Source organism: Haliotis cracherodii, unplaced genomic scaffold, assembly GCF_022045235.1.
Source record: "Haliotis cracherodii isolate W230 unplaced genomic scaffold, xgHalCrac1.p SCAF_11, whole genome shotgun sequence".
NCBI classification, from domain to species: domain Eukaryota; kingdom Metazoa; phylum Mollusca; class Gastropoda; order Lepetellida; family Haliotidae; genus Haliotis; species Haliotis cracherodii.
The window spans coordinates 28,046,780-28,118,868 of NW_027266266.1; the positions used below are offsets into that span (position 1 = coordinate 28,046,780).

At 41.9% G+C, this 72,089-nt stretch overlaps 1 protein-coding gene across 1 annotated transcript; it reads right to left on the reverse strand.

Annotated features, from left to right (window-relative positions):
- Nucleotides 1-5,513: 5,513 nt before the first annotated feature.
- On the reverse strand, nt 5,514-51,590 carry LOC139455663 (potassium voltage-gated channel protein Shaw-like). Its single transcript, XM_071237221.1, has 2 exons — nt 51,082-51,590; nt 5,514-7,271 (listed from the first exon to the last, which is right to left on the reverse strand). The coding sequence occupies exons 1-2, from the start codon at nt 51,538-51,540 to the stop codon at nt 6,345-6,347; spliced, it is 1,386 nt and encodes a 461-aa protein (XP_071093322.1). The 5' UTR covers nt 51,541-51,590; the 3' UTR covers nt 5,514-6,344.
- Nucleotides 51,591-72,089: the final 20,499 nt, after the last annotated feature.

The following is a 72,089-nucleotide window of genomic DNA, read 5'->3' on the forward strand; positions in this document are numbered from 1 at the left end:
AAGGGCTGTCAATAACACTGTCGTTAGTGATCAGACGGTGCGAAACCGTTTACGAGCTGCGCACTTGAGAAGTCGACGACAAGCAGTGAGACCACCTTTACGTCCAGTTCACAGAACAGCACGTCTGGCTTGGTGTCGACAACATGTGCGTTGGAACAGACAGCAATGGTCTCGTGTACTGTTTACAGACGAGTCGCGATTCTGTTTGTAGCTCAATGATGGAAGAATACGGGTGTGGCGTCGTACTGGAGAGAGATTCACCGATGCCACAGTACGTGAACGTGTCGCTTTTGGAGGGGGATCAGTGATGGTATGGGGAGGATTCAGTTGGAATCACAGGACTCCTCTTACCATATTGTCGGGAATCTGAATGCTTCCAGGTACCGTGATGAGATTCTTGAACCCCTGGTATTGCCCACTCTTCGTCAGATTGGTCAAGGTGCTATCCTTCAGGACGACAATGCATGACCCCATCGCGCGCGGATTATCACTGACTATCACAGACAAAGGCAGATTACCGTTATGCAATGGCCTGCTTATTCGCCAGATCTGGCGCCCATTGAACATCTTTGGGATGCCTTTGGAAGAGCCGTTCAAGCTAACCACCCACCTCCTGTTAATCTCCAGCAACTGTTAGGATTTCTTCATCAGGAATGGCAAGCAATTCCAAAGGCAACACTGCAGCAACTTGTCCGATCTATGCGCAGAAGATGTCAGGACTGTATTGCTTCCAGGGGTGGGCATACCCGCTATTGAAGGAACATGATTATCCTGAACTGTAGTGTGTGACTTTTGATTTATAGGGTACATGCAGTTCATATTGTTTTGCTCTTGTCAGCTGTATGCCAGCGTTTCTTTCTTCAATGGAATGTCATGATTAAATACTTATCTTTTCCAATCAGTGTTGTTCCTGTGTCCACGATTTATTGTTTGAGTGATTTTGATAACTTATTTTGGTGTTCTTTAACTTCTTTTGAGTAGTATATTATATGATATCAATAGTAATTATAAAATTAGGAATATTTCTTTTATGTATCATACTCAATTTAAGGATACAAAATCTTTAAAAATGATTTATGGATATTGATTAGTTTACCACAAGCAATATATTATGAACATTCATACTGTACCTGTACTGTCGCATCTGGGCGGTGGGGTAGCCTAGTGGTTAAAGCGTTCGCTCGTCACGCCGAAGGCCCAGGTTTGAAAGTAACATATTAACATACATGTCTGTCTTAATATTGAACCTCGGAAACTCGGGAAATGAACCGTCTAGTTTCCGTGGGATTGGTAGAAATTAATTTTTTTAGTCCACTACTGACTAGTCCTTATGGTGATAACATATAGTAAAACCCTTTAAAATGGCAACTTTCTTCTAGTCCTTGTGATTCCTTAACTATTGGGCAGTTTGGCAAGGGCCATAGATAGGCCTAGTGTCAATTTCTAACACCGCGTGGTCAATACGTGTTTTGATTAGATCGAGGGGTGTCTTTGTCACAATGTCACAAATAAAAATTATCTAGATGAAATCATGCGAAATAAATTAGGTTTGGGAACGAACGCTGTGCTCGGAAAGCTGTGCTTGTTTGAAATGTAAACAAAGCAAAATTCAGATTTACACGGTGTAGCATTCTCTCCTATTCTGAGAGGGCCATTCGTTTAATTGTTTCATATATTGGCTGACGTGTTTGAGAATATTTATGGGAAGAGTTTCATAGCACGAATTATGGAATTAAAAGTAATTATATATACGTCACAATGATCAGGTAAATTCGGCAGAAATCGTGAACGTCTCCGTCCTGTGTAACGCCATGACTGACGCTAAATCACGTTCATCAACGACGGTAGTTATCTGCATTTCCCGACTGATTCTCTTCAAGACTTGGTTTCAATGAAAAAAATATCAGATAGTCACAATGTTTCTGTTTACTGACATGTCACATTTATGTACATACGATCCCTGAATCAACGAAAGTCCCCTGTATAATCCCGCGTACTGTTGTCAGTGAACACGCCATTTTGTAAAAGTCGGTCACCGGTAGTGATGTAATACGGAAGTAAACATTGTTGTATATATTTGGTCATTTCTTTGAGGTGAAAATTATTAACTCGGAATCCAGCGGGTTCATTGATCTTTCTAGTTTGCATTATCATCATCGCCCTGATAGTCCACAGATATGGCGGAAACCTTTTTGTTTCGGGTCACATTGTTTACGAGAAGTAAGCAGTACGTACGTAGGGTGACGTCAATAATGACCGTTGTGTTATGTATAATGCGCCACTGCGATCATGAGCAAAATGCATCGAGTCGATGCTAAAATGGTGCGATTTTAGGGTGTGTAAGAAACAGATTACTGCACTCGTGCCTGTCAGACACCATTTATCTAATACCTCGTTAGATACGTTTTGAAACAACTCGTTGTAAGATAAATGGTATCTGACAGACACTCGTGTAGGAATATCTAATAGTAGCCAGAGTATGCTCCATGGACAGGTGCCGTTGGAGTCTTGATCAATTTAACTTGTTAATTGTTAAATAGCCTAATCAATTATGAACAGCCAAATATAATCATATTTAGCACATTTTACACATAACTGACAAAGGTCAATGCAGTCATGTTAGTCGTTTATTACCTCAGTTACCTTACCGTAAACTACCAATATACTATGGTATGTGTGTTAGACGTCTGCATGCATTTGTCCGACAAGAGTAGTCTTCCCTTTTATCCTATAAAATTTCAACGGGAATCATATCCGAATGCGGAATAGAATATTTAGTGTTATTTATTGTACATATCACATGGTATGTAATCCTAGGTAATACAACCATGAACTAAGAAGAAATGTTAATACATAAAGCACTATTCTAGATCAACTACCTGTTGGGTTATAAGGCTTGCCGACATTCTTGACGTACGAATATTGAAACCGACATATTTGCAGCACCAACTACCAATAGATCTGGTAAAACAAAGCAATAGTTGCTCGATCGACTCATCCCAATATGAAAGATTTACTTTGTGGAACTTCTTTTATTTACAATTTTCATTTGCATCTATATTGTGATTGATAGGTCCTTAAGTTATAAGTCCTATAAAACACGCTATGGCGATATTTGGGGATATTCTTCCACGCTTGTTTCAGATCTCTCAAATTGTCTTGAGAGAGCCCAGCCTAGTTATATTGAAAATCACATTTATCGGGTACAATGTGTGAAGCCCATTTTCCGGTGTCCCCCACCGTGATATTGCTGAAGTATTGCTAAAAGCCGCGTAAAACCATACTCACTCGCTCACATTTATCAACTGTACTCTTCAATTTTTGGAGGAAATAAACAATGTCTGTCTGGTAACCCACAACATGAAGCAGAACAATGACTAGTTGGTTCATTTGTCTGTCTGTCTGTCTGTCTGTCTTCATATGGCTTAACTTATAATCGTAATAGAAAGCAACTGTAAGACGTGTAATCCACGTTATTATTGTAGTAGCTGTTGATTGTTGATATTATCATTATTATTATTATTATTATTATTGGGCATCTTTACTGATGTAAACTGAAGCTGCAGATTGTGCTGATCAGTCCTACTCGGTTGTCACACAAAGATGTGATGTAATAAAAACAACATGTCACTGAAGCCAGAGGATCCCGCCGGTGTGTCTATTCACCGAGAAGGAGCGGTAAGCTCCTGTCCACTGAAGCCAGGAGTCACCCACCGGTTTCCTGGGTGGCGATACAAACAGCTGTTGTGTGTTTAAGGACAGCTAATGCTGTAGTGTGTTCAGTTATCGCACAAGAGAATGATTGGATGGCCAAAGGCAAAAGTCTTCAATCAACTTCGTCGAAAGAGCGACTATGAAAACACGTCATTCAGCTACCCATATAAGCAGCCGGGTGAAAGGTGTTCCCAAAGTGGATGCTTTACCCTCCTTCACAAACTATCAGAATGGACTTCCTGGTCATAGGTCTAACAAGAAGACAGGTGTCGACTGCTGCACGCCGCATGACGTCCTCCTCAAGTAAAGTCCTATGGTGGCTGGAGAATAACATGGAGTGTACCGTCGTCACTGACGCTGACTGCAGCAAGTCGCCGGTAAACAGCTCTACCCATAACACCTCACCGTTGGCAGTGCGTAGTAAAATTCTAGAAGATCGTCTGCTGAGACTTAACACTCGCAGACGACAAATAGAAAAACGTGATAATATTCTTAAAGAAAGAAGGCGAACAGTCGAAGCCATGGCACTCAAGGTCCTCAATTCTTCCGGTGAGAGTTTTGTACCGTTTAAGAATCGTCATATATTCCTTTATGAAACCCAAAAAACATACCTGTCTTTAACAATCCCGCCAATATTGCAAACTGTCAATTAACATACCTGTCTTAAGCAATCCCGCCAATATTGCAAACTGCCAATTAACATACCTGTCTTAAACAATCCCGCCAATATTGCAAGCTGCCAATTTACATACCTGTCTTAAACAATCCCGCCAATATTGCAAACTGCCAATTTACATATTTGTCTTAAACAATCCCGCCAATATTGCATACTGCCAATCCAAATGGTTCCTAATTCCAACCATTAACATATTAATAATTATCCAAAACTGATTGGAAGAAATCGTGATTTTATTACTTCATCCTTTTTTTCTGGCAGGTCAAACCATAGATATGTCTGTGGGTTTGGATTACCAAGGAAACATTAGGACCCCGGAGTACAAGGCAATGTCACTGGGTGCAGGGGGCGTCACAGCACAGACACAAAGGCAGCCCGTGAAGCAGGATCCGAACCTCTCTACCACTGTCTTCCCTGGTATGTGCCCTCGTGTGGTCGGTGGATCTACGGTGACTGACTCGCGCCTCTACTGAGTCTTAATCAATGTATTTTCACTTGATGCAAGATTGTGTAAAATAATCATTTGCAGGCTTGGTACACTTTACACGACACCCTTTACATTTGTATTTGGTGCATGTAAACTGCGTCTTAGGTAAACCTACACATAGAAAACACCGTCCCCACTAAACTATGCTTCTCCGCTATGGTTTCTCTTAATTTGTCAGTGTATGTATGACATTTGTCCTGTTGTAGTGTCCCACGGGCTCAGCCGGTCCCGCTCGGACAGACCAGACATGAGGACCGTCACTACCCAGACGTCTTCCAGCCTCCTCTGCAAGCCCCCCACGGCCCCACCCCCCACGGTCGCTCCCCTCGTGGAGCTGAAGGGATACTATAGGAATGGTCACAGATGTACATGGTGCTGACACTGGCATGGAGACAGTGGCTTCTTGGTCATTGTTATAGTTGGGTTTTGTAAATATCATGGAACATGACGATCATTTTATTGTATATTCAAAACGCGTCAATGTGAATAAATCAACATACTTCAGAAGCATGTATTTATGTCACATATTTGTTTGTGTTGTTTAGGTGATCATGTTAAGGACTTCGCTGGTCAATGTTTTTAGAACAGATTCAGGATCAATATAATACATCGCATAAATTTATTAAACTCCCAGTATTCAACATGTATTTACTTGAAGAATTTGATATATTTTTTTACTGGCGATAAGTAACATAAGAGACAAATATATGACTACACGACGCCTTTGCATTAAATACCTCGCATATCCGAACTGTTGACATTCTTTCAGCTTCTTCAGTGTTTACAAACGACTTCGTCAGTATACATAAAATCGCACAATGTAGAAACACGACGATGTTATATGTGTAAAAATGTTGGTTTCTCTACGTCATCTTCATGTACAACCCTTGGACCCCTACATATGGAACACGCATCCTCCCAATTCTATCGACATGAGTGTGTTACACACGTACAAGAATAACATTAAAATTACCAGCGCTATAGTATCTGTGCTGTTTAAACTATTTGCCAGACCTTCGACTTCCACACCTGAAACTGTGAAAATTGCAATTGTACAGTATTAAAACTGTTCTGGCTACAGGTTAATGCGCCGTGTTGCGTCCACCAAGTCACAAATGCCCACCTCTCTAGCAGAGAATTCTCCATTAACACATGTTCATGACCAGATACAGAGGGATCGTCCATCCTAACGAGGAAGGCAGTGAGTGATTTGTAGGTAGCAAGGCAACCACAGAGCAGCCAGCGAATCGAACATGTACTCTATACTGGCACAACTTGTTATACTGCTCTGCATAACTTTATATGTTGAAGATACTTTTTTTTGACAGAAAAAGAATTCAGTATATCAACAATATCTAGGACACGCAAAGGCTATATAGCTATTAATACGATACACAAGCTCCTCCCGGTTACGTTTGTTATACCGCGATGTGTGTTTTTCTGCAACACGCTTCACACAATTACACATTACATATCATCATCCACTTCCTTGACCTCTAGTTTTGTCACCTGGGCTGTCCCAACCGGGTGCTCCTCGCCAGTGCTGCCCCCGGCAGGCAGGGCGGTGGAGGGCTTGGTCGCGACATGGAACGTCTGCTTCTTGCGCAGCTCACGTGCACTGACGTTGGAGATATAGACGTTAAAATTGGAGGCGATTATAGCAATAGGTAGAGATAGTATGAGGAGTCCTATTATCGCACTGATGGAACCCACCACTTGCCCAGGGACTGACTTGGGGACATAATCGCCGTAACCCACCGTTGTCATGGTAATAAGTGCCCACCACAAGGCTTTGTGGATGCTGTCGAATGTGTGTGACATAAGTACCATCTCGGTGGTGAAAACTAAAGTAGCAAAGATCAGGACCGCCATTGCCAGCCCAATCATCAGGACCGACAACTCTCTGGCACTTGACTTGAACGTGAGGATGAGAATTTTCATGGTTTGGGATCTTTTTCCGAAGTGTAGAACTCTAAAAATCCTCAACGAAAAACATAGTCGCAAGAAGGTTTCGACTCTCTTCACATCAGAGGAATCGTTGGAGACTTCGGGGAATCGATCAATGATGAACACAGTCCACATTACAACGATAAGAAATATGTCGAGTATGTTCAGTGGATGTTTAAAGAACCGGAGCTTGTTGGGACATACCGTTAGACGAATCACAATCTCTAGAGTGAAGAAGACAAGGCAGATGTTGTCAATAACGTACAGGTAGGGATTGGGGAGCGTGTTCATCAACATCCCCAACGTCGTAGTGTCGTCGTAAGTAGACTGATTGCTGGTAGAGCCATTGTTGTCCCTGTGGATCTTCACCCTAAACATCGGCTCATTGAAAAGACAGAAGACTACGATGGCCACGGAGATGAAGATGAGGTACATGATGTTCCATACCTGAAGTCAGAAAGAATATACAGTCGTGAACGTTTAACTATCTGTGAAGTAAATGTTGTGAACATACATTGGTGAGACATTGTAATTGGATATATTGTGAAAAACAAATTGAAAGAAATAAACATTTGAAATAACCTAATGTGAAGTCATGATAAAATATATCCTTGGAACTAAATATAGTAAATTGATTTCAAGAGAAATATACATTGTGAATTCAAGTGGTTGTAGCGCATCTGATTACAGGGGGCCTACTTACGAAATGTGAATAAACGTCAGGTAAAACACGTGGGAGCCAGACGTTGTGAATGATCATCAGTAAACGCCGTAGATTTCAGTGATAAATCCTCTGATTGATAATAGTGTGTGTGTTTGTTTGTTTGATGTTTTACGCCGCACTCAGCAATATTCAAGCTATAAGACGGTGGTCTGTAAATAATAGAGTCTGGACCAAACAATCCAGTGATTGACACCATGAGCATCGATCCACGCAATTGGGATCGATGACATGCATCAACCAAGCCAGCGAGCCTGACCACCCGATCCCGTTAGTCGCCTTTTACGACAAGCATAGTCGCCTTTTACGGCAAGCATGGGTTGCTGTAGACCTATTCTACCCCGGAATCTTCACCTGTCACCGGGCCTATGTTCTGTGTGTGTTCTGTGTGTGTTCTGTGTGTGTTTTGTGTGTGTGTGTTCTGTATGTGTGTGTGTGTGTGTGTGTTTTGTGTGTGTGTGTTTTGTGTGTGTGTGTTCTGTGTGTTCTGTGTGTGTGTGTGTGTGTGTGTGTGTGTGTGTGTGTGTGTGTGTGTGTGTGTGTGTGTGTGTGTGTGTGTGTGTGTGTGTGTGTGTGTGTGCCGCAGTTGTGTCATGATTCACAGCAAGATGCACTTCATATGATGGTGTAATTTCATAAAACCAGTTTCATAAATGCACAACAGGAAAAAAATGTCTGAACGTTTCAGGTGAACCAATAACACCCTGTAATAAAAACAGCTTGTCATGTAATACCGTATCAATATAGTCTACACTAAACGATAAATAAAGCAAAGTTAAGGGAAGTAAACATTCAATAAAATGCATATTTACATCACGATGAAAGCCGAGTGAGTGTATAGTCTCGACATTGTCGGCCTTTGTGTTGGACTGTGCAATCGCGCAATTGCATCGTCAATTGTACATCTATGGCAGTACGTGTGTGCAGCATGTGTAACAATTGATATGGATCTCTCACTCCACCACTCTAACAATAGTCTGTTCTTGTGTACCACGATTATTTTCTGTTAACCCAGCATTCCAGAAACCAGATGTTCCTATATGTCAATTTAACACACATCATTGTGTTTATGAATTGATAGAAACATGCCACTTCTATGTCGTCATATAAATTATATTACCGCTTTCAATTGGTAGTTAAGCCGCTGATATTGGTCATTTGATGCTCCTGCCACCACCCCTATAGGGCGAATATTCCTGTCACGTCTATCGCAACATGTGCGTGATATTCCTACTTAAAAATACTCCGTGTGTGTGATCACGTGAATCATATTCATACTTACAGTTACCAAGTCTATGTCATCACGTGAATGATATTCCTACATATACAATTACCACATCTATGTCATCACGTGAATCATATTGCTACATACAATTTTACGTCTTTGTCATCACCTGAATCATATTCCTGCATATAATTTTACGTCTTTGTCATCAACTGAATCATATTCCTACATACAACTTTACGTCTTTGTCATCACCTGAATCATATTCCTACATACAACTTTACGTCTTTGTCATCAACTGAATCATATTCCTACATACAACTTGACGTCTTTGTCATCATCTGAATCATATTCCAACATACAACTTTACGTCTTTGTCATCATCTGAATCATATTCCTACATACAATTACCACGTCGATGTCATCACGTTAGAAGCAGAGACCACATTCCACGTGTAAGAACAACTCACGCAGTTTAAACACGGATAAAAAACCCATTCTGGTTAAGTTTTCAATTTTCTTCCACAAAAGAATGTATTCGAAAGTCTAAAAGTAGGGATGCATTAAAGACTTAGAAAGGTTGGATATGTTTTAAGTCAGAACATACTCGTCGGCTAGTGACGAGAAATCACCTCCCTCTGCATGTCCGGCGTCTCGCTGTCACCGGTGGGGTAGGCTAAGCTTGTAGCGACCAGAACTGGGATACGACCAGAACTGGGATAAACAGTCCACAATTTCGCAAAACCCCATTTACTGCGGTAATGCTTCTGTTAGCTCTAAAACACATGGCGATATATAAGAGAAATTCACTCGCTCGTGAAAAAATATATATTAGACATCGCTCGCTCAATCAACTCTATATGAATATTCGTCAATAACATATAATGAATATTCGTTATGAGTATATACTAAATATTCGTTAAGTAGATTAAGTGAGTATGGTTTTGACCGCCTCCGTGGTCTAATGGTAGAGCGTCCGCCCGGAGAGCGGAAGGTCCGGGCTTCGATCCCCAGCCGCGTCATACCAAAAGACATTAAAAGATGGTACTTGTTGTTACCCTGTCTGGCGCACGGCATTAAGGGACTTAAACAAGGACTGGTCGGCTGGGAGTCAGTATACTGTGTCTGAGTGGGGTATTCATGTTAAACTGCGGCATGGTAACTCAGTGTGCTAGCACTATAAATCGGCATCAGTCCGGACTAGTACAAGCAGACACACACACACACATACACGTGCATGCACGTCGCTATATAAGTGCAATAATCTTGGACGCGACGTTAAACCCCATTTCACCTCACCTCACCGAGTATGGTTTTACGCCGCTTTTAGCAATATTCCAGCAATATCACGGCGGGGGATACCAGAAATGGGCTTCACACATTGTACCAATGTCGGGAATCGAACCCGGGAATTCGGCGTGACGAGCGAACGCTTTAACAACAAGGCTACACAACCGCCCCGTTTAGTATATTGATCAATTCTAATCCATCATACAGTCTGATAACATTCCCAATGTTTTATCTGATTTATGTCACACTCCTGCAGACTTACTGTGCAAGGACTGGCAGGAGTTCGATTCTAGCCCACAATGATAAACACTTGTGTTTGGAAACACAGTACATATATAACAGAGACAGTATTAACCTCAATCTTCCCGGCCCTCAAAAAGAGCAGCGTGACATTGGGATCCGAGGCGTCACTGATGTGATTTATGCGGCGACTGAAATATACACTGGAATAATGCACGCAATTTCTTCTGGGTCGAATGAATGTCTGCCTGTCACAAAATATACCACTTAACCGTGTTGATCTCAAATACGTCCACAATCCTTCCACTTCCGTGGTCTTTAAGTTGCCAATACAGGCATATTATCTTATTGAGTGTGTCCCACGTGCATTTCACTCATGAATATTTAAACAAAATGGACGACTGATCACGTCTTTTTATTATGCACTACATGTAATTGTGCAGAGCGACAGTTAAGTCATCTTGGATGGCCGACCCTCTTTCGCCGGGCTCGTGTCATCTACATAAACACTTAATGATCTTGTTCCTCCGGCGCAAATGAATTGTACGCGTTGGCCATATCAAATCTGGTCAGTGAACCACTGCCAATAGTAGAGCTATCTTTGAGCAGTAGGAAATATATACTTTGATATAACAATAACAGTTCTTACTCTGAGCTGATAACTGGTCACAACATCTGAGTTTCATCTAAATCATCTTGCCCTTATTAGCAGTGCCTTGAACATTGCGTCAAACTACCAGTATATCGTGGCCCGTATGCTCTAGAAAGGTATAAGTAAACACATACAGATCTAAATATGTTAAGGAATACAAACAAGAATACGAATGTTCAATCTAAATACGTGTCATGTCACATGAAATTAGCTATCGTCTCACATCCTCACATCACTGAACCCCTATAATCTAAACATGTTTGCGACAAAGTGCAAATCATTGTGTATTATCCTTATACCCCAAACATATTTACGATGAAGTGTACATCAATGGGCATTACGTCAGATATCGATGATAATCGATCTGCAATAAATCAGTCACAAATACATAAATACGTTTTACATTACCAAGTTATGAAATACCATATTCATAATTAAAAGTTGTTCTGCAATGAACAATAATTTAAATGTCATTGTATGAGAACATAATATTCTGATGTCATTGTCGTATTGGCTGTTTCAAGTATGAACACAGAAGTTATCAAATGATTTAATTTAGCAAATTTATGTGTCACAGTCACACGGGCATAATACATATAATACATGTACACAATAATACATGTACACAATAATACATCTACACGGTCAACTCCACAAAAATATAATACTCAGTTACAATAGAGAAATCTCACGAGTTAAAGATATGTGTAGATCTATATAAATCTGACTAAGAGGAAATATCTTATGATTCGATCTTTCGTGGTTAAACATGGTGAACCAAAACTGTATAGTATAGTGGAAGCCGATCACTTACCTCCCCTCCCGGAAGTGACACCATACGGTCACAATTTAGTTAATAAACAAAGGCGGTCAATTTGCAATATGAATATGAACGAGAGGTTGTTCAGTTTTAACACAGACTAGTTTTTTCTGACAACATTGTCCAGATTATTGAAGGTAATGGTCCCATTTGCGTCTTTGAATGTCAATATTTACATAAACCATGCAGCATGAAACTACAATGCATTTTCTATACTGCTCTTCACTCAAGCTATACATTGTCTAAATATCGTTGATTTATTTCGCTGTACAGTGGTCATGTGTTATCAATATGTTGTACTCTAAGTTTATGTAAAGGATTAGTTTAATGTCTAACATTGATTACCCAGGGTATTAGCATTACATACAGGGGCGTCGGGGTACCCTAGTGGTTAAAGCGTCTTCCCGTCGGACTGAAGCTCCGGGTTCGATTCCCCACATGTGTACAATGTGTGAAACCAATTTTCTGTTTTCCCCGCCTTGATATTGGTAAAAAATATACTCACTCACTCATTACATACACTTTGATCTGTTACATACCCAAGAGACATCCAGAAAAGAAAGCTACAATTAACGGTGTCCTGCTTTTTCTTCATTCCGTATTCTAGATGTATTGGTAGTATTCAACAAAATGCATTGTATTATGATACACCCTGGATAACAGTGATTTGAAACACGATCCTCAACGCTGCACGCCTCAAAATTATGGGACAACTCGCTTAGGTTTGTGTTTGATGGAATACCTTATTTTGACTTGCACCATAATTATGTTCCCGTTTTTTATTCAGGTGAACAATTGACTTGCCGTTGCATGTGTTTGTGATGGAGCAAGAAACGCTCTCTTTTTCGCGAACACCTGGCATCATCACTATTTCATAGTGATTCTTAAACACATACTCATGATATAGTCGGAATCGTACAATCGACTATGTTTTGGTAGAGATTTCTTATGGATATGGAAATGGTTTTGTGGCTTTTATCCTCAGGATCTATACGCATCTTGCTACAGTGTAAATAATCGAATATATGCCATCGAAAAAGGGGATGAAATCACAAGTGACGACCCATGCCATCGGGTACGATGACATACAGTCAGTAAAATTCAAGCCCTGACACTCTGATACCCTGACAAGCATGAAGTTCCAGGAACCCTCAATCTCAGGATATGGATCTACATAATTAATTGCTTTAGAATGGGGCCGTCTTTTATACTGAACACAACGTGCCTATTGACAATTGTGTTTGAACGCCATCATGGGTTTTATCTACAACTAATCTTATTCTCAGCGGCAAGACAGCATCATATTATATCATATTAGCATGGTATAAGTCTTGATTTAGTCTTGATATCAAGAATATATTCCAGCGTTGATTGAAAACGAGTTACACGTTGTGCAACTTGAAAATAGCCCAGGTGTATGCTAACAATATCACATAAGTACACGGTGTTGCTGGTAGACTGGTTTAAATAGACTCAATAGAATTCGGTCAATACTGCGAAGCGAAGCGGAAATAGCGACAGCACCTGTAATCCAACTGATATGCACGTAATCTTTATGAGCTCCACTACTTCTATGGCTGCTGGCTTGGACTGCCTGGATAACAACATGTCCCCGGAACCGTGTTGTGCCCGACATCTCGTGCGGCGTGCAGCAGATGAATGAATGAATGTACACAGGACAGTGTAACGACAAAAGTGTGCTCATGTATACCACTACAAATGTCACCACTATAAAGGTGATTGTACAGATACGTGTGACGTAACGCCAAAAGTGTGCTCATGTACGCCACTAGCCATGCCACCACAATATAGGTGATGGTACAGATACGTGTGACATAACGACAGTAGTGTGCTCATGTATACACCTATATAGGTGATGGTACAGATACGTGTGAGGTAACGACAGTAGTGTGCTCATGTATACACCTATATAGGTGATGGTACAGATACGTGTGACATAACGACAGTAGTGTGCTCATGTATACCACAATATAGGTGATGGTACAGATACGTGTGACATAACGACAGTAGTGTGCTCATGTATACACCTATTTAGGTGATGGTACAGATACGTGTGACATAACGACAGTAGTGTGCTCATGTATACACCTATATAGGTGATGTTACAGATACGTGTGACATAACGACAGTACTGTGCTCATGTATACACCTATATAGGTGATGGTACAGATACGTGTGACATAACGACAGTAGTGTGCTCATGTATACCACAATATAGGTGATGGTACAGATACGTGTGACATAACGACAGTAGTGTGCTCATGTATACACCTATATAGGTGATGGTACAGATACGTGTGACATAACGACAGTAGTGTGCTCATGTATACCACAATATAGGTGATGGTACAGATACGTGTGACATAACGACAGTAGTGTGCTCATGTATACACCTATATAGGTGATGGTACAGATACGTGTGACATAACGACAGTAGTGTGCTCATGTATACCACAATATAGGTGATGGTACAGATACGTGTGACATAACGACAGTAGTGTGCTCATGAATGAATGAATGAATGAATACTCTTTATTTCCCCCAATGATTTGGAGAGTAGTACATACAGTTACATTACATTATTTGACAATGGCAATGACAAAATACATGTAAATACAACAGATTGAGCTGGGTAAGCAGTAATGAAGTGATGCGTGAAACTATATTTACATGATGTGTGACATAGCTTCACAAATACAATATGGATGTTAAGTTCCATGAGCTGACATGTTTAGCCACGATACTCATGAATGTTGCCCAGCTGTCAAGTGTCATGTCCTGGACCACATCTGTAATAGCACCGAGGTATGTCAGAATCTTGACGGCATCACTAGACGTGTCTTCAAGTCTGAGATATGTTTTAAGGCTAACATTGTCAAATAGAGACTCACTAAGCACATTTCTCTGTTTCATTAGGCCATCACAGTAAAGCAATTGGTGCTTAACAATGTCATCACATTCACAGTTACAGATAAGACACAGTCCAGACGTTACAGGTAATATGCCGAGCTTTACAAGAGCATATACAGGGGGGGGGGGGGGGGGGGGGGGAAGCAATATCATACCATACACACAGAGACCAGAGACGATGTGGGGCAATGCGGGTGTGGATGGCACTAAACCTATGCATGTCTGGACGTTGTTGCAAAGTATTTCTCCAATTCATATTTTCAGACTCACTAATAGCTCGTTGTACCATGCTCTTCCATACACTCTTAGATGGAAATTCCCCAGAGTTGATTAGTTTATCTAAGACGCCTGAGAATCCATACTTTTGAGCCACATTCAGTAGATCATGTGTTACGGACCTGACACTGTGTGAGATCGTGGTGACATACTGGGATAGTCTGAGATAGAAAATCGGCTTCACAATGGTTGTGCCTGCTGCTCTACAGAGTCTTCCCAGAAAGAGAAGCTTCATTTTCTCCACCTTGCCCAGCATTGACCACAATCCTAGAACCTGGGTTGTAGCAGCTGTAGAGGATCTCCTGTGAAGGTTTTGGACTCGTCGTGCAAAGTAGCGCTGTAGGGTTTCCATCTCACTGATCTCACGGTTGTTGATATTAGGCCAGAGCTCACATGCATAGAAGGCAGTCGGGAAGATCACTCGTTGCCAGATATTCGATGAAGATACTGGGCTCAATCCTCCAGCTCTAAGACCAACATTTCTTAAGGAGTTGATTGTCTGTCGCGCCTTAGCACAAGCCCTAGTAGTTCGTTCACTTGCTTTTTCCGTGTGTATCAGAGAGCCGGCATAAATCGTACTGCTTTGGATCTTCATTGTCACATCTCCAATACTGAAAACAGGTCTATTACAATGTCTTCTGTTATTGCAAAAAGACAAGACACAGCTCTTATTGGCGTTATATGTCAGTCTCCAACGCCGAGCATACTGGTGGATAGTATCAAGAGACATGTTCAGTCCATGTACACTCGTACTCACAACAGTAGTGTCATCAGCCAGTACTACCGTTGGGATGTGCTCCTTACCAACAATTAGTCCACATTGTAGATTATCAAGCTGAGATATCAGGTCGTTAATATAGACTAGAAACATTCATGCTGAGAGCACGCGACCTTGTCCTACTCCTTGTTGAACATTGAACAAATCACCTGTGCTCCCATTGTATTTAACACAAGCAATTGCTTCTTGGTAAGATTGACGGATAATGTGCCATGCACGGCCTTTCACACCAAGATTGTATAGTTTCAGTAGCAGCCCCTCATGCCATGTCCTGTCGAAGGCCTTTTCGTTATCAAGAAAGGCAACATATATATTTGAGTGTCTATCTTGATAGTATGAAATAGCCTCTTTTAACACATATGTAGCAACACTGGCGCCATGCTCTTTCCGGAAGCCGCATTGGAGACGATGTGGGAAATCGGGATTAATAGATTTGATGTAGGACTCCAGTCTGTCTAGCAACAGCCTCTCAAATACCTTCCCAATCACGGATGTTAGAGTGATACCGCGATAATTAGCTGGGTTGCATTTATCTTTATTATTCCCTTTGTAGATGGGAATAATAGTTCCAGTTCTCATCATGGCAGGCGTGTAACAAGTACTGATCATCATATTGTAGAGGTGTGCCAGATGTTTAAACAGAAGATTGTCAGCATTACAGAGGTGTTCTACAGTAATACAGTCTGGTCCAGGAGACTTATTCTTTTTCAGCCTCTTATTGGTTGATTTCACTTCATTAGATGCAATACTTGTCGCCAGGATTGGATCGTTCTCAGATATGTTACTGTTTGCTATATCACAAACCTTTGATTTTGTTTCCTCATAAAAGTCCGTTTCAAACTCAGGCCTACCGAGAGGAGACAGCAGATCTCCGTAGTAATTAGTCCACATATTGCAGATGTCCTCGGGTGTGCTGGCCGTCTTGTCTTTATACTGTAGAGATGTACATGTTACATTAGTCTTCCTCTGTTTCCTGACAGTTCTATAAAATTCACCAATGTCCACTTCACAGGCAGAGTTCAGCTCTGTATATTTGTGTCTGTCCCATTGCCGTTCGGCTTTTCTTTTCTGTCGACGGAAGTTGCATTTAGCTGCTTTATACTGTTTATAAGAGCCATGTGCATCTCCTCTAGGTTTACCTTGAGATATCCATTGTCGTCTAGCATGACGCATCTGGTAGTGGTAGTAGTCTAGACTAGATCCTCTCCAATAGGGTCGAAGGTATGGTCTGTAGTATCCTGTTGGGATGTACATTGCTGTTGACGTGTGGAGAGAGCTCACTATAGCATCAAAGTAATATTCCACCATATCGCTGTCAGCATGTGTCACGTCTGGAAGGGTGTCACCAAGTATTTTGTTAACTTCAGATGAGTACATCTTCAGTTCAAGGCCATTCGCCTTCTGCCATTTGTAAGTTGGGGGAGTCCATAGCTTTTGCTCTGTTAAGAACGCATCGCTAAGGAATGATACCACTACTGGTGAATGATCCGATATCTCGAAATCGATGTTGTTATTGACAGAGGTCGTCAGCACAGATGATTGAAGAGCATCTGGCAAGAAAATATAATCAATCAGAGATGACTGTGTTCCAGCCTTGTTGCACCATGTCTTGAGATGACCTAGAGTGGCACCACAGTTGTATGATGGTATCATGTTTCTTGTATCCAAGTATGACTGCAGTACAGTGGAGCGAGGGGATGCTGGGTAATTTACAAGATCTGTATTAAAATCTCCACAAAGAACAACATAACTGCTTTCTGATAGCTCATCAACCACGTCGAACACTTCCTTGACACTCTCCTCATACACTGCTGTGTTGTGATTAGTGGAGGGGAGCAGAGCACACACTACATACATATCAGCACACTGGGGACGGGAGAGTCTCACAGCTACAACACTATCATACTCACATTCACATATATCAGTGTACCTGTACATATTTTTCTTAACTAAAATTGCCACACCGCCTTCCCCTCTACATCCTCGCTGGTTAGCCTTAACCTTAGCCGCGACGTCAAACTTATCATTTAGACAGTCAAACCAGCTCCGCGATCTATCGTTCAACCAGTGTTCACACACGGCATCACAGTCTCTCGCTAGTTTCTCTAAATACTGGCGACAATACAGTACACCTCTTACATTCCATGTTCCTATACTTAGCATGATAATAAGTATTAGGCAAGTGTTCAATGCTATCATGTTAGATGAGTTAGCGTGCACCATTGCTGTTTCTGTGTGACTGTGGTATCCATTCCCGACATCTTACATTTGGCGGCCAGAAATCTTCATTCTCAGTAACTTGTTCTGCTGTCCTACTGTCAATGTTCACTCTCAGAGTGTAGGTGGGATTGTAGCCTTCCCAGTGCCTCAGCAAACGAACGTAACTCATATGGACGCCACGTTGTTTAGCATATTCACATATGGCATCTTGCACAGTCTTTAGTGGTTTATCCGCTCTAACATACGATAGCACAAACCTTTTTGTTTTAAATTTTGGTGAAACACTTCTAAAAGCTCTGGACCATTCACTGTCGAATCTCAAAGATCTCTGACCATGGTCTTCGTGTTGTTTATGGCTAACGTCATCATATCCAACATCCCTGATATGGTCATCGCTGACTCTGTCATGTTGAGTAGCACTGTCGCCGCCCTCGTCGTTCTCGGTGTTGTCTCCAATAGTATTCCTCTCGTGGTTAATAGAAATGTCCACAACACTTGGAGTTTTTGTTTGGTTGGTCTCTGCTGTTCTGGTCAGAACACTGTCAGGTCATGTCCTGGTTGTGCGCTGGAGCTCACAGTTCTGAGCAGCGGGGGGCTTCTAATTGCCTCAGAGTACATAAGCTTGTTGCGAGTGTTTACTGTGTCTATTTTGCCGTCTATAGCATTGGTTTTTCGTGTTAAGTTACTAATATTGTCTTTCAGATCACTTTCAAGGTGGTGTATCCGTGAATCTTTCTCACGTAGTTGAGAGACTAGTATCCGTACGTCTCCACGTAGCTTGAGCTCTACGTTTTTAGACCTTTCTATCTCCATTGACGCTGTTATTAGATCGCTGTTCTTCTCTTCGATGGTCCGCTTCATATTCCTGAGTTCAGTGTCGAATTTGCTGTGTAATTCTTCAATTCTTCTGTCCAGACTGGCATTATGTTCGCTCAGTAGTGTGCTCATGTATACACCTATATAGGTGATGGTACACATACGTGTGAAATAACGACAGTAGTGTGCTCATGTATACAACAATATAGGTGATGGTACAGATACGTGTGACATAACGACAGTAGTGTGCTCATGTATACCACAATATAGGTGATGGTACAGATACGTGTGACATAACGACAGTAGTGTGCTCATGTATACCACAATATAGGTGATGGTACAGATACGTGTGACATAACGACAGTAGTGTGCTCATGTATACCACAATATAGGTAATGGTACAGATACGTGTGACATAACGACAGTAGTGTGCTCATGTATACACCTATATAGGTGATGGTACAGATACGTGTGAGGTAACGACAGTAGTGTGCTCATGTATACACCTATATAGGTGATGGTGCAGATACGTGTGACATGACAACAGTAGTGTGCTCATGTATACCACAATATAGGTGATGGTACAGATACGTGTGACATAACGACAGTAGTGTGCTCATGTATACCACAATATAGGTGATGGTACAGATACGTGTGACATAACGACAGTAGTGTGTTCATGTATACCACAATATAGGTGATGGTACAGATACGTGTGACATAACGACAGTAGTGTGCTCATGTATACCACAATATAGGTGATGGTACAGATACGTGTGACATAACGACAGTAGTGTGCTCATGTATACCACAATATAGGTGATGGTACAGATACGTGTGACATAACGACAGTAGTGTGCTCATGTATACCACAATATAGGTGATGGTACAGATACGTGTGACATAACGACAGTAGTGTGCTTATGTATACCACAATATAGGTGATGGTACAGATACGTGTGACATAACGACAGTAGTGTGCTCATGTATACACCCATATAGGTGATGGTACAGATACGTGTGAGGTAACGACAGTAGTGTGCTCATGTATACACCTATATAGGTGATGGTACAGATACGTGTGACATAACGATAGTAGTGTGCTCATGTATAATACAATATAGGTGATGGTGCAGATACGTGTGACATAACGATGTAGATGTACAGGTGTGACACACCATCAGAGGCATAGCATACAGCAATGACTCACACGACAGTTGGAAGTCGGCTTGGGAATAGTGACTGAGTGACTTTTCACCGTCGTCATCAGTATTAGTATGGACAGCGTGAACAAAATCCCGAGTATCGAGCAAGAATAACAGGGTCCACCGGGGTACACACTGATCCTCGCTTTGGTCGGCCTTTACGAGAAGCATGGGTACTGGGAATACATCTCCCCGCAACCTCAAGGCTTCAGTTGGAGCAGTGGCTATGTATCAGCGAGGTACCTTATCGTGTATCGCCAGCTCGTGGGCAATGCCGTCATAACAAGGGCTTGATTCGCTGAGAAACGTTTTGCCGAACACATCTTCAGTATCTATAGTTATAGTTATCGACCTTGTCTTTACATGGCACGCCCACCCTGCCTATTGTAGTCAAACAAGGCGAATCCCCCTATCACCCTAACAAATTCATGATGGATGTCGAGTGATGAACTCCTACCGGGAAAAGGTTGTGGCATACTTCGAACGAGGGCATTAACGTAAGCGTAGATGTGATAGTGTGATACTCACGCAGCATTTAGACAAACACATTCTTGGTAGGCCTATCTAGATTACGACATCACACCTACGTATTCGTGAGGGCAAGTACCAAGGGTATTTCTCCTCTGCGGATTCCGTGTCTTATACTTGTAGTTAGAATCTAATGAATTTTAGGTCTGATGATTAGCTCTATCACATGACGTCGTGCATGTCTCCGTACCCGATGTCGTGGATTTTTGCTGATGCGTTCAGTCACTGGTAGGCGGATGGGATGAAATAGCCTTGATTGATCAATTGTGTCTTCTGTATGGATATGGATAAGGAGGACAATTGAGCATGACTCTTGGATCGACCGTAATGCATCCAATCGGAGGTTTGAGCTGCTAACTGTCGCTGGTTGGTCGAGTTAGTATGTGGTGACGTGTTGGCTCCAAGCAGCCGGCGGGTGACATGCACACAGCCTTAACGTTGGATACCGTACTGAGGATGAACAGCGTGTTCCTAAGCGTCTATGGATGGTTGGCAATGCTCCTATTATGACATACGTTCTCATTCAATTGCTAATAATCCTGTGGAAACTTAAAAAAATAGCCAATCGATTTGTTAAAGTAAGGATAAATTGTGTGATAAATCGATATTTGTATTCCCTAGGTGATAAATGAGCTAGGCAGTTTCAGCGCTAGCAACCTGCATACAACATTACTGGAATAAATAACAATACCACTTGGAACTCAGGGTCAAGATTGAAATTCGATATATTAGCATCCAGAGAGTTGGCCGTGAATGAGCCTTAGTCTACTAGAAGGTTTTCTCCAACACATCTTTAGTTTGAATATTAACAATGATCTGAACAAAAACATATGGTATATTCAATACAAGAGTGTGCATTCTAAGACCTAAATAGTATGGATATGAATAGAGGAGGATTACAAACTGGCGGACAACATTTCGCGAAAAGAGAACTTGGGATATAACAGCCACATTCGTTATTCCCTTGGAGTTCTAGCAATGTTATATAATTACCGTATTATGGAACGCCCACACGCAGAATGGCTACTCATTAGCATTCAGTAACAAGTTTAATTGGCGACAGACAAGCTTAGATCGGGATTAAGGAGAGGCATAAGTTCTCCAAGCGAATTAATTATATTAGATTCAGAGGATGGGTTTGCGATAACATCCACCCGAAAATAACTCTACCCAGTTACAGCCAGGAACAAGTATATCATGAGAATAGAGTTACACCACAGCGCCGGACACATAGGAACTTTTGTAGGCTCAAAGATATAGCGGAACTGTAAACGGGGAAGATGTGTAGACATGGCAACATGCGTTCGTATGTATCAGGGAGTCTATATCATTGTATAGTCTCCACTACACTCAGTTTTCCTAACGAGTTGACTTTCTATGGCATCTGGCAGAGCGATAATGGGTGGGGCATTGTAAACGGTAAATATGTATTTAAAAGTAAATAAATAACAATTTGTTTTACCTTAAACAGACCAAACAAATTCCCGTTGCAAATTCGGTTGTGCATGAATATTGATATATGCCCAAACATGGGCATTACCGACATTTCCATGTATACCGCCGGGTCAGTTGTCTCTGTGTTGTCTCGGGACTGATCAGATGGAGTCGTGTACGTTCATTCAGGAAATTCCCCTTCAAAGGGAACAGTGGTCATGGCCGCACCATCCAACGTAAGGTTTGATATCAGTCCATATATTTCTAAGGGACCTCTTGTCCCCAAGCTTACCTTTTGGCATTAATCAATGGAAAGTCGAAAGTTGTCGGGTGCATCACTTTCATAGGTTTTGACCAAGGTTGCTCATGCGGCGTTAAGCATTAATAACTGACTCACTCATTCACTCACCCACTCACTCATTTAACCTAGGTATACACGATCTATCTGATATACAGGTAGTCGTACAACTGGTTATAGTTCCAGTATCTGCAGTAGATCCATGTACAATACATAGCGCAATGCGACTTGAAGGGCGTTACGTGCTTGTTTAGTTGAGTAAAATGTTAATCTCGATGAAGTTTCGTTCTTTTTTTTATGAATGAAAAATAATAGTTCCAGTGTGACCTTTCATGCATGACCTTAATGGGGGGAACGGTTATACAATCAAAACTATTTGAACGAGGACAAAGGCCTTGTACGACACATGTGTGACGTACAGTAAGGATTTAGTGTCTCACCACCTGTCTCTTCACACCATGGGTAATATATAAATGACACTGCAATAAGTGGCAGGCGTCAAAACATAATTTAGTGTTTGTTCGTGTGGGATGGTCTCGCTTTGGCAGGATTTATTCTCATATAAAACTCATCAGACCCACATAGTACATCGAACAGATGCTGACGCGTTTAAATCAACAGTGAAATTAACATTTCTTGCTGAATGTGAGAAGACGAATTATTCACAGAAAAGACAAGGGACCGCCCATTGGAAACAAAATATATATTTATCACCCAATTTTCTGATTGGCTTAAAACATTTCTCTCCTTTCAGTCCATTGGCTTAATAACACAGGACAATACCACTTTTGAACGCTGCACGACAGGGTTGGTCTTAGGGCTTTAAGGAAGGTCATGTGACCCTTTCTGAACCAATGAAACTACAGATGTAGTTTGTAAATGTATTAAAACGATGTATGCATATGGACTTTGGTTTACCACAGGATATGACCACTTGTTAATTTGAGCTCTCTGCAGGTTTTCCCCAACCGATTTTGCTAAAGCCTAGAGTCACACTGGCGGATCCGGGGTGGCTGTGGGTGTGGGGTGTGGGGTGTGGGGTCGGGGTCGGGGTCGGGGTCGGGGTGTCATGTGTCATGTGTCATGTTCACGACCATGTGTCATGTTCACGTCGTGCGAGACTGAAGTAGTGTGCTGTGCCGTGCACCCCACTCTCTTTTTCCGCCGTCAGCTTGTATGCCAGTCATGTAGGAGGCCATGTTGTCACGGCATCAGACATTTAATCCGATAAGCCTGCATCTGTTGTGACACACTATCATGCAGATCAGAGTATATTTCCTTTTAATGTACATGCAAACTACTGAAACTAGTGCAGCCTCTCTACATGTACACTCAACAATCAATCATGCAGGGAACAGTCGTATTCTTGTGTACATAAACCAGGCAAATCTTTAACGGTTTGCTAAAGACGATTTCGTTTAGATTACAACATTTTGTTATAAAGATATATTGAACGACATATAATGGTTCTCTCTGGAATTGAAGGACCAAACCTCAATGTCAGTTTGATCAATATATTATCAATGTTAGTGCATAAATCAATAAAACCCAACTCTTTTCATAATACCTTCCCACAACAACACATTTAGTGGCATGGGTCATAAGATATTTAAACCATAGCAATTCGCACATGTTTATTACGAGATCACCCGTTTAATATACATACAGCTGTATTACACATTATGTAATACCAAAAACGCACTGTCGGAACAAGTTTCCGAACAAATATAGAAAGCTCTCAACATGGCTTGGCTTATTCAACGACATTGCGTGTGGAGATGATAAATACTGAGAGGAGCTTATGCACGCCCAATGACTCCAGCAACCTTGTTGCTAGGCTGACGTCACATGGCATTGTTTCGCCGATGGATCTTGCAACAAAATTCCACAAATTACGTCATCGGGTGTTGTGAAGTGATTGTAAACTTTGCGGTTCAGAGCCTCGTTCCACAAGAAGATCGTACTGTAGTATGGGAAGCCGTTTTCACATTTATTAAGGAATAACAGATATCTTCAATTGTTTTAAAGATATCAATAATGTTTTTAAGATATCAAAACATAATTAAAGATATCTTAAATTCATTTCTGATATCCATAATACAATTACTGATATCTTAACATGTTACGGTGATATCAACAAATTAGTTTGTGATATCTCTAAATGTATTTAAGATATCATTAAACATTTACCATCCTACAGTACATAAATATATAAGAAAAAAATTCAAGATATCTTAAATTCAATTCAAGATATTTTGAAATAAGTTATCCATATCCACAAATGCATTACAGATATCTTTAATTCAATTAGAGATATCTTTAATTCAATTACAGATATCTTTAATTCAATTAGAGATATCTTTAATTCAATTCAAGATATCATTAATTCTGACCGTTACTAACATCAAAAATCCATTAAGTCCATGTTAAAGTATGTGAGGTGCGATACCCTTAGCACTACGATAACTTTGTGGAACGGACGCCTGAATTCTGAAGGTGGACCGTTCTATAAGTACCTTTCAACGTGTTTGAAGTATTATTCTGTTATACTCAATATTATGCCGTGGATCGTGTAGGTGTAGGTGTCAGCCTATTCACACACGACATATATATATATATATATATATATATATATATATATATATATATATATATATATATATATATATATATATATATATTCCACTTGGTTGTTCACGCGGATCATTCATTTGGCTGGAGTGGCATCGATCGTAACTGACACAATATTAAGTAATATCGTTGGTCGATAGGTTCAGCGGCGAACATGGCGATGTAATATGAATCCCATGACATTATTCTTCATCTATTATTCTTTTGTATTGCTGGTAATATATATATGTTACAGGAAACAAGTATAATCAGTGATTAAGTCTAATGACTGAAAATTTCAGTAATTATGTCTAATAACTGATTCACTCGGTGGTTATGTCTAATTACTGAAATCTTCAGTAATTAAACATAATCACTAAAATGAACCAAGGGATTTTATATTTGTTTACTGAAAGCATATCCCTGCCTTGTTTTTATAATGTGTGCTAGTTTTGAAATTAGATTAGCTATCAAAGTAAATACAACCTCCTGTAACCAGATACCTTACACAAAAATCACAGAAATAAGCTTAAACAGTTCAATCTTTTATTTCATAAAATGGTATGACGTGAATGGTATGACATGTATGGTATGACAAACAGCAGTCAGATGGACATTCAGGAATGTTTGTTTGCACATGAAAGACTTGAATGACATCTAGAATTACATTGCATCTCAGGTCTTGTATGAAAGTAACCAAGCTGCACGTCACTAACCCATGAGCCTACACTCTGCCGACCTATGTTTGAGGTGTCACACATCTATCTAAATTTATCTAATTATATTATGTCCACTTTTCCACATAGACGAACTTATTGGTCGTTCATTAGAGTGTGTGTGCGTGTGCGTGTGCGTGTGCGTGTATGCGTGTGCGTGTTGTGCGTGCGTGCGTGCGTGTGTACGTGCGTGCGTGCGTGCGCGTGTGCGCGTGCGTGCATGCGTGTGTGTGTGTGTGAGCGTGTGTGTGAGCGTGTGTGTGTGCGTGTGTGTGTGTGTGCGTGTGTGTGTGTGTGTGTGTGTGTGTGTGTGTGTGTGTGTGTGTGTGTGTGTGTGTGTGTGTGTGTGTGTGTGTGTGTGTGTGTGTGTGTGTGTGTGTGTGTGTGGCGCGCGCGCGGGGGGAGGGGGGGTAACTTTAAGAAGTTAAGGGTCTATCGTAGTAATCAGATAAACTTTCATTGCCAGCTTCCGTTTCCTGTATGATGTGTATACTATTAGCCATACAGCAACAACATATTCATGAACACAACGCATCAGCGGGATGCGAACCTGCAACCTCCCGATCTTTACTACTCAACACAACCACCTGTGCTTCGGGGATTGTTAACGTCACAAATGGTAATTTTCACAGCCCCCGTGAGCTTGGTATATTTGTATATTTATATGTTGATATTGTATCAAGTCCTGGTGGTTTATATCTTATGCCAGTGTCTCTGAATCTGATTTGCACACCTAACTTCAATATGTATTAGACATTTTATCCATATTTGACCCAGTGCCCAATGATATTTACTTTATTATTTATATTTAAACATGTTAAGATTACTAGGATAAGACACAGTGATATGCATTTTGTCGTAAACATGTTTATGCTCAAAACATGTTTTAACGTGTTAAACGTGTTTAGTCTGTCATACGATAGCTCAGCTCATGTATTTAGACCCTATGATACACAGTATGTTTATTCCGTTTAGGATTTAAACACATTAAAGTTGTTGCTAAGCGATGTTGTAATGGTATTACATTGTTTCTGTTAAGATTCGGAAGTTCATAGCATTTTGTTTTTACAATGGTTAGTTAGGGGCAAGGGCGTACCTCTCCCATCTCACATTACATCAAGACCAACGCCTGTTTGAAGATACATCACCCTGTATATCCAGCCTAGGTCTGTTTTGGAACCTTGACTACAGCTGCTGCTTGATAAATATTATTCGCAATGACTTTTAGCTATCACCACTGCTATCATATTTTATACTGCCATTGTAATTGCACTGCCACGCTACTGTGTACTGCCATTGCCATTGAAGCTGAGCAATTTGTATTGATTTGCAAACCTAGTTAAGTTTATGAATCAATTGATAATTGTATACCATTTGTTTGCTAATTGTTGGTTTCATATTGAATTCTTTTAGGTATACATTTCTGGGTAACTTACGTTTTCAATATGAATTTACACTCCAATAAAAAATTTACAGTGTATTTCAGCCGTACATTACATTGAGAACACAATAACAGAATAACCTTCTTACTTATCCAAATAACGTATATACTCAAAACTATTTTCTACAGAACGAATACACTTACTGTGTAGTGTATATGCACTGTGTTCGCCGTGTTTGTTTCACAGGCGTCCATGTGTTCGCCGTGTTTGTTCCACAGGCGTCCTTGTGTTGGCCGCATTTGTTTCACAGGCGTCCATGTGTTCGCCGTGTTTGTTTCACAAGCGTCCTTGTGTTCGCCGTGTTTGTTCCACAGGCGTCCATGTGTTCGCCGTGTTTGTTTCACAGGCGTCCTTGTGTTCCCCGTGTTTGTTTCATAGGCGTCCTTGTGTTCCCCATGTTTGTTTCACAGGCGTCTTTGTGTTCGCCGTGTTTGTTCCACAGGCGTCTTTGTGTTCGCGGTGTTTGTTTCACATGAGCCCATGTGTTCGCCGTGTTTGTTTCACAGGCGTCCTTGTGTTCCCCGTGTTTGTTTCACAGGCGTCTTTGTGTTGGCCGCGTTTGTTTCACAGGCGTCCATGTGTTCGCCGTGTTTGTTTCACAGGCGTCCTTGTGTTCGCCGTGTTTGTTTCACAGGCGTCCTTGTGTTCCCCGTGTTTGTTTCATAGGCGTCCTTGTGTTCCCCGTGTTTGTTTCACAGGCGTCCTTGTGTTCGCCGTGTTTGTTCCACAGGCGTCTTTGTGTTCGCGGTGTTTGTTTCACATGCGCCCATGTGTTCGCCGTGTTTGTTTCACAGGCGTCCTTGTGTTCCCCGTGTTTGTTTCACAGGCGTCTTTGTGTTGGCCGCGTTTGTTTCACAGGCGTCCATGTGTTCGCCGTGTTTGTTTCACAGGCGTCCTTGTGTTCCCCGTGTTTGTTTCACAGGCGTCTTTGTGTTCGCCGTGTTTGTTTCACAGGCGTCCTTGTGTTCCCCATGTTTGTTTCACAGGCGTCTTTGTGTTCGCCGTGTTTGTTCCACAGGCGTCTTTGTGTTCGCGGTGTTTGTTTCACCAGCGCCCATGTGTTCGCCGTGTTTGTTTCACAGGCGTCCTTGTGTTCCCCGTGTTTGTTTCACAGGTGTCTTTGTGTTCGCCGTGTTTGTTCCACAGGCGTCTTTGTGTTCGCCGTGTTTGTTTCACAGGCGTCTTTGTGTTCGCGGTATGTGTTTCACAAGCGTCTTTGTGTTCGCGGTGTTTGTTTCATGGGCGTCTTTGTGTTCGCGGTGTTTGTTTCACAGGCGTCTTTGTGTTCGCGGTGTTTGTTTCACAGGCGTCTTTGTGTTCGCGGTGTTTGTTCCACAGGCGTCTTTGTGTTCGCGGTGTTTGTTTCATGGGCGTCCTTGACTACATGCACGCAAAGACATTGCTTCCTTTCCAAAGGAAACAGTTACACTGAAGCACTTCAAATACATATAAGCGACTTTTATAACTGTTAGTTGATGCATAGTTTCTGAGCTCTGTGTAGCACACGAGCATCTTCCCGGTCTGCACGATGTAGCACAATGTTTGTATGCATAACGTCAATGTTCGAAATGTACATGGGAGGGCAAGCCAGACAGGAAGCACGCTGCTGTGGCCGCTAGGAGATTGTTCCAGTGTCTTGTAAGCTGTGCTCATAGCCCTGGCAGTAATGGGTGGGGGTAATGTTGTTCGCAGGACATGATGGTGCAGAGTTCATAATGCTGCTAATTAACTGTTCATTGTGTGTAATTATAACCCTGCTGACACCTGTTTTAAACAATATTTATTTCCAGTTGGTACAATGAAAGGGGATTGATAAACAGACAGAGCCAAAATGAATACCTCTCCCGATCTGGGCCGCATCCTGTCTGTACACAGATTGTCTTTTAGTCTACGCTAAACGGAGTCAAATCCGCGTTTTCGACGTTAATCACCATCGTGACGCCTACCTTGGCAGTCCTTTACAACACACATGGTACATGCACATGTTAGAAAAATGAATGACCTTAATAGGATGATTGTACAGGATATTTGGTAATTAATATACTATGTAAAGTATGTGTTTTATTCCCATATTGAATTATATCTGCTGTACATATAACCTTCTTCAAAACTGTACATACAGTTAGTTTGGAATCTGGAAGATCTGATTAATCAATGTGGTCTTATATTTCAATTGTCTACTTACAATGTAATGATTATACTATTGCTTAACTGATAGTATTGAATTAGTATCTGATGTTAGTAATACCTAGATATAAAATTCATTGACTAATTTAGGTATTGGAGCGGCACAAGTTTTGAAAAGGCAAATAGTTCAGTAAGAGCAGAAAAGTTATATATTTTCAACATACGTTTATATACTGAGTCAAATTTAAAACTTCACATTCTTAAAAGTAATCCCATATATGATATACAACGGACAAATGTAATTTTTAATCATTAATGTCCAAAGAAGGATTTTAATTAACGGTGGTAACCATAATTTGTTTCAAGCACCTACGGTATTCGGTAATAACATCAACAGTTTAAATCATAAGTACCAAGCACGAGAATCTGATGGCACACAAGTTCAGTAGCGTGTATGGCCACCATGTGCGTTGACAACTGCCACACAACGACTCCGCATGGACCTTGTGATGCTTGTGAACACATGATTGGGAAGACGCCGCCATTGTTGCTGCAAAATAGTGCCAAGATCTTGCAAATTCTGTGGTTGGTTCTGGAGAGTGCGCAGACTTCTGCCAAGAGCATCCCAGACGTGTTCGATGGGATTGAGGTCGGGAGACCTTGACGGCCAGTCCATGACGTTGACTCCCGCATTCCGAAAGAAATTCCTTGTCAAAATTGCTGTTTGGGGTCTGGCATAGTCGTGTTGGAAGATCAAACCGGGCCCATGTGCTGCCATAAAAGGCAGTAGTTCTGGTGCCAGAACCTGGTCGCGCTAAGCAGCAGCGTTGAGGTTGCCACGGGTGACAAGAAGCCTGAAACGTGCAGAATGCACCCCACACCATGACACTTCCGCCTCGAAATCTGTCAACTTCCTGTACACAACACTGATAGTAACGTCCATGATGGCGTCTCCACACCCTCGCCCTACCATCAGCAAATCGAAGATTAAATCGGGATTCATCACTGAAGACGACTTGATGGACGACTTGAGTCCATCATAAGTGTGGCTGTGCCCACAATTGACATTGACGCCTGTGTAATTGAGTCAGAATTGGCATGCAATATGGCCGTCGTGCTTGAAGGTGAGCAATTCTCAGACGGTTTCGAACAGTTTGCGCACTCAGTCTACCTCTAAACAGTTCATTTCTGGTTGATGTAGCCGTCAAAAATCGGTTACGGAGGTGACGTGGTCGACCTTGACGAGGGCGATCAGCGGTGGTTCCCGTTTGCTGTAGACGCGTCTGCAAATCATAAACAGTCCGTCGAGTACAACCCATCCTCTTTGCGACTTCCTCTACGGACGTTCCCGTTTGCAACATGCCGATGGCACGTTCACGTTTGAAAGGCGTGGCATGACAAATGGCCGTAAAGACTTTTGTTTTGTTGTGTTTTTCTTTTTTTGTTAATGACTGCTAACAAGTATGGCTGAAAACACGTGCGGTATTATGGCCACGTGACCCGTTGCACATGAAAAACCACTTTTGCCACTATAGTGCGGTGCACATGATTTTGATCGATTCACCTGCACAAAAACGGGTGTTATCTGAAGACAATACGTGGCCATTACTGTTTAAGCACACAATAAGGGCCAACAATGATAACTGGTCAAAATGTTAAAATTTTAAGATTGTGAAGTTTTTAATTTGGTTCAGTTTATTTGATAATGAAAGCCAATTGCCTACGTTGAAAATATGTAACCTTTTTGGCTTCTTTGCCAAGCCATTTCATGATCAAATATATAAAGAGTGGGGGTGCAATACCTACACCAGTACAGGGCGTGGTTGCCTTGGCAGCCATGAATACACTATTCTCTGAGATAACTGATGCCCTACTCATGAGCCCTCCTTTAACTTCCAACATTGCTACTTATTCCTTGTATGTCGGTCGCATATTAAGAAATGCTATGATTCATCATGGACACAACAGTGTATTAAATAACGACTAATAGCCACTCGGAATGTTGGGATTTTCTACAATGTTGGGGAAAAAAATCTCAAACAGTACTGTGTGAACTGCTTTCAGGTTGAGAAGAATTCAACCAACAATGCATATATCGCATTTGGTGAATACGCGATCGACGAAGAGCACATAGAATCAATTCCAAGACTGAAGTAACTATTTAATATGCACTGACTTTTGTCTAATGTGTGAGAGACACTTCACCACAGTGTCAACACCATATCAGCGTGACAGAGTCTGTCATCGTCTGAATCCAATCCACATTGAAGTTTCACACAACTTTCAGCATTATTCCAATGACGTGGAGAATAGAAACTTGGTCGTCACAAACTGAAAGGAACTAAATTCACAGAGTGAAAGAATTTGAAATTTTCGACTCGTGTTTACATTTGATTGTTAACATAGTAGCAACCATCTCATTGTTTACACAGCAGCAACAATCTCATTTGTTTTCATAGTAGCAACTATCTCATTGTTTACACAGTAGCAACCATCCCATTGTTTACATAGTAGCAACCATCCCATTGTTTACACAGTAGCAACCATCCCATTGTTTACATAGTAGCAACCATCACATTGTTTACACAGCAGCAACAATCTCATTGTTTTCATAGTAGCAACCATCTCATTGTTTACACAGTAGCAACCATCCCATTGTTTACATAGTAGCAACCATCACATTGTTTACACAGCAGCAACAATCTCATTGTTTTCATAGTAGCAACCATCTCATTGTTTACACAGTAGCAACCACCCCATTGTTTACATAGTAGCAACCATCACATTGTTTACACAGTAGCATCCATCCCATTGTTTACATAGTAGCAACCATCCCATTGTTTAAACAACAACAGCCATCTAATTGTTTTCATAGGAGCACCCATCTCATTGTTTTCATAGTAGCAAGCATATCTTTGTTTACATAGTAGCAAGCATCTCATTTTTTCATAGTAGCAACCATCACATTGTTTACACAGTAGCAACCATCCCATTGTTTACATAGTAGCAACCATCACATTTTTTAAACAACAACAGCCATCTAATTGTTTTCATAGGAGCACCCATCTCATTGTTTACATAGTAGCAAGCATCTCATTGTTTACATAGTAGCAACCATACTATCTCATTGTTTACATAGTAGCAGCCATCTCATAGTTTACATAGTAGCAACCATACACTCTCATTGTTTACCTAGCAACAACTATATCACTGTTTACATAGAAGCAACCATCTCATTGTTTACATAGTAGCAACCATCTCACTGTTTACATAGTAGCAACCATCTCATTGTTTACATAGTAGCAAGCATCTCATTGTTTACATAGTAGCAACCATACTATCTCATTGTTTACATAGTAGCAACCATCTCATAGTTTACATAGTAGCAACCATACCATCTCATTGTTTACATAGTAGCACCCATCTCATTGTTTACATAGCAACATCCATCTCATTATTTAGCTAGCAACAACCATGTTTACATAGAAGCAACCATCCCTTTTTTTACATAGTAGCACCCATCTCATTGTTTACATAGCAACATCCTTCTCATTGTTTACCTAGCAACAACCATCTCATTGTTTACATAGTAGCACCCATTTCACTGTTTACATAGCAACATCCATCTCATTGTTTACCTAGCAACAACCACCTCATTGTTTACATAGTAGCAATCATCTCATTCTTTATTATTCGTACATCGGTTCTTGATAGTTCGATCACTTCAGGTAATCCTATATTACTGGTCTTAAACCCGTCCCTGTTATCGCCCTTGCTTCGTGCTTTTCAACTTAGTGCATACCATGTGCAAGTTTTCTCAGGAACTGCTGAAGTAACATGAATAGGAAAGTTTCGATGCTTATCTAATTTATACTTGTGAAGATGCCGTAAATTATTTTTTCCCAGATTTACTTCCGTTTTGGATTTTAAACATACACAGTTATGATACGTGTTATTTTACAAAGTGCCTTGTTTCAGAAGTTATCTCAGAGATACTTGTCAAGACTGAGCTATTTTTTCCAGAGAATAGTCCTTTTGGGTGCATTAATTTCAAAGTTAATCTTTTTTCTGATCTTTTCTTAAGGTTTCTTTTTGCATAGATTACATTTACTATATGAACAAAGAAAACCTAATGTGCCCCATGGCGGGGGATAGTAATAACGCTTGCTGTTCTATCAACGAATCCCCGATTATTGTTCAATCGTTTCTCGATTGTCTGATTTCTTGAAGTGAAGACCACTGCACTGTACGTGACTGCGAGGAGATCAATTCAGATTTATGCTGGACAACGCGGGCAACTTAAAACAGATGAATAATCAATATAGCCATTAAATATAAATCATTCGCAGTTCATAGCGATCAATACTGTATAACCAGGGTTATGTGTTCAGGCAGTTTCTGTCCATGAAGCGCCAAGCCATCAAGTGATCAATTCACGAGCTATTCTACCTGCAAGGCATCAGTCCATAACCCATTCATGTAGACATCAGTTCTTGAAGCAATGAGTCATCCAAACTGCTGTCCTTGATGAACGCAGTCACCCAAACATCAGTCCTTGAAGCAGCCAGTCATCCAGACATCAGTCCATGAAGCACCCAGTCATCCAAACACCAGTCCTTGAATCACCCGGCCATCCAGACATCAGTCCTTTGAGCACCCAGTCATCCAGACATAAGTCCTTGAAGCACTCAGTCATCCAGACACATGTCCTTGAAGCAGCCAGGCATCCAGACATCAGTCATTGAAGCACTCAGTCATCCAGACACATGTCCTTGAAGCAGCCAGGCATCCAGACATCAGTCCTTGAAGCACTCAGTCATCCAGACACATGTCCTTGAAGCAGCCAGTCATCCAGACATCAGTCCTTGAAGCACCAAGTCGTCCAGACACATGTCCTTGAAGCAGCCAGGCATCCAGACATCAGTCCTTGAAGCACTCAGTCATCCAGACACATGTCCTTGAAGCAGCCAGTCATCCAGACATCAGTCCTTGAAGCACCAAGTCGTCCAGACACATGTCCTTGAAGCAGCCAGGCATCCAGACACGTGTCCTTGAAGCAGCCAGTCATCCAGACATCAGTCCTTGAAGCACCAAGTCGTCCAGACATCAGTCTTTGAAGCACAGTCATCCAGACATCCGTCCTTGAGACACCCAGTCATCCAGACATCAGTCTAATAAGCAGCCAGTCATCCAAACATCAGTCCTTTAAGCACTCAATCATCCAGACGTCAGTCATTGAAACATTCTTTTCGACATGAGGTCAATGCTTCCCAGGGTGTTGTTGTGCTCCAACAGAATATCTTTGAGTATCTCCCCAGGGTGTTTCGGTGCCCCAAGAGGAGATTTCTGAGTATCTCCCCGGGGTGTTTCGGTGCCCCAACAGGAAATTTCTGAGTATCTCCCCAAGGGTGTTTCGGTGCTCCAAGAGGAGATTTCTGAGTATCTCCCCGGGGTGTTTCGGTGCTCCAACAGGAGATCTCTGAGTGTCTCCCCAGGGCGTTATGGTGCTCCAAGAGGAGATCTCCGAGTGTCTCCCCAGGGTGTTTCGGTGCTCCAAGAGGAGATTTCTGAGTGTCTCCCAAGGGTGTTATGGTGCTCCAAGAGGAGATCTCTGAGTGTCTCCCCAGGGTGTTTCTGTGCTCCAAGAGGAGATTTCTGAGTGTCTCCCCGGGGTGTTTCGGTGCTCCAAGAGGAGATTTCTGAGTGTCTCCCCAAGGTGTTATGGTGCTTCAAGAGGAGATATCTGAGTGTCTCCCAAGGGTCTTATGGTGCTTAAAGAGGAGATCTCTGAGTGTCGCCCAAGGGCGTTATGGTGCTCCAAGAGGAGATCTCTGAGTATCGCCCAAGGGTGTTACGGTGCTACAATGGGTGATTTCTTAGTGTCTTCCAGGGTGTTACGGTGCTCCAAGAGGAGATTTCTGAGTGTCTCCCAAGGGTGTTTCGGTGCTACAATGGGATATTTCAGAGTGTCTCCCCAGGGTGTTTCGGTGCTCCAAGAGGAGATTTCTGAGTGTCTCCCAAGTGTTTCGAGGCTCCAAGATGAGATCTCTGACTGTCTCCCCAGGGTGTTTCGGTGCTCCAAGAGGAGATTTCTGAGTGTCTCCCAAGGGTGTTACGGTGCTACAAGGGGAGATTTCAGATTGTCTCCCAAGTGTGTTTCGAGGCTCCAAGATGACATCTCTGATTGTCTCACTAGGGTGTTATGGCGCTCCGAGAGGATATCTCTAAGTGTCTCCCAAGGGTGTTTCGGTGCTCCAAGAGGAATTTTCTGAGTGTCTCCCAAGGGTGTTTCGGTGCTCCAAGAGGACATTTCTGAGTGTCTCCCAAGGGTCTTATGGCGCTCCAAGCGGAGATCGCTGATTGTCTTCCCTGGGTGTTATGGCGCTCCGAGAGGCGATCTCTAAGTGTCTCCCAAGGGTGTTTCGGTGCTCCAAGAGGAAATTGTCTGAGTGTCTCCAAAGGGTGTTTCGGTGCTCCAAAAGAGATGTCTGAATGTCTCCCTAGGGTGGTCTATTTGTCCAAGAAGAGATGTCTGAGCATCTCCCCAGGGTGGTCCAAGAGGAGATGTCTGAGTGTCTCCCTAGGGTGGTCTATTTGTCCAAGAAGGAGATGTCTGAGCATCTCCCCAGGGTGGTCCAAGAGGAGATGTCTGAGTGTCTCCCCAGGATGGTCTATTTGTCCAAGAAGGAGATGTCTGAGCATCTCCCCAGGGTGGTCCAAGAGGAGATGTCTGCATGAGTGTCTCCCCAGGGTGGTCCAAGAGGAGATGTCTGAGCATCTCCCCAGGGTGGTCCAAGTAGAGATGTCTGCATGAATGTCTCCCCAGGGTGGTCCAAGGGTAGATGTCTGAGTGTCTCCCCAGGGTGGTCCAAGGGTAGATGTCTGAGTGTCTCCCCAGGGTGGTCCAAGAGGAGGTGTCTGAGCATCTCCCCAGGGTGGTCCAAGAAGAGATGTCTTAGTGTCTCCCCAGGGTGGTCCAAGAGGAGATGTCTGCATGAGTGTCTCCCCAGGGTGGTCCGAGAGGAGATGTCTGAGTGTCTCCCCAGGGTGGTCCAAGAGGAGATGTCTGCATGAGTGTCTCCCCAGGGAGGTCCAAGAGGAGATGTCCGAGTGTCTCCCCAGGGTGGTCCAAGAGGAGATGTCTGCATGAGTGTCTCCCCAGGGTGGTCCAAGAGGAGATGTCTGAGTGTCTCCCCAGGGTGGTCCAAGAGGAGATGTCTGAGCAACCTCCCGAGGGTGGTCCAAGAGGAGATGTCTTAGTGTCTCCCCAGGGTGGTCCAAGAGGAGATGTCTGAGTGTCTCCCCAGGGTGGTCCAAGGGTTGATGTCTGAGTGTCTCCCCAGGGTGGTCCAAGAGGAGATGTCTGAGCGTCTCCCCAGGGTGGTCCGAGAGGAGATGTCTTAGTGTCTCCCCAGGGTGGTCTATTTGTCAAAGAGGAGATGTCTGATTCTCTCCCAAGGGGCTCCAAGATAAAATGTCTGAGTGTCTCCCCGGGTGGTCCAAGATTAGATGTCTGAGTGTCTCCCCAGAGTGGGGTGGTCTGAGAGGAGATGTCTGAGTGTCTCCCAAGGATGGGGTGGTCCGAGAGGAGATATCTTAGTGTCTCCCCAGGGTGGTCTATTTGTCCAAGAGGAGATGTCTGATTCTCTCCCAAGGGGCTCCAAGATGAAATGTCTGAGTGTCTCCCCAGGGTGGTCCAAGAGGAGATGTCTGAGTGTCTCCCCAGGGTGGTCCAAGAAGAGATGTCTGAGTGTCTCCCCAGGGTGGTTCAAGAGGAGATGTCTGAGTGTCTCCCCAGGGTGGTCCAAGGGTAGATGTCTGAGTGTCTCCCCAGGGTGGTCCAAGAGGAGATGTCTTAGTGTCTCCTCGGATGGTCCAAGAGGAGATGCCTGAGCGTCTCCCCAGGGTGGTCCAAGAGGAGATGTCTGAGTGTCTCCCCAGGGTGGGGTGGTCCAAGAGGAGATGTCTGAGTGTCTCCCCAGGGTGGTCCGAGAGGAGATGTCTGAGTGTCTCCCCAGGGTGGTCCAAGAGGAGATGCCTGAGCGTCTCCCCAGGGTGGTCCAAGAGGAGATGTCTGAGTGTCTCCCCAGGGTGGTCCAAGAAGAGATATCTATTTACAATGCATTAAGATGTCGTAAAAACATTCAACGTGTTGAGATTTTTCAGACCTGTATATGTCTCTTGATTTCTATTATGAAAACACGTTGCAGTAACGTTGATACTGAGATATTGTATACAATGTTACCCCAGCCCCCAAAAAACAATTTTAACGGAAATTGCTGATTGAGATATGGTGGTAGATTATGTTAAAGTAGTGGATGAGTGGGATAACTGCAACAAGCATAAGGCAAGCGTGGGTTTCTCTACCCTGGTCTTCACGGGTTGTCATTGCTCACTGACCGTAAACTGCGGCTTATTTCCACCATTTCTATGTGGGGAAAAGCCGTGATAAAAAACTTTTGTCGTTATAAGAGGATTTTAGCATGCGTGGTTGAGATATGCATTAGTAATTTAAAGACTGAGGACAATGTACAGTTCATTATTGACTGCCCTTAGAACTCTCATCATATTCATTAAATCCTCAGTATCATGTTGAGTATGAGAGAACCACTTGTGTAATTGCCATATCATAGCAGGCCGTAAGAGTAATAGCTATTCATTTATTTATCTTCCTTCTATTCCCGTTTTTCAGTTCAGTTCTCAATGTGAGTAATAGAAACAGTAATTCCTTTCAAAACGATGCTTCAATAACGTTACTCGAACATTCATCAAAATGTCTGCATTTAACACATATGTCATGCAGTATTGAACATTCGGATTGCTATTGCAAAGTGTTTTTATTTTATTAACAGTTCCAATATCTCGTAACTGCATGTAGGTTCAAATCCTTCAATATTGCTACTGTATTGTATTTCACGATCCTAAATATATATACACGGTATACCATAGTGCACTTAATATATGTTTTCCGATCACCTGAACACATAGATGAACATGATCACAAGTCAAATAGGGAATTGCATCGGGCATGATAATGGTCATTTTTTTAATTAAATTTCCACTGCATAAAACATTTTGAAAGCTTTGTTAAGGCCTTGAATGTTGTAACCCTGGTCAAACAACTTTTGAGCAAGACTCGTATGACGCTCTTTGAAATATTCAAGAGAGATTGGACCTGAGGAAGACTGGAGCTGCTGTAATATTGCTCCACATAAAGGGAGAGTTGACTATTGGAAAGTTACTTTGTCACTTTAATTTTTTTTTTTGCATAAATCTAAATATGAATCAGATATATAGAATACTAAACGAGCTCCCGTGTAATACCAATTTTATGAAACGAGTGAATAGTTGTGGTATCTGACGAGCGAAAGCGAGTCAGATACCACAACTATTCACGAGTTTCATAAAATTGGTTTTACACGGGAGCGAGTTTAGTATTTTATTTATTACTTGCAATTTATAACGTTTTTTTAATTATACTGTTGAGTGTGAATAGGCTGATACCTATATGATCCATGACGTAGTCCAACTGAGTTTAACAGAATAATACTTCAAACACGTCAAAAGTTGAAACGTAATAATGTCATACCATACAACGGGTCTACCTTTAGAATTCACAAAATTATCGTAGGGCTAAGACTTTCGCATCTCACATACTTTAACTTAGACCAACGACTGTCGTTGCGCTACAATACGATCGTCTTGTGGAACGGGCCTTGCACCTCCAAGTTTTCAATAACGTCACAATACCCGATGACGTAATTTGTGGAGTTTTGATGCAAGATCCATCGGCGAAACAATGCCATGTGACGTCAGCCTAGCAACAAGGTTGCTGGGGTCATCGAGTGTGCATAAGCTCCTCTCAGTGATCTATCAACTCCACACGCAATGTCGTTGAATAAGCCAAGCGATGTTGAGAGCTTTCAATATTTGTTCGTGAAACGTGTTCCGAGAGTACATAAGCACACGTTTTGGTATTACACAATGTGTAATAAAGCTGTATGTTTATTAAACGGGTGATCTCTTCACGGGCAAGTAATAAAAGGCGGTATCTCTGGTCTCTCTATTATTAGTTCAGGTGGGTAAATGTGTGTAGTATGCGACTATGTGAAATAAGTGGGAAATATATCCCCATACGTGCGGGAGAGCATACTTGTCTGACGACTTGTCCGCCAGTAATATTACTTGTCACGGAGGAGGACACCAGAAATGGGCTTCACACATTGTACCCATGTCGGAAATCGAACCTGGGTAATCGGCGTGACGAAGGAGAAGAAAGACTTTAGGGAGAGGACCTTGTCGTATTCCAAGCGATGTAAAGTATTTTTCTTACACTCTCCACGTAACTCCAGTAGGGTCTAATTCGTCGGCTGATCGGGGCTGGTGTGTTTATTGTGCATACATCGTATATGGTACAAACAGTTACCTCCTCTGTACCTATTGTTCTAATTATACTTCCATTAGCAGCTTATTTGTTTTTGCTGAGAAAACGTCTTTCCAGCCAACACAGTAATTACAATTGTTAAAACAGCAGGCCTTAAAAGTTCGTCTTTAATTTCGAAGTGTGTATTGTGTAAAGATAGTCATGTAAAGACGAAACTGGAACAAACAGATCTACAGAGAATAAACAAAAAAATATATATTATTATTTCTGAAAACATCGTTCCAAACATCGAGAAGTGCATAAAAGCAACAAAACCCTTTCCATATTCATAAAAGATCTCTGCTAAAAGCAGAGTCAATTGTACTATTCCGACTATATGTTTATGAAGCACCATCAAATAGTAATGATACCAGGTGTCCCCGAAAAGGTGTGAACACGTCTAAGTAGTGAGAATCATAGTGAAGAATAACTATGTATCATAACATACATGACCATTGTGTAACCAAACGGTGTCATAAACAGTTTTTCATGGATGTCACCGTGTGTATATCCTTCAAGCAGTTGATGATGCCATAATTACAAAGACGCTGCACCAGTCACCAACATGCTAATGGTAAGTTTGGTCGTTATCTGGTTCCATCAAACACCAAACATGGGATAAGTCCAGCTAGGACCCAAGTCTGAAAGATGACGTCATAGATGACGTCATAACAGCTGTGGAGAACCTTCTGGACAGCTACGAGAATGACTTCTACGAAACTGGGATACAATCTCCCCAATTCCGTTAACAAAGGTATGTAAATGAACGAGGAATTGGATTATGTTGAAAATTTCAAAACGTTTCAATTTCCCTTGTATCTGAGCATTTTGGAAACATTCTATTACGGAACAGAATATTCGTGTTTAAATGTTAGACATGTAGGTTAGCCATACTTGATTTGATTGGATGTGTTACTTTCTAAAGGATTGTGATTGTGTTCTGACTGATGTTTGATACAACTGAATGTTTGCAGCAATGTATTACTTATGGGAGTATTAGTGTCTCTAGGGTATATCGTAATCTCTTGCCAATCTAATCTATTCAATACAGTGGTCTTATCGCGTAAAGTTCCCTCGCATCTGTCTGTCGAACTTGTTCATGAAATATTTGTCCTGCACATGTGTATAATAAAGCATCTATATATTTAAAAAAACATATTGGAAATAAGATATAATGCATAGTGGAAATGTTAATGTCTCTCAAAAGAGCACAGAAAAGTGACACATCATTACTATACAATACGATAATACAAATGTTGATTTTGTTCACCACACAAACAGGCAAATTCATTTATGTGAAGCTGGTGTCAGTTATTAGTACATAAAGTTGATGAATGCATGGTTGTCTAAAAGATCCTATTTCTGTCCCTCTCGTGTCAGCTACCTGATTTGTATGTTATGTAGAAGCGTACAGAGTACATCAGTTGGTGCTTCATTAATCATGGTGTCAATGTACATAAAAGTTAGTAAGTGGGTCTTCCCACTGCGGTTAGCAATCAGCAAAGTGTACCACGACGGTAGAGTTAGTGAGTGGGTCTTAACACTGCGGTTAACAACTAGAAAAGTTTACCACGACGGTAGAGTTAGTGAGTGGGTCTTCACACTGCGATAAGGCAACTAGCAAAGTTTACCACGACGGTAGAGTTAGTGAGTGGGTCTTCACTCTGCGGTAAGGCAACTAGCAAAGTTTACCACGACGGTAGAGTTAGTGAGTGGGTCTTCACACTGCGGTAAGGCAACTAGCAAAGTTTACCACGACGGTAGAGTTAGTGAGTGGGACTTAGCACTGCAGTAAGGCAACTAGTAAAGTGTACCATGACGGTAGAGTTAGTGAGTGGGTCTTCACACTGCAGTAAGGCAACTAGCAAAGTTTACCACGACGGTAGAGTTAGTAAGTGGGTCTTCACACTGCGGTAAGGCAACTAGCAAAGGTTACCACGACGGTAGAGATATTAAGTAGGTCTTCACACTGCGGTTAGCAAGTAGTGGTAGAGTTAGTAAGTGGGTCTTCACACTGCGGTAAGGCAACTAGTAAAGTTTACCACGACGGTAGAGTTAGTGAGTGGGACTTAACACTGTGGTTAGCAATCAGCAAAATGTACCACGGCGGTAGAGTTAGTGAGTCGGTCTTAACACTGCGATAAGGCAACCAGCAAAGTTTATCACGACGGTAGAGATAGTGAGTGGGTCTTCACACTGCGGTAAGGGAACTAGCAAAGTTTACCACGACGGTAGAGTTAGTGAGTGGGACTTAGCACTGCAGTAAGGCAACTAGTAAAGTGTACCATGACGGTAGAGTTAGTGAGTGGGTCTTCACACTGCAGTAAGGCAACTAGCAAAGTTTACCACGACGGTAGAGTTAGTAAGTGGGTCTTCACACTGCGGTAAGGCAACTAGCAAAGGTTACCACGACGGTAGAGATATTAAGTAGGTCTTCACACTGCGGTTAGCAAGTAGTGGTAGAGTTAGTAAGTGGGTCTTCACACTGCGGTAAGGCAACTAGTAAAGTTTACCACGACGGTAGAGTTAGTGAGTGGGACTTAACACTGTGGTTAGCAATCAGCAAAATGTACCACGGCGGTAGAGTTAGTGAGTCGGTCTTAACACTGCGATAAGGCAACCAGCAAAGTTTATCACGACGGTAGAGATAGTAAGTAGGTCTTCACACTGCGGTAAGGCAACTAGCAAAGGTTACCACGACGGTAGAGATATTAAGTAGGTCTTCACACTGCGGTTAGCAAGTAGCAAAGTTTACCACGACGGTAGAGTTAGTGAGTGGGGCTTAACACTGTGGTTAGCAATCAGCAAAATGTACCACGGCGGTAGAGTTAGTGAGTCGGTCTTAACACTGCGATAAGGCAACCAGCAAAGTTTATCACGACGGTAGAGATAGTAAGTAGGTCTTCACACTGCGATAAGGCAACTAGCAAAGGTTACCACGACGGTAGAGATATTAAGTAGGTCTTCACACTGCGGTTAGCAAGTAGCAAAGTGTACCACGACGGTAGAGTTAGTAAATGGGTCTTCACACTGTGGTTAGCAAGTAGCAAAGTTTACCACAACGGTAGAGTTAGTAAGTGGGTCTTCACACTACGGTAAGGCAACTAGCAAAGTTTACCACGACGGTAGAGTTAGTGAGTCGGTCTTAACACTGTGGTTTGCAAGCAGCAAACTTTACCACGACGGTAGAGTTAGTGAGAGGGGCTTAACACTGTGGTTAGGAATCAGCAAAATGTACCACGGCGGTAGAGTTAGTGAGTCGGTCTTAACACTGCGATAAGGCAACCAGCAAAGTTTACCACGACGGTAGAGATAGTAAGTAGGTCTTCACACTGCGGTAAGGCAACTAGCAAAGGTTTCCACAACGGTAGAGATATTAAGTAGGTCTTCACACTGCGGTTAGCAAGTAGCAAAGTGTACCACGACGGTAGAGTTAGTAAGTGGGTCTTTACACTGTGGTTAGCAAGTAGCAAAGTTTACCATGATGGTAGAGTTAGTAAGTGGGTCTTCACACTGCGGTAAGGCAACTAGCAAAGTTTACCACGACGGTAGAGTTAGTGAGTCGGTCTTCACACTGCGGTAAGGCAACTAGCAAAGTTTACCACGACGGTAGAGTTAGTAAATGGGTCTTCACACTGCGGTAAGGCAACTAGCAAAGTTTACCACGACGGTAGAGTTAGTGAGTGGGTCTTATTACTGCGGTTAGCAAGTAGTGGTAGAGTTAGTGAGCGGGTCTTAACACTGCAGTTTGCAAGTAGCAAACTTTACCACGCCGGTAGAGTTAGTGAGAGGGGCTTTACACTGCGGTAAGGCAATTAGCAAAGATTACCACGACGGTAGAGTTAGTAAGTGGGTCTTCACACTGCGTTAAGGCAACCAGCAAAGTTTACCACGACGGTAGAGTTAGTGAGTGGGGCTTAACACTGCGGTAAGGGAACTAGTAAAGTGTACCATGACGGTAGAGTTAGTGAGTGGGTCTTCACACTGCAGTAAGGCAACTAGCAAAGTTTACCACGACGGTAGAGATAGTAAGTGGGTCTTTTCACTGCAGTAAGGCAACTAGCAAAGTTTACCACGACGGTAGAGATAGTAAGTGGGTTTTCACACTGCGATAAGGCAACTAGCAAAGGTTACCACGACGGTAGAGTTAGTGATTGGGCTGAACACTGCGGTAAGGCAACTAGCAAAGTTTACCACGACGGTAGAGTTAGTAAGTGGGTCTTCACACTGCGATAAGGCAACCAGCAAAGTTTACCACGACGGTAGAGTTAGTGAGTGGGGCTTAACACTGCGGTAAGGCAACTAGCAAAGTTTACCACGACGGTAGAGTTAGTGAGTGGGGCTTAACACTGCGATAGGGCAACTAGCAAAGTTTACCACGACGGTAGAGTTAGTGAGTGGGGCTTAACACTGTGGTTAGCAATCAGCAAAATGTACCACGGCGGTAGAGTTAGTAAGTGGGTCTTAACACTGCGGGTAAGGCAACCAGCAAAGTTTACCACGACGGTAGAGATAGTAAGTGGGTCTTCACACTGCGAGTAGCAACTAGCAAAGGTTACCACGACGGTAGAGATATTAAGTAGGTCTTCACACTACGGATAGCAAGTAGCAAAGTGTACCACGACGGTAGAGTTAGTAAGTGGGTCTTCACACTGTGGTTAGCAAGTAGCAAAGTTTACCACGACGGTAGAGTTAGTGAGTGGGTCTTCACACTACGGTAAGGCAACTAGCAAAGTTTACCACGGCGGTAGAGTTAGTAAGTGGGTCTTCACACTGCGGTAAGGCAACTAGCAAAGTTTACCACGACGGTAGAGTTAGTAAGTGGGTCTTAACACTGCGGGTAAGGCAACCAGCAAAGTTTACCACGACGGTAGAGATAGTAAGTGGGTCTTCACACTGCGAGTAGCAACTAGCAAAGGTTACCACGACGGTAGAGATATTAAGTAGGTCTTCACACTACGGATAGCAAGTAGCAAAGTGTACCACGACGGTAGAGTTAGTGAGTGGGTCTTATTACTGCGGTTAGCAAGTAGTGGTAGAGTTAGTGAGTGGGTCTTAACACTGCGGTTTGCAAGCAGCAAACTTTACCACGCCAGTAGAGTTAGAGAGAGGGGCTTTACACTATGGTTAGCAATTAACAAAGTTTACCACGACGGTAGGGTTCGTAAGTGGATCTTCACACTGCGATAAGGCAACTAGCAAAGTTTACCACGACGGTAGAGTTAGTAAGTGGGTCTTCATACTGCGATAAGGCAACCAGCAAAGTTTACCACGACGGTAGAGTTAGTGAGTGGGTCTTAACACTGCGGTTTGCAAGCAGCAAACTTTACCACGCCAGTAGAGTTAGAGGGAGGGGCTTTACACTATGGTTAGCAATTAACAAAGTTTACCACGACGGTAGAGTTAGTGAGTGGGGCTTAACACTGCGGTAAGGCAACTAGCAAAGTTTACCACGACGGTAGAGTTAGTAAGTGGGTCTTCATACTGCGATAAGGCAACCAGCAAAGTTTACCACGACGGTAGAGTTAGTGAGTGGGGCTTAACACTGCGGTAAGGCAACTAGTAAAGTGTACCACGACGGTAGAGTTAGTGAGTGGGGCTGAACACTGCGGTAAGGCAACCAGCAAAGTTTACCACGACGGTAGAGTTAGTGAGTGGGGCTTAACACTGCGATAGGGCAACTAGCAAAGTTTACCACGACGGTAGAGTTAGTGAGTGGGGCTTAACACTGTGGTTAGCAATCAGCAAAATGTACCACGGCGGTAGAGTTAGTGAGTCGGTCTTAACACTGCGATAAGGCAACCAGCAAAGTTTACCACGGCGGTAGAGATAGTAAGTATGTCTTCACACTGCGAGTAGCAACTAGCAAAGGTTACCACGACGGTAGAGATATTAAGTAGGTCTTCACACTGCGGTTAGCAAGTAGCAAAGTGTACCACGACGGTAGAGTTAGTGAGTGGGTCTTATTACTGCGGTTAGCAAGTAGTGGTAGAGTTAGTGAGTGGGTCTTAACACTGCGGTTTGCAAGCAGCAAACTTTACCGCGCCGGTAGAGTTAGTGAGAGGGGCTTTACACTATGGTTAGCAATTAACAAAGTGTACGACGACGGTAGAGTTAGTAAGTGGGTCTTTACACTGAAGTTAGCAACTTCTAAAACGTACCACGACGGTAGAGTTAGTGAGTGGATTTTCATACTAAAGTTAGCGACTAGCAAACAGTTACACGGCGGTTGAGGTAGTTGGTGGGTAGTTATTCACACTGAAGTTTGCATTTCCACGATGGTGGAGACATACACTGGTTTCGTAAGTCTTTGTGTGGGAATCGAAACATGACTTTCCCCGTTAAAGTGATCTTACCTTGCAACATACTTAAACTGGTTTGGTACACAAAGTCTACACACACACGATCCTGTAACGTTTATCATTGACAGTGTTGACGCAGAGGGACGTCATCGATGTGCTTTGAAAAACAAGCTGTCGACATGCCGGGCGCCGATGTCATGCCAGGAAACGCTTTCAATGTGAATACATTAATTGCCGTTTGATGTTAATGTAAGTGTTTTAATATTTAGACTATAGACAGATGATTAATACATTTGAATTTAATTGACAATACTCACATACATTTAAATGAGCCATAAACTGAATAACATTCCGTAAACATTCATTATGATGCTGAAGTAATGTGATGAATGGAGCTAGTGAGTTTTCAGCAACTTCCCAACGGTGCAACGACGGTAGAGTTAGTGAGTGGGTCTTTACACTAAAGATAGCAACTTCCCAACGGTGCAACGACGGTAGAGTTAGTGAGTGGGTCTTCATACTGAAGATAACAACTTGTTAAACGTACCACGACAGTAGAGTTAGTGAGTGAGTCTTCACACTGACGTTAGCAACTTCCCAACGGTGCAACGACGGTAGAGTTAGTGAGGGAAGAGTGAAGAGTGAAGAGTGGGTCTTCATGCTGAAGTGGCAACTTGTGAAACGTACCCCGACGGTAGAGTTAGTGAGTGGATCTTCACGCTGAGTGAGTGAGTGAGTGAGTTATTATTTAACGTCACATGGGCAATATTTCAGCCATATCGTGACGAGAAGTTACATTTATGATACATTTATGATACATTTATGATACATATATTTAAACTGAATAAAAAGCTGTCAACGAAGGACAGTAGAATAACTAGAATATCACAGACTTGATTTAAAACTAGTTGAGAATATTAAAAGGCAGTAAGCATTAAGGAACACCACAATATAAAAATGGGCTAGAAATCGTCAGCAACTGAAGGGAGATCACCATACTGGGGACCATGGGGACTTACAGTACTTTTGCTTCCTGCATGGACCCCGGCAGGATTTACATCATCCCTTCAGTCACTGGCGACAGTGTACCAGTTAAGCCTTAGATTAAAATTCTTCACGCTGAAGTTAGCAATTTCTAAAAAGTACAATATAAGTAAGTATAATATTTACAATATTGGCAGATGTGCAATAAACTATATTTAATTTACCAAGCTCACATGCATTTGAATGAGCCATGAACAGAATAACATTCCTATTCATTAGGATGCTGAAGTAATATAACTGATGTTAAATATTTAAAGAGAAACCGATGAAAATGCTATGGTGATCCATGTAGTGTTATCATGTCAACCCAACGACATGCATGTATGCCAGCGACTGCATCTACGGCACGATCACTCTGTTGACACGCTGGGACGTCCACGTAATTGCCATTCGGGCTACTCTAAATAGAAACGCATTTTATTTGTTCACTACCACTTTCTTCATTTATCCGATAATTAAAACCACCGCTATACATTCTTTGTTGGCTAGATAATGTTTAAGTAATCAATTCATTACATGAAAAATAAACAAATTATGATTATATCATATTAAAGCCCGAAAAAATGGATCTGAACCAATGTTTTATAAAAGTACTTATCTTCGAACGACTAGCATTTTGCACTCTAAAGATCCGAGAATATCAATTTAATTTTATGCTTATATGTGAATAAATAATGAAATAAATATTGTCATAGTACAATCTCTGGTGATCCATATACTATACTTGAGTTTAATATGTAAACTGGCGATCGAAAGAAACGATTCCAAATTTTAGAATATCGAAACTTTCAATAAAATACTGCATAAAACTATATCTCCACAGCATGGTGATGCTGCGAATATCAGGTGAAAGTGGTTTAATTATTACTTAATCTTGGAAAATGATTGGTTGTGGAGGGGTTCGCAAAGCCGATACTGCCACCTTCTCAGAAAGTGCCTTCAAACGCCCGACAAACTAAATGATACTATCATGTTTAAAATAAATGAGAGAACTTGCTTAATTACAGCTCGCTTTATATTTCCTCGACTGTATAATGAAATACCTTCATAATCCGTATGGAAATTTACGCCCGACTAATCGTTGTCATTAAGCTCTCGAGAAGTGACATATTCATTGCTTCAGGTTGGTCAATATGTGCCCAGTTTCCAACATGTTATATAGATAAGCATCATAATATGTATGTCTTCGTGGTAATTTTGTACAAATGTTTCGACGCCGAAGAATTGTATCTAATGAGTTTTTTATAAACCGTCTTTACATTATTGTTTTTGCATCTATGATGACATCGAAAAAACGATCCCACGGATTAAAACCAGGTGTGTGTGCTGAACATAAGCAAAGCTCTATAACTTTACAATTGTTACTGAATGGTTACAGGCAAAAAATGAAGGAACCTCAAAACAATATATCCTAAGGTCATAAGTAAGCTGGTGATGTTTTCCACAAAGGTAACAAAACCGCTAAGTCACAGGTGCCAATACACAGGATACATCAAATCAGGGGCTATTTCTAAGTTCTTTTCTATCATGAATTCTTGTTTGGGGCAATGTTTTAAGGATTTAACAGTTGTGGTTATACGAGTCTTGTGCCGAAGCACAAATATTGCACTAGTACAGTGAGTGAGTGAGTGAGTTGCGTTTAACGCCGCTTTTACCAGTATTCCAGTTATATCACGGCGTGTCAGCTTAATGTGGGAGGAAAGAGCGAAGTGATGCAGGTCTCAGATGTTTACCACTTCGAACCAGGATTCGAACCCACGATCATAGGTTTCTGGCGTGCCCAAGGGAGGCAACTCTGTGCCTTAGACGACTTGCTGTCTATTATACAATGTTTGCGCGTGTTCTGTGAACTCTCATTGCTGTCTATTATACAATGTTTGCGCGTGTTCTGTGAACTCTCATTGCTGTCTATTATACAATGTTTGTACGTGTTCTGTGAACTCTCATTGCTGTCTATTTTATAATGTTTGCGCGTGGTTTGTGAACTCTCATTGTTGTCTAATACACAATGTTTGCGCGTGTTCTGTGAACTCTCATTGTTGTCTATTATACAATGTTTGCGTGTGTTCTGTGAAATCTCATTGCTGTCTATTGTACAACGTCTGCACGTGTTCTGAGCGGATACACGCGGGACTTCTCGATGTCAACTATCAATCGATTTAGTGTCATAGGGTTATAAAACATCCATATATTGCAATGTATCGGTGGTAGCCACCAATTTCTTAATGCCATTTAGCACAGGTCTAGTTGCTTAAATTATATATGCTTATAAATGTCTGATTTGTCTGGGTACTTTAGAACAAGACTGCACACTTTCACGAAAAGACACTTGTTGCTTCACAATCAAGGGCCTGGTTACGTACGTCATTCCAGGAATGTAATAGTCGACAGTCTGCGTTGCCATCCCACGCTATAGCCTTAACACGGAGATTTGCGTCACCTCAATCACAAGCACTTACTTATTTAATTAGTGGCGGGTGCTACCGGCAGAGCAGAGCTACCCCTTTCGAGAACCCTTGGTTGTCACAGTGATATATTTACATACTTTACATCACTATTTTGCCTTTCAGCCCTATGGAATCTGGATATATTCTTGGAGATATTCGCGACTGATTAAACTACAGCGTTGATGTTTTGAATTTACAGTGATGATAAACTTACACTACACAATAATAATAATAACAACATTGTTTTCGGTGCCTTAGGTTTGGTACCTCCCAATCTGTTGACTGACATTGGGAGAGTACCCGGTAGCTAGCACGAATACAGCCCTTTTGACAATCTGGGTAAAGCAAAAGGCTCCAGTGTTGGGGAGTTCACATTCCCCGAAAAGTTCTTGATGGGTTGGACTAAGCAGCGCTTCCTGGGAGAAGGCCCATTCGCTGTCTGGGCTGCGTGTAGCAGGGGCAAGAGCCCTGAGCTGATGATGAGCCTAACCAGCCTGACTGTTCCAGGATCACCCAAAACCTCTTTGATGCATTTTTTTATTTTAATCTGTAAATAATAATAATAATAATAATAATAATAATAATAATAATAATGATAATGATAATAATAATAATAATAATAATAATAATAATAATAATAATAATAATAATTCTGTACTGCTGGACGGTACAGTAATGAATGTCAACCAAGCGAAGTGCAATATCAAGTCGCCCAAGACTCAGTTTTTCAAGAAGAGTCTATTTGAACGACCACTGCATCGAGTTTATGTGTGGTGTGTTTAGAAGATCAGCAATGCTGCAGAGTCCTTCGGTTGGATGAAGTCGTCTGGCCTGAAAAGTGAAACGGAAGGCTTTCTGTTTGCTGCTCAGGACAAGTCACTTCCCACTCGAAACCGTCAATGTGTGACTTTGCATCAAATGTAAATTACGTAATGAATTTAATGAAACTGTCCAACATTTTGTCAGTGGATGCCCAGCTTTGGCACAAACACAGTATCTTAAGCGACATGATGATGTAGCTAGATCATTTTATTACCGTCTTCGCCATGCTTGTAGTTTTATCACAGAGGTCCACCAACGGTACGACCCGGAATATGTCGAGGGCGTCATGGAAAATGATAAATACAAAATTCTTTGGAATGGGCCCGTTTACAGCCGCAGACATATCCAGGCCAACAAACCTGATCTTGTCCATTTTGATGAATTCAATGAAATCCTTTATATCATTGAATTTTCTGTCCCTTTTGACACTAATGTGATTGACAAGTTTTAGGACAACATGGCAAATATGCGGACCTCGCTTTCGAAATGTCACGCTTGCATCCCCAGTACCAAGTTGTCCGACTCCCCATTGTTCTCGGTGGCTTAGGTTTGGTACCTCCCAATCTGCTGATTGACATTGGGAGAGCACCCGGATTTTCTAGCACGAATACAGTCCTTCTGACAATCTGGGTAATGCAAAAGGCTGCAGTGTTGGGGAGTCTTCACATTCTCCGAAAGGTTCTGGATGGGTTGGACTAGGCAGCGCTTCCTGGGAGAAGGCCCATTCGCTGTCTTGGCTGCGTGTAGCGGGGACAAGGGCTCTGAGCTGATGATGAGCCTTATCCGCCTGATTGTGCCAGGATAATAATAATAATTTTAATAATAATACCAACAACAATAAAACAACAACAACAATAATAAAACTTCATTTTGTGATGAAACACGCCTACCTTTGCGACAAATGAGTACTCTGGGTTTTCCATGGTCAGCCAGATGACCTGTTTGAGGGAGGTCTCCTTCGTGTACATCAGATCAATGTCTTCCTTAAAGGTTTCCTGGATCTTCTTCTGCACCTCCTTGTCGTGGACGTGTACGGAGAAGGACTTCCAGCAGCAGTCCGCCACCATGTCTTCAGAGATCTCCCAGAACTCCATCTCCCTCCGGACCGCCACGGTGCACATGTTGCTGGGGATGTGGAACTCCCCTGTCCGGTACAGGTCCAGCACGCAGTGCATCATGGTAGGGTTCCGATCATAGTAGAACTCCGCCGTACTACTATCATATTCCTCAGAAGAAGTTGTCAACGTTGCCAGTCTTGTCGAGGGAAATCTTTGCAACAGAGATCGCCGAATGCAGAACTTCTTCCCTGCCACATTAAGGACACATTTCTCTGTGGCTAGGCCGGACATGGTAGTGGTTGTTGGAACATAACTTTCTCTATTGGTGAAGTTGTCGGAGTGTTGTGGCTTCACGCTGACTGAATCAGGCTATCTGCGTGCGACACCTAACAGCGGCATGGCTGCATATGCGAGCTGATGTCATACATGGTATTGATCCTGCCCATACAGTACACAATGACAAGTTGCCTATTGGCCTCTAGAATGAGTCAAATGAGAGACTAGTCAACGTTCAATATATATAATTTTCTGCCTTTGTAGGGGAAACAGCTTCCTAAACATTCCCCCGAGGAGTGTATCTCAGTACGCTGGTGTTGTGATATATGTCCGTATCATCTGTATCGGATTTAATATTTGAAAATACATATGGTGTGAATTATGGCGTCGTCATATTGTAAGAAATATCGAAACACACATGTTTTATAACCGAAACATTCCAGAATGTCTTTAATGAAATATTCAGTTAAATATCAATCTATTTATAAATATCTATTTCGGCATCCATCAAGCAGACATAATACACAATGCCGAGACACACTTCACTTCTCCAAAGAATTATTTATTTTTCTGGTGTTGTTTTGAAATGCCGGCAGTATTTAGGACTATAGGAGGTCACACGGTCAAATATACCTAAAATGAAAGTATACCTGACAAATACGCAAAAAAAGCGCCATCTAAACGAAAACAAACGTTTGTACGACACTCTCGGGTTTTTTATCGGTGTAAATATGACATATGCAATGTGCAACACGACACAGAGGTGTACAATGCATTCATGTAAAGCGCCACTCCCCATACAGCTACTGTTTGACGTCAAGTGTATGTTTACTATCAATGCATAACAAAGGACACATTTCAATTATGCTTAAAAATATCACCCATCTTTCTTTGTTTCACGGCGAAAGGCAAATATCGCAAATTAGTCACGTGATAAAAACGATGTCGTGGTAATGAACAACTATTTTTGCTCAAATTTAAACAAAGATTATTAGACATATTTCGGCAACTTTCGGCACTTTCTCAAGCATCATGCTGGTATTAAATCATTCTTACAACCAGAACAATATTTAAGCATATTACAAGATAAAACTCAATTGAGGGCTCTTTGTAAATGTAGAATATCTCTCCATATTTTCCTTGTCAATATCGTAGAACCAAGGATAGTGATTTTGAAAATTATATATGTTCTAACTGTACCAAACAGGAGATTGAAGACGAGTTTCATGTTCTTTTTATATGTGAAAATTATAAAACGTTGAGATTAAAAATTCTACCTAATTTAGATATTACACACAAAGACAATCAATTGATGATCAATTTGTTGAATTCGACCAATGAAGAAGCTATTAAATCTTTAGCAATGTATTTGAAACATGGATTTAGACTCAGGGGAATATATTATTCTATGGTCAAGATCACGTTGATTTTTATGTATCTGTTAAATCTGAACTGTACTTTGGGTCATATGGCCTTGCATACTGAATAAACTGTCTGTCTGACATATAGCAGTGGTCGGGAACACGGGCAACGACCACAGAGTCGGGGTACGATGACATACAGCAGTGGTCGGGAACACGGGCAACGACCACAGTGTCGGGGTACGTTGACATACAGCAGTGGTCGGGAACACGGACAACGACCACACAGTCGTGGTGCGATGACATACAGCAGTGGTCGGGAACACAAACAACGACCACACTGTCGTGGTACGATGACATATAGCAGGGGTCGGGAACACGGACAACGACCACACAGTCGTGGTACGATGACATACAGCAGTGGTCGGGAACACAAACAACGACCACACTGTCGTGGTACGATGACATACAGCAGTGGTCGGGAACACGGGCAACGACCACACTGTCGGGGTACGATGACATACAGCAGTGGTCGGGAACACAAACAACGACCACACTGTCGTGGTACGATGACATACAGCAGTGGTCGGGAACACAAACAACGACCAAACTGTCGTGGTACGATGACATACAGCAGGGGAAATGTTATAACCGTTCGAGTTTTACTGCAGTCCTTAAGACTCCACATGGGACCACATGATGTATGGAACCAATCATATGTACATCACACTACCAAATCAATGACAAAAGATATTTTGTGACATAATTAAAAGAACTATTTTGGAAGTTGTCTTTATCGTTTAGATATTAGGTTTTATGTACAGTCTATTTGGCACATACTTTGTGGCATGAACCTTGTGTTGCGCAACTATGATGTAATGTTGACCAGTATTGAGCAGGAAATGCCTTTTACCCAAACTTAACAGGGCGATGCGAGCAGTCAATAAGGATATGACAATGTCATGGCAAACAAAGTCGCATAACTGATGTAACATTCAACAGTTAAAAGGTTTGTTCGGCGTATTAAAGGCAAGACAAACTATCCAGTTAGAGCTCGGTAACCAATGTTGCTGTGTTTGACGGCTAAATATGCTTCCGGAGGGGGGGGGGGGGGGGGGGGGGGGCACATCCCAGCGCGACACCTTCACACCGGGAACATCTGTCTAGACTCAAGCCGATTAGGATTTCAACAAGAGTTGAGTGAGTGAGTGAGTATGGTTTTACGCCGCTTTTAGCAATATTCCAGCAATATCACGGCGGGGGACACCAGAAATGGGCTTCACAAATTGTACCCATGTCGGGAATCGAACCCGGGTCTTCGGAGTGACGAGCGAACGCTTTAACCACTAGGCTACCCGACCGCCCCCTCAACAAGAGTTGAGGTCAACGACATTGGAATATCGTTACTAAGAACGTCTTACGCACATACATGAATTTAGAGATTAATATGTTTTCGCTGAGTGGTTATCTCGTCATGGGTAAATGCCAAGCCCATGTGATCACCCGTGCTTAAGAAGTCATATATATATATGTTTCAAGTGCTCAGGAATCTGTCGAACCTCCTTCAAATGAGACTTACACCACATGGCGCAACGGACACATAATTACACATTGAAGGGGCAGTTTGGGGAATAGGTAAACCAGGTGTCAAACCACTGGTCAAGGTTGGTCAGACCACTTCCTGTCCACATGGAAGTAGTATAATTGATTCAACATCACGTGTCCCTAAAGTACAAGCCAAATGAAACTACATAAGCGCACGTTAGTAAGTAAGTAACTACATAAATCTTAACTTGCATCAATGTTAGGGAAGAGTTATATAAACATGTCATAACCACAACTACATTGAATACATAAATATTCACTGTTAGGTGACGCTTCTCCAGTAACATTTTACTTGCGAAATGTCATACTGACAATGTATGGTGACCAACCTTTTCGAGCGTTATCATGAATGTGTTAACGAATATTAACATATTTACAAGAGGCGGCTAACGGGATCGGCTGGTCAGGCTTGGTTGATGCATATCATCGATCCCAATTGCGTGGATCGATGCTCATGAAGCCAATCACCAGATTGTCTGGTTAAGACTCGATTATTTACAGACCGCCGTCATATAGCTGGAATATTGCTGAGTGCGGCGTTAAATAAACAAACATATTTACAAATTTTGAAACGAGTCATTATAATCGAAATTTGGTTATATACTTATATTTGCAAAGAACATCGTATGCCCGGCTCGTAGTTATAGCAATGATTAGCAAAATGTTAGTTGAAAACTGTGTGTAATCAAGCCTTTGTATGCTTTTTATGAGAAATAACATTATACTATTTATGTTTCATATACATGTTTTATATTATTATTATTATTATTATTATTATTGTTGTTGTTGTTGTTGTTGTTGTTGTTTTGAACTTTGTGAATTACGGGTATAAAGATGGGATTACTTCCTTTATCACACAACATACTCCAAATTAAGCAAATATAAAACTTATCTCTTCATTCAAAACACATTGGTGAGATGTTTTTCTGAGAATTTTTATATTGATTTAATAGAATTAGATATGATCATAAACTCTTCCTGTGATCACTGAACACCATATCAGTTGTAGGATGGGGTGACACATTGTATATAACAAACACGCTATTATATAATCCAGGTCTGGGGAGGACTCGGATGAATGACAATCTGCAGTCGTCGGCTGGAAACTCAGGGACAGTCTTCACCATATCAATATTCTTTTTCTTGTGAAAAAATTGCCAGCTGAGTATGTGTAAGGAGACATATGTACATGATGATAGGTTAAAAAGTGATGTGCAATATCATAAACTCTGATAATCATTTTCCTGTGGTTCAACATGTGATTTAAGAGTAGGAGTAGGATAAGTTTTATTCCCCACTTAAAGGCCTCAGGCCAATAGTTCAATTCTGTTTTCGGGAGTGGTTACATATCCGTTTAACACGTCATATTCTAATTAACATAGCATGATAAATGAACATTGATAGCTTTTTTAGAGTATCTTTATCAGTTGTTGACATAATAGTTATAAACAAACAACAAACTTCCTACCAGGTGAAAATCAATTGAAATCAAAATAACAAAGCAGATTTTAGTTAACCATAAAGTGCATTCCATGATGTTTCTAGAAAAGAAAGTTAACTCAGTTTTCAGTAATATTGTATTATATGTGAATAGCTTCACTATTACTGTCAAAGCGTAACGATATAAATTCTCACTAAATGCTCTGTAACATTCATGTAATATTAATAATATTCAACAAAGTGTATGTGTTCTTTGTGCGTGTGACATGGTTACACAGATAGAAGAAACACGATCAGGGTTCATATGGATGCCATCAGCAATTGTGAATCAGGTCCTGACACATCTGTTTAGTTAGGTATGGCACGTTATACATCTAGTTTGTCCAAGCGCATTGTTAAAATGCATCAAGATGACGCAGCATATTATTATATATTCTCATATATTTGTTAAGCACAAAACAATGCTCTGAAATGGTCGGTCATTTAGCTTCAATATCTTCATTAGTTACTAGTATATCACTGAACATTGGTCAATGTGTTGAGCCATTAAACAAAGATCTGGTCAGATAGAGGATGTATTTCCTATATTGACCACAAACTGCGCTGATCTTAGCGGGTGACGTTCTAATCTCTGTTGGAATAATGCAGTTGCTTGGCCCATTAACATCTAGCACTACTTGTATGGAAGATAGGTCCCCTTAAAACTTGTGATCTTGTTGCCATAGCTTGAGTCCCATAGAATCCTGAATGGACTATTGGGCTCCTGATAGTTAGCAGTTGTAGACCTTCTTCTTTCTGTAGTTACTTGGGCTCCTGATACCTAGCAGTTGTAGACCTTCTTTCTGTAGTTACTTGGGCTCCTGATACCTAGCAGTTGTAGACCTTCTTCTTTCTGTAGTTACTTGGGCTCCTTATACCTACCAGTTGTAGACCTTCTTCTTTCTGTAGTTACTTGGGCTCCTGATACCTAGCAGTTGTAGACATTCTTCTTTCTGTAGTTACTTGGGCTCCTTATACCTACCAGTTGTAGACCTTCTTCTTTCTGTAGTTACTTGGGCTCCTTATACCTAGCAGTTGTAGACCTTCTTCTTTCTGTAGTTACTTGGGCTCCTGATACCTAGCAGTTGTAGACCTTCTTCTTTCTGTAGTTATTTGGGCTCCTGATACCTCGCAGTTGTAGACCTTCTTCTTTCTGTAGTTACTTGGGCTCCTGATACCTAGCAGTTGTAGACCTTCTTCTTTCAAATATATCAAAACCTCAAAATCTAAACCTAGAAATTGTCATTGATGATGTGCTCTCTGTTGTTAAGTTGTCATGTCCGTTTTATTTGTCTCAAACAACAAACCCCTGGAATTAGTGACTTTGTTTGTCAGTTGTGTAATCGGGTGCCGGGGGTGGCCTTCCAGAAACAATATTCGCCAAGAACGCATTAGCCACAATTCCAGAGACGAAATCACATTTGTCTGTACATTGCGGATATTTTCAGGAAAATGTTTTTTCTCAGGACAGTTAACACAGTTCCTACTAATCTAAGTCCTATACAGTCAAACACCATTGTGTCGAGGTTGAAGGGACTTATGTAAATACTTCGAGTTTTTACAAGAAATGATAGATATGGAAGAAATACGCAGGAACGATGCTTTTACTTCGAGACAACTGTAAGTTCGACACATCAACGTTCCACTCAACGGTGTTTGACTGAATATCCAAAATGTAGCGAAATATGTGTCATATTGATAGTGTGGAACATGTCAGGCTTCAGAGGTTATTGTCACTATAAGTGGAGACAGACATATTATATGGTACGGTGTATACATATTTTGAATCAAGTGTGTTCATTACTGTATTAAAGTGTTGTACACTCTTAATGCACAGAATTAACGTTCCTAACGTAAATCACAAAACAGTGACAATGCGGTAGAGTATATTAAAAAGTAACAACAAGCCAGAAGGGTCTGCTTGTATTCGTCCGGGAAAATACCATTTAAAAAAAATGTTAGCCCATTGAGATACTATGCCAACAACGAATAACATCTTTAAAGTCCTTTGGACAGACTTAATCCCAAACAAGAACCATGATGTTTCTCACCCTGGACACACAATCAATCCCAACCAGACCAGGAACCATAGTGTATCTCACCCTGAAAACACTTAATGCCAACCAGGAACCACCGTGTATCTCACCCTGGACACACTTAATCCCAACCAGGAACCACAGTGTATCTCACCCCGAACACACTTAATCCCAACCAGGAACCATAGTGTATCTCACCCAGGACAAACTTAATGCCAACCAGGAACCACAGTGTATCACAGCCAGGACACACGATCAATCCCAACTAGGAACCACAGTGTATCACACCCAGGACACACGATCAATCCCAACCAAGAACAACAGTGTATCACACCAAGGACACACTTAATCCCAACCAGGAACCACCGTGTATCTCACCCAGGACACACTTAATGCCAACCAGGAACCACAGTGTATCTCACTCAGGACACACGATCAATCCCAACCAGAAACCACAGTGTATCACACCCAGGACACACGATCAATCCCAACCATGAACCACAGTGTATCTCACCGAGGACACACTTAATCCCAACCAGGAACCACAGTGTATCTCACCCTGGACACACAATCAATCCCAACCAAGAACCACAGTGTATCTCACCCCGGACACATTTAATCCCAACCAGGAACCACAGTGTATCCAACCCAGGACACACGATCAATCCCAACCAGGAACCACAGTGTATCACACCCAGGACACACGATCAATCCCAACCATGAACCACAGTGTATCTCACCCAGGACACACTTAATCCCAACCAGGAACCACAGTGTATCTCACCCTGGACACACAATCAATCCCAACCAAGAACCACAGTGTATCTCACCCCGGACACATTTAATCCCAACCAGGAACCACAGTGTATCCAACCCAGGACACACGATCAATCCCAACTAGGAACCACAGTGTATCTCACCCCGGACACCCTTAATGCCAACCAGGAACCACAGTGTATCACACCCAGGACACACGATCAATCCCAACCAAGAACCACAGTGTATCACATCATGGACACACTTAATCCCAACCAGGAACCACCGTGTATCTCACCCAGGACACACTTAATGCCAACCAGGAACCACAGTGTATCTCACCCAGGACACACTTAATGCCAACCAGGAACCACAGTGTTTCACACCCAGGACACACGATCAATCCCAACCAGGAACCACAGTGTAGCTCACCCAGGACACACTTAATGCCAACCAGGAACGACAGTGTATCACTCCCAGGACACACGTAATGCCAACCAGGAACCACAGTGTATTTCACCTGGGACACACTGAGTCCCAACCAGACCAGGAAGCACAGTGTATCTCACCCCGGACACCCTTAATGCCAACCAGGAACCACAGTGTATCACAGCCAGGACACACGATCAATCCCAACTAGGAACCACAGTGTATCTCGTCCCGGACACCCTTAATGCCAACCAGGAACCACAGTGTATCACAGCCAGGACAAACGATCAATCCCAACCAGGAACCACAGTGTATCACACCCAGGACACACTTAATGCCAACCAAGCACCGCAGTGTATCTCACCCAGGACCAACTGAATCCCAACCAGGAACCACAGTGTATCACACCCAGAACAAACTTAATCTCAACCAGGAACCATGTTGTATCTCACCCAGGACACACTTAATGCCAACCAGGAACCACAGTGTATCTCACCCATGACACACGATATATCTCACGCATGACACACGATGTATCTCACCCAGGACCAACTGAATCCCAACCAGGAACCACAGTGTATCACACCCAGAACAAACTTAATCTCAACCAGGAACCATGTTGTATCTCACCCATGACACACTTAATCCGAACCAGGAACCACGGTGTATCTCACCCATGACACACTTAATCCGAACCAGGAACCACAGTGTATCTCACCCTGAACACACTTAATCCCAACCAGGAACCATGATGTATCTCACCCTGGACACACTGAATCCCAACCAGATCAGGAATCACAGTGTATCACACCCAGAACAAACTTAATCTCAACCAGGAACCATGTTGTATCTCACCCATGACACACTTAATCCGAACCAGGAACCACGGTGTATCTCACCCATGACACACTTAATCCGAACCAGGAACCACAGTGTATCTCACCCTGAACACACTTAATCCCAACCAGGAACCATGATGTATCTCACCCTGGACACACTGAATCCCAACCAGATCAGGAATCACAGTGTATCACACCCAGAACACACTTAATCCCAAACAAGAACCATGTTGTATCACACCAAGGACACACTTAATGCCAACCATGAACCACAGTGTATATCACCCAGGACACACTGAATCCCAACCAGGAACCACAGTGTATCACACCAAGGACACACTGAATCCCATCCAGGAACCATGTTGTATCTCACCCAGGACACACTGAATCCCAACCAGGAACCATGTTGTATCTCACCAAAGGACACACAGAATCCCATCCAGGAACCATGTTGTATCTCACCCAGGACACACTGAATCCCATCCAGGAACCATGTTGTATCTCACCCAGGACACACTGAATCCCATCCAGGAACCACAGTGTATCTCACCCAGGACACACAGAATCCCAACCAGGAACCATGTTGTATCTCACCAAAGGACACACAGAATCCCAACCAGGAACCATGTTGTATCTCACCAAAGGACACACAGAATCCCAACCAGGAACCATGTTGAATCTCACACAGGACACACTGAATCCCAACCAGGAACCGTGTTGTATCTCACCAAGGACACACTGAATCCCAACCAGGAACCATGTTGAATCTCACCCAGGACACACTGAATCCCAACCAGGAACCATGATGTATCTCACCCCTGACACACGATGTATCTCACCCATGACACACGATGTATCTCACCCATGACACACGATATATCTCACCCATGACAAACGATGTATCTCACCCATGACACACTATGTATCTCACCCATGACACACGATGTATCTCACCCATGACACACGATGTAGCACACGCATGACAAACGATGTATCTCACCCCTGACACACGATGTATCTCACCCATGACACACAATGTATCTCACCCATGACACACGATGTATCTCACCCATGACACACGATGTATCTCACCCATGACACACGATGTATCTCACCCATGACACACGATATATCTCACGCATGACACACGATGTATCTCACCCATGACACACGATGTATCTCACCCATGACACACGATGTAGCTCACCCATGACACACGATGTATCTCACCCATGACACACGATGTATCTCGCCCATGACAAGCGATGTAGCTCACCCATGACACACGACGATGTATCTCACCCATGACACACGATGTAGCTCACCCATGACACACGATGTATCTCACCCATGACACACGATGTATCTCGCCCATGGCAAGCGATGTAGCTCACCCATGACACACGATGTATCTCACCCATGACACACGATGTATCTCACCAATGACACACGATGTATCTCACCCATGACACACGATGTATCTCACCCATGACACACGATGTATCTCGCCCATGACAAGCGATGTAGCTCACCCATGACACACGATGTATTTCACCCATGACACACGATGTAGCTCACCCATGACACTTGATGTATCTCACCTATGACACACGATGTATCTCACCCATGACACACAATGTATCTCACCCATGACACACAATGTATCTCACCCATGACACACGATGTAGCTCACCCTTGACACACGATGTATCTCACCCATGACACACGATGTATTTCGACCACGACACACGATGTATCTCACCCATGACACGATGTATCTCACCCATGACACACGATGTATCTCACCCATGACACACAATGTATCTCGACCACGACACACGAATTTGCTCACCCACGAGACACGATGTAGCTCACCAAGGAGACATCGGGTACTGGGAATATGGTATGTCAAAACGCATAAAAGATCATTGTTGTAGTTATAACATCAGTAATTATGCAAGAGATTTAACTTAATTTGTACGTTGTTGATTGTCTTGCCAAACACAATAAGGTCATCAGCATATAGAAGTAGAAAAATATGAATAACTAAGCACTACAACGGCCACATTTTGGTTTAATCTCAGTAATCAATTCGTTTAAAAAAACTGCAACAGAAAGGAATCAAGCATACTCCCTTGCCTCACACCCATGAAACAAACAATTGTACCAGACACTGTTGTTTGAACAAACACAGGCCTTTACATCACTGTAGATGGATTGTCACAGTTTAGCCATTTCAGTAATCAAACCATGTTTGTAGAGTCGTTTCAATAGAAGATGACGCTGAATGGAGTCGAATGCTTAAGAGAAATCAATAAATGCAACATAAAATGTACCCCCTTTACGTGATAGATAACGCCGAATGATAGAATCAATAGTTGAATAACCTTTTCGAAACCCCGACTACACATTCAGATATTTTGTCAAGTGTGCCATCCAAATACACTTGTCTTTTGTTAACAACACTTAACGAAGGACCCTCGGGAGGCTTGTAACCCTATAATTATCAGGAACATATTATGCAAAGGGATGACTATCCCAGTAGACGAACACTCAGGGAAAACAACGTTTTGATAAATGCTGTTAAACATGATTTCTCAGTGGGGTATAAAACAGCAGACGAATATTTTAGATATTCTATAAGAAGGTTATCTAGACCAGTTAATTTATTCCTTTCCAGGGCACTGATTCTTTCAAAAAGAACAGCTCTGGTGATAAGGGAATCTAATATGTCAATCGTCAGTTCTTACATAACCTGGACATGTCAGTATGTCCATTAGCTCACCAATATCCTTGAGTAATATCCATCTGTTCAGAATACAGCGACGGAAAATAGTTACTGGTCCTTCTTGAGTCTACACGGTGATATATTCATTGCAAATTTAGTTATACTGACAAAGGTATGAGTTATCTTTAGTTTTTTTCTGAACGCATTTAAATAATGGCACCGCTCATGTTTTTTACATAGTCATTCATCATCATGCCACAGTGAACTTCTATAGTTATCGCTAACTCGTGTCTCCAACATGGTAGCGGCTGCTAAAACAGCATCATTTAATAACGCGACTGCACCAGACACGCCCGTAAGAGAAGACACTGCTGCATTTTCTAATAAGTATGTTGTCGATGAGGACTCCTCCATATTGTGGACAAATTACCTCAGGGATCTGACTTTGAGCAACAGCTTCTCGTTATGCCCCAAAGTTCAGGTAGATGCTGCGATTCCGATCGAGATAATATATTAAAATCGATGACATCGGGGAACATGTCACTCGATGCTAAAACATTGTCTATCACACAATACCCTGGTCAGTCCCAAATCTTCCATTCGCAATATATATTCTTAGAATGAAAAACCATTTCCAAGCGTTTTCACAAAGTTATTTTTTAATTTATGACATGAATATCTTTCCATCTCAAATTGTGTGAAGAAATCATTACCTTTAACATTGTGAATAACACAGTTCTCCATATAGTCCAGCATCACACCGGGTGTACTGTTCATGTCTCCAAGTACAATGATAGAAACAGCTGGGTACTCTTCCAGTGAACTGAATAAAAATACAGCAAAATCTAAACCTCATTTTGTCTTTCTTTTTTATCATGCCATGTCGATCTCTCCGGTTGGACATAAATAAACACACACAATGTATCCCTATCGAAACCGAATATACATTTATCTAGCAGAATGATAATAACATTTTCTCCGTTCCGAAAATCCCAGACAAGAACGTCAACTGGCCAGCACATTTTACACACGCTTCGTCCAACTCTCCCCTGTTTCCACCGTTTTGAGACCACTGCATGTGAAACAAGCCAAGGCTGAACTTCGAGCTTGTAGTAGAAGAACAACCTGTTAGAAGGTTTCTATACATTACACCCTACACTAATTATACAGCCTGCCCGCCCCGGTAAGATTCGTATACACGACATAATCTGTAGCCGTGTCCTGTTGTATCTGCATAAGCTGTTCTTGAAACCTCATCCCGTCACCGGTATTCCACACCGCAAATCACGCATGGAACATTCTCATACTTCTGCTATCCCCTTGCTTGCTCGGACCTTTGTGAAAGTGTTCAGGGTCAATGAATGGATCGTTCAAACCTTCCCGGACAATCTATATATATATATTGTGCTTTTAGTTAAATGTTTGTTCAAATATTCATAACCTGTTATGTCCGAATCCATCTACTTCATTTGACCAATTTACAAACTGAACATAACGTAGAGGAGTGTGTCCGAGTACCTCTTTAATCCTTAAACATAATAGACCTGAGGCCATTCATTTTTAAGAAACGGAGAGTTATAATGATATTCACCTACTCAAAACACATCCCTACTTTAACACTTTGCCAAAACATTATCTTATCATCAATAAAAATATAGTTAAATTCGAAAAATATACCATCACTCTACAGCCTGTCTTTATCTGGGAGTCTCCCTTGGGTGATGCCTTGGGTGGAATACGTTTTATGCCGTTCGCTGATGTTACGGTGTATCAACACGGCTCTCTACAGTATCGTGGGGCCCTAAACGAGTGTTTTATCAATCGTTTGCACGTTTCAAAAACATGTTGACGGGAATAATAGGAAATATAGAGCCCTGATCAACAAAATATATATCATGTTAATTGATTGTTTATCTTTCTCTCATCAAAGGTGGGTATAATTGCTTTCAATATCAACAACGTTATAGGTAACATGCGGTAACAATATGTCACAGGAACAACAAAGTTCGTGTTCTGGGCTGATGTTTTATTGATGAAGAGTCCTGTAATTATAACAAAATGCCATGCTATATGGCTTGGTGGTCCGGCATGGTGTGTGCTGGGTTCCTAACACATGCAGTCTTTATAGCGGACAGTCATGTGATCTGCCTCTACATCATTTGCAGGGACTGCATGTGCCAGGGCCCAGGATGTACCTGACAGACCACAGTTAAGGTGGCCTGTTCCAGCCAATATTAGATATGGAAACAAGTTGTTGACATAATTAACATATTAGTAAAACTTAACCTGCGACAAATATTATACATATTTGTCTCTCAGCTTTTAAGTATTCTACAAATATTTGTAAATATTTATTTGTTAATTTAAATAAGGTGGACTACCCAATTCAGCTTCTATGGAATACTCATGTGTTTGTTTTAATTAATCTCCACTTTGCTGTATAACAAATGGGAGTATGGCATTTGTGTCTGACCGTCATGTCATGTGTCATGTGAGGGTGTGTGCTACACGACAGGTGTCTCTACAATAGGAATTCCACAAAGTAACATTGCATCCAAGCTATAATATATGAAGACAAGCTGTAAGTAATCGAGTCTGGGCCAGACAATTCAATGAGAAACGATCCACACAATTGGGATACGATGATATGCCTAAATATAAAAGTCGCCTCTCACGGCAAGCACGAGTTTCTGAAGACCTATTCTCACCCGGATCTTCACGGGTCTGTTTCATTGTGACAGCAGGTCAGATGAAGACGCCATATTCCCTGTATCCACGTGGAACCATCACGACAACATCGGACCACGCACCGACAACAACATGGAGGAGTTCCACAACAGCTTCTGACATTGAAAAATCAGAAGCAGTCAGGATGAGTCAGATAGACTGGTGCTGCACCTGGCGAGACTTTGGGATCAACTGCAGCAACAACGGAAGTCTCCTTTGCAGTTTCTGGACACTGCTGGCCACCTTTATCGCCCTGATCATTAACTGAACGATCTTCTGTTTAATGCTGAACCTGATTGCCTCTCTGTGTGAATGTTATCTGTGTCTGATCTGAAAGGTGATTTAATGGGTAAGCTTAGACTAACATCTAGTCTCTGAAATGAACATATCGTACAGATATTCAGTTATCTTTATAAAAGTATATAAAAGGGAGCCAAGTGACTCTCTTCATTTTCAGATACTGCAGTAATCTAGACTTGCCAAACATTATAGACTTGCATGTGCTGTATTTAATATATATTGGTATCAGGGTCTATAAGACAGACTAGGGTAAGCTGACTGCTCTTCACTGTTTCATTTAAATATGTCCTGACATCTACATTGTGTTTGTCATACTGATAGTGGACCATTTCACTTTACACAAAAGTTACAAGTTAGTTTGGGCAATTAACCATATCCTGTATGACAAGTGTGACTAATGAGGGGACACAGCCGTAGCTGAGTTAGATTATCATACGTCCAGAAATCATACCATGGGTGTCAGAGCCTTGCAAGCGACACATGTTCCCCAACAAAATTTAAAATCATTCACTTGTCAACTATAACAAAATGGTTCTATCAGTAATAGATTTTGTATGAAATTATGAGAACAAAGACATCTTCCTGTCGTTTATAAAATCTTGAAGAAGAATGAAAGGTGCTGAGGGAAGGAACAATGGAAGGAAAATCCCCTTATCAGTTAAGTAAATAATAACAAAAGAAGGAAAATCACCGCGTGGGGAGTTATACGGTGTATATACACTGCAACCGTGAGTGGGAATGGCGATGATGATTGATGGAAGTCATGGAAATACACCGTTTTGAGGCGGGTAAATAACAGAAGGAAAATCATTAAGTAGACTTCGCAGTAGTGACCACATCCTTACCATAAACACGTACTTGTGGAGTTGCTATCATATAGATCCTGATTAGAATTAACTGATCTTTCTGTTTAAAGGGTTAAGAAAGGATTAATTTTTGTTTATAAACTAAAACAGGATTGACAGAAACAGTTATTCAGCGCACAAGTCAGTGGTTTAAAAATCGAGGCACTTGTGTTGAAGATGCTAAATCTTCATTCACAGACTCGACCGGAGTCAGTAAAAGGATTATTGTGAATATTAGTATCCCCCTTTATGGTTGATGAAATCGATATGGTAACTCGACATGGTCTGGAGCTGACTAAACAAGTAAAACGACTTACTGCTGAACTTTGTCTAGGGTGTTAGTTTGATAGCATGGAAACACCTCACACATGTGACACTATAGAAGAAATAACAAGATATATTGATACAGCTTGTTAAAAAGTAAATGAAGATCAGCTGATCTCCCAGTAGCGAGAACTTGTCATGGTAGATCCGAGCATGAGAGACACAAGCAGCTTTGTGTTTTGTCAGTATCTGTGCTCAAACTTCCTGAATGCACAGCTCAAGACAGAGCAATGGGACATTAATGTAAAGAATCTAGTTGTCAGACTATTGTACTTGCAAACTCGATTTGAATAAATCAAAATTTTTAACACTCTAATGTCAATACTGTCTTTATCATTTGCAATCATGTCTGGTGCGAGAAAGCATGACAGTACACTGCTAGAAGATGATTATTTCGATCCTGAAAAAAATTGGAGCATACATAAAGTGTACAATCTAAGTTTCGATCAGCTTTACAGAAACATTGGTTAATTGTTATTTTTGACAGACAGACATATTTATTTCGTATGTGTGACCATCAGGCAAAAAGTACAATGACATTTTGTTGTAAGAAAATTCGTCGTGAAGCACCACTTGTATACTGATTAGATTGTAGCTAAATATGGTGTACACAGTTTTATTTATATTCAATGTATTATTATTCTTTCAAATATCTTATAAACACAAACTGCAAGTCTGAGATGAATGTGGCTATTTTGGCTGTTCATTAACTTACAAATTTTCTTTGTGATGGATACGTATAATAATAGTTAGGCAGGTATTTGATTCTTATATCTTCATGTACTGGGCATATCAATAAAACATGGTGCTCATCTTCTTGGTAATATTTACAGAAAGGACACATTGATGTTAAAACACCATTATCTTTGGAGTGTCTGTATAATTGTATATTGAGGATATCTATACCACACCGTCACCTCGTGAAACATCTGCGTAAGATAAAGATCGAATTGCTCTTAAATACATGTATGGTACACTCTTCAAAAAGAGAAACGCATAGGTGTTTTGAGAATTCCAACTAAATTTTTTTCCCAGCAATCGTCATAAAGACAATTTTTATGTTTGATTCCCGTTAATCATGTCACGTCCATTGGACGTTTGGAAGCAGAGGTGTCCCAGTTTGCTGTTGCAAGACACTTCGACGTTCACCAAAGCACCATATCTCGACTATGGGATCGATAGTTACTCTATCCATCCGAAGTTATCACAATGTTTATCTTTAAGTGGAGTGTGGCTAGTTGCTCTATCCATCCGAAGTTATCACAATGTTTATCATTAGGTGGAGTGTGGCTAGTTGCTCTATCCATCTGAAGTTATCACAATGTTTATCTTTAGGTGGAGTGTGGCTAGTTGCTGTATCCATCCGAAGTTATCACAATGTTTACCTTCAGGTGGAGTGTGGCTAGTTGCTCTATCCATCCGAAGTTATCACAATGTTTATCTTTAGGTGGAGTGTGGCTAGTTGCTCTATCCATCCGAAGTTATCACAATGTTTACCTTTAGGTGGAGTGTGGCTAGCTGCTCTATCCATCCGAAGTTATCACAATGTTTACCTTTAGGTGGAGTGTGACTAATTGCTCTATCCATCCGAAGTTATCACAATGTTTACCTTCAGGTGGAGTGTGGCTAGTTGCTCTATCCATCCGAGGTTACCACAATGTTTGCCTTTAGGTGGAGTGTGGCTAGTTGCTCTATCCATCTGAGGTTATCACAATGTTTACCTTCAGGTGGAGTGTGGCTAGTTGCTCTATCCATCCGAAGTTATCACAATGTTTACCTTTAGGTGGAGTGTGGGTAGCTGCTCTATCCATCCGAAGTTATCACAATGTTTACCTTCAGGTGGAGTGTGGCTAGTTGCTCTATCCATCCGAAGTTATCACAATGTTTATCTTTAGGTGGAGTGTGGCTAGTTGCTCTATCCATCCGAAGTTATCACAATGTTTACCTTTAGGTGGAGTGTGGCTAGTTGCTGTATCCATCCGAAGTTATCACAATGTTTACCTTCAGGTGGAGTGTGGCTAGTTGCTCTATCCATCCGAAGTTATCACAATGTTTATCTTTAGGTGGAGTGTGACTAATTGCTCTATCCATCCGAAGTTATCACAATGTTTACCTTTAGGTGGAGTGTGACTAATTGCTCTATCCATCCGAAGTTATCACAATGTTTACCTTCAGGTGGAGTGTGGCTAGTTGCTCTATCCATCCGAGGTTACCACAATGTTTGCCTTTAGGTGGAGTGTGGCTAGTTGCTCTATCCATCTGAGGTTATCACAATGTTTACCTTCAGGTGGAGTGTGGCTAGTTGCTCTATCCATCCGAAGTTATCACAATGTGTACCTTTAGGTGGAGTGTGGCTAGCTGCTCTATCCATCCGAAGTTATCACAATGTTTACCTTCAGGTGGAGTGTGACTAATTGCTCTATCCATCTGAGGTTATCACAATGTTTACCTTCAGGTGGAGTGTGGCTAGTTGCTCTATCCATCCGAAGTTATCACAATGTTTACCTTTAGGTGGAGTGTGGCTAGTTGCTCTATCCATCTGAGGTTATCACAATGTTTACCTTCAGGTGGAGTGTGGCTAGTTGCTCTATCCATCCGAAGTTATCACAATGTTTACCTTTAGGTGGAGTGTGGGTAGCTGCTCTATCCATCCGAAGTTATCACAATGTTTACCTTCAGGTGGAGTGTGACTAATTGCTCTATCCATCTGAAGTTATCACAATGTTTACCTTCAGGTGGAGAGTGGCTAGTTGCTCTATCCATCCGAAGTTATCACAATGTGTACCTTTAGGTGGAGTGTGGCTAGCTGCTCTATCCATCCGAAGTTATCACAATGTTTACCTTCAGGTGGAGTGTGACTAATTGCTCTATCCATCTGAGGTTATCACAATGTTTACCTTCAGGTGGAGTGTGGCTAGTTGCTCTATCCATCCGAAGTTATCACAATGTTTACCTTTAGGTGGAGTGTGGCTAGTTGCTCTATCCATCTGAGGTTATCACAATGTTTACCTTCAGGTGGAGTGTGGCTAGTTGCTCTATCCATCCGAAGTTATCACAATGTTTACCTTTAGGTGGAGTGTGGGTAGCTGCTCTATCCATCCGAAGTTATCACAATGTTTACCTTCAGGTGGAGTGTGACTAATTGCTCTATCCATCTGAAGTTATCACAATGTTTACCTTCAGGTGGAGAGTGGCTAGTTGCTCTATCCATCCGAAGTTATCACAATGTTTACCTTTAGGTGGAGTGTGGCTAGCTGCTCTATCCATCCGAAGTTATCACAATGTTTATCTTCAGGTGGAGTGTGGCTAGTTTCTCTATCCATCCGAAGTTATCACAGTGTTTATCTTTAGGTGGAGTGTGGCTAGTTGCTCTATCCATCTGAAGTTATCACAATGTTTATCTTTAGGTGGAGTGTGGCTAGTTGCTGTATCCATCCGAAGTTATCACAATGTTTACCTTCAGGTGGAGTGTGGCTAGTTGCTCTATCCATCCGAAGTTATCACAATGTTTATCTTTAGGTGGAGTGTGGCTAGTTGCTCTATCCATCCGAAGTTATCACAATGTTTACCTTTAGGTGGAGTGTGGCTAGTTGCTGTATCCATCCGAAGTTATCACAATGTTTACCTTCAGGTGGAGTGTGGCTAGTTGCTCTATCCATCCGAAGTTATCACAATGTTTATCTTTAGGTGGAGTGTGACTAATTGCTCTATCCATCCGAAGTTATCACAATGTTTACCTTTAGGTGGAGTGTGACTAATTGCTCTATCCATCCGAAGTTATCACAATGTTTACCTTCAGGTGGAGTGTGGCTAGTTGCTCTATCCATCCGAGGTTACCACAATGTTTGCCTTTAGGTGGAGTGTGGCTAGTTGCTCTATCCATCTGAGGTTATCACAATGTTTACCTTCAGGTGGAGTGTGGCTAGTTGCTCTATCCATCCGAAGTTATCACAATGTTTACCTTTAGGTGGAGTGTGGCTAGCTGCTCTATCCATCCGAAGTTATCACAATGTTTACCTTCAGGTGGAGTGTGACTAATTGCTCTATCCATCTGAGGTTATCACAATGTTTACCTTCAGGTGGAGTGTGGCTAGTTGCTGTATCCATCCGAAGTTATCACAATGTTTACCTTTAGGTGGAGTGTGGCTAGCTGCTCTATCCATCCGAAGTTATCACAATGTTTATCTTCAGGTGGAGTGTGGCTAGTTTCTCTATCCATCCGAAGTTATCACAGTGTTTATCTTTAGGTGGAGTGTGGCTAGTTGCTCTATCCATCTGAAGTTATCACAATGTTTATCTTTAGGTGGAGTGTGGCTAGTTGCTGTATCCATCCGAAGTTATCACAATGTTTACCTTCAGGTGGAGTGTGGCTAGTTGCTCTATCCATCCGAAGTTATCACAATGTTTATCTTTAGGTGGAGTGTGGCTAGTTGCTCTATCCATCCGAAGTTATCACAATGTTTACCTTTAGGTGGAGTGTGGCTAGTTGCTGTATCCATCCGAAGTTATCACAATGTTTACCTTCAGGTGGAGTGTGGCTAGTTGCTCTATCCATCCGAAGTTATCACAATGTTTATCTTTAGGTGGAGTGTGACTAATTGCTCTATCCATCCGAAGTTATCACAATGTTTACCTTTAGGTGGAGTGTGACTAATTGCTCTATCCATCCGAAGTTATCACAATGTTTACCTTCAGGTGGAGTGTGGCTAGTTGCTCTATCCATCCGAGGTTACCACAATGTTTGCCTTTAGGTGGAGTGTGGCTAGTTGCTCTATCCATCTGAGGTTATCACAATGTTTACCTTCAGGTGGAGTGTGGCTAGTTGCTCTATCCATCCGAAGTTATCACAATGTTTACCTTTAGGTGGAGTGTGGCTAGCTGCTCTATCCATCCGAAGTTATCACAATGTTTACCTTCAGGTGGAGTGTGACTAATTGCTCTATCCATCTGAGGTTATCACAATGTTTACCTTCAGGTGGAGTGTGGCTAGTTGCTGTATCCATCCGAAGTTATCACAATGTTTACCTTTAGGTGGAGTGTGGCTAGCTGCTCTATCCATGCGAAGTTATCACAATGTTTACCTTCAGGTGGAGTGTGACTAATTGCTCTATCCATCTGAAGTTATCACAATGTTT

What these genes read in the sequence shown, in the direction of transcription:
- LOC139455663 (XM_071237221.1), bottom strand. Translation starts at nt 51,540, where the DNA reads ATGTCCGGCCTAGCCACAGAGAAATGTGTCCTTAATGTGGCAGGGAAG. An exon ending in AGTACTCATTTGTCGCAAAG is followed by an intron (nt 7,272 to 51,081) that starts GTAGGCGTGTTT and finishes TTCTGACTTCAG; the next exon opens with GTATGGAACATCATGTACCT.